Below are 72,089 nucleotides of genomic sequence, written 5' to 3'. Positions count from 1 at the left end.
AGGGTGTAGTCCTTTATCCCTGGTCCGAGGTAGAGGTATGGTGGCTACAAGCATCTTTCAGATGCCAAACCTTCCGCATGAGAAGAAAATTAAGGTTAGATTTTCGTACTCAATGATTTGAATTTTGTTTCCAGCCATAACCCAAGAAATTAGTGATTGTTTAAGGTCGAAGTAAACAACCACTTTCGTAAACCTTATCTTGTTACTAGTGTCCTTGCGAAAGTCTAGTTTAACAACTTTACCGACCAACCTGCCAATACTAGTAAGAATTGATTTTTTTAAACATATATACGGACAAATCTAGGAATCCAATCCATATCATAACGGTAGTAGGGTAAGCTTATGTAGCGGAAAACTCCATTGTCCAAGGTTAGACGGTCAAGTACTGGCTATATATGATCCAACGTTCATCGGTTAAAACTTTCTCGTAATCAGCATCATTCTGGAATCTCACAAGGAAATATATGTTTTCTATGTCTATCAGAGTGAAAGGTTGATTTGGTCTCCATAGCACAAAGGTTCTGTTTGTAAGAGTATTAAGGTCGATATTTCAACCCAAGAGTTTAAGAACCATAGTTTTAGACATACTGGATTCCATCAGTTTGTAAATGCAATCCGAGTATTGTATGGAAGACATACCATTACGGGTTTTGGTTATGACATCCTCGTCCGTTAAGTTGATGTCCTCATCGTCATCCTACTGAGAAACACAGGTGATGGTATCACCCCAGGATATTCATACATGATTGATGCATGAGATGGTAGAATTTCTTCTTATGGACCGTCAATTACCATTTTCGATGTTCGATTGTCCCTTGCATCTGGATCGAGAGGTTTGAGCCTCGTCTTCTTGGTTTCTTTAGTGGTTTTCTGAGGATCTTTTAAGTCAAACATAAGAGAGAGATTGTTGGGAATATAGAAGCTCGATCGATCAACCGAAAAAGAGCCAAGAGAGGGTGAGTTGTCTTTTTGAAATTTTATGTAAATAAGGAGAAAGGATAGAAAAGATTTTCACAATGATTTATAGTGGTTCAACTACCTCAATGAAGTCTACATCCACTACCTTAGCTCCTCACTAAGTATTTCTAACAAATTCACTAATTTATTCTTTCTTTTTCTAGGATCAAGAGTAACCTTTACAATTTCTCTATCTTTTTAACGGCTAAGATAGAACCAAAACACCTTTTACAAAGGATAAAAAGATTGCAAACAAGAAACCTCTCAAAGGAAGATGTTTACACAATTAAGCTTACTAAAACACTCTATTTACGAGAGAAAGGGAAAAATAAGATTGGAAAAGCTTTTCTCTTGATGTTGATTGCTTATATAGGTGTTGTAAGCTTGTTCAAGTTTCCTCAACTTGTTTCTATATGTTGGAATGTGTTTGTGGATGTTTCTAGCCGTTGGGAATGTTTTGGAGCCATTGGGGATTAATTTTCTTCAAAATAAAACTGTCCAGACGCAGGAGAATAGATACTCAAGCTGGGAGTATCAGTACTGCTCTAATAAAAACTAGTTATTATATGATCGTTTGACTGGGAGTATCGATACTGGGGTTTGAAGTATCAATACTGGTATCGATACTTGCATAGTATCATTACCAAAATAGTAATTTGGAATCTGAACACATTTAAAACCAAAGGGCAATGTCGGTACTACCATGGGAGTATTTATACTTGCACATCCATTGGGTATCGATACTACAAGAATAGTATCGGTATTGCTCATGTGGTATCGATACTATAAGCACGGTATCGATACTTCTTACTTAGAAAACTGTTTTGTGTTCAAATTCAAGTTTTATAGACGTTCAATTATTTTTGAAAACTTTAAATAAATTCAATTTAGTCCAAAAACATTTTATGCTTAAATTTGTTATATCAAAATAGGTTAAACAGATATTATATTTTATTCTAACCAACACTAAAATCACTAAAATGTTCACATTCACGTGCATTAGGAGTCTTTCGTGGGGTAACATTCATTTACACTAAATTTTCCATTTTTTTTGAATTAATCTGAGATAACTATAAGTTAGTATTTGTTTAAAGATAACTCTTAACTTATGACATTGAATGCTTATGCACCTGGCATTTGTATTGCTCAAACTCGAGACCTCAAAGAATATCAGCAATTTATTTACCATCAAAAATGTCTAGTTCGTGTAATTTTCCAATTTCTTTAATTATAAAATGGTTGTAATTATCTTTTGATGACACCTATTCAATGACTCAACACGTTATGAAATTTAGTTAATTTAGGACTTTGGTCCTTGGATTAATATATTAGCCCAAACTGTATTTATAATTCAAATTACTAAATTTACACTTGAAGCATTTTGCTCCTTAATCACAAAATTTTAAATTTTAGACTTTAACAATTCAAAGTTATTCTGAATCTAATCTTAATGATTTAAAAACTAATTCAAATATTGAAAAGTAAATCTCGATCATTGAAAATCGGTAAATTTACTAAACCTATTTTACGGATGTTGCAAAAATACATTTAAATTGTAAAATCAAATACTTATATAAATATATAAAAACCACTCTAATCTCTTAACTCAATATTTGAAACATAATTCAAGTCAAATATATATATATATATATATATATATGAAACATAATTATGAGATACTTGTTATAAAATAATTATTTAAAAAAAATCAAATTTCATCGAAAATCAATTAAATGTTTAAATCCTCCAAAAAATCATTCAATATTGATTAAAATGAAGTTCCATTAAAAAATCATATTTGATCTAGGGTTGTAAAATCAGGTAATCGTTCAGGTTTCAGTCGGATCCTGTTAGGTCAGGTAAAATTGGATACAAGTCATGTCAGGTCATTTTGATGGTTGGACTCGGATCAGGTCGAGTTCAGATCAAATCAGTTCGGGTCATTTTTCAGTTGATTTGACATCAAATTCAGTTTGGGTTCATGTCGGTTTAATTTTAGTTCTGATCGATGTTAGTTTAGTTCAAAACGGTTCAGATCCAGAACAGTTAAACACCAGGTTAATTCATGTTCGGATAGACTTCAGTCAGATCTCGTTAAAATCAGGTCACATCATTGGAAGATAAAATTCAGGCCGTATATTTATCGGATACAGATTGACTTCAGGTCGAGTCATTTTTTATTTTTGGATTAATTATTTTTCACCTTTCGTGAACATTGAATTGCAATTTATAATTGAATATGATTTACAGTAAATTACTAAAAATATGAACAAATATGAAATTACAAGTAAAAATTTAAATAAATTCAACAACACGCATTGATGAGGACAAAATCAAAATAATTTTAAAATGTGAGGTTGAAATTAATATAAAAAAATACTAAATTATACAAATTTAAAAAGTTATGGGTCAATTACAAAAATATAAATAAGTAATAAGTATGGGCCAATTCCATATGCATATATAATTTTAAGGACTAAATTAAATAAATATGAAACTATAAATAAAAATTTAAATAAATTAAACAACACAAAGGGATCAAATCAAAATAATTGTAAAATGTGAAGAAAATATGTAAAATGGATTAAATTTGTTAACATTGTTTTATAATATTTTGATATAACAAATTAAGGTAAAATGTTTTTGGACTAAATTGAATTTGTTCAAAGTTTTCAAAAGTTTTTCAAAAATAATTCAAATTCCATAAAACTAGAATTTGAGCAAAAACAGTTTTCACGTACAAAGTATAGATATTGTTCTTACAATATCGATACTATATAAAAAGTATCAATATTGTTCATGCGGTACTGATACCAAATGTAAGAGAAGTATCGATACTCTCAAGGTAGTATCGATACTACCAGCTTGCTCAAATTCCAGAATGCAAAATAGGTATTGATACCATGGTCATAGTATCGATACCGTCAGGCCCAACAACTAGTAACGGCTAGTTTTATTTAAATATATTAAAGGAAGTATCGGTACTCATTAATGGAGTACCGATAGCAGTCTATTTTTGCAGAGAAAACATCCCCAAACGGCTAGAAATCATCCCCAAATGCTAGAAATCATCCCCAACGGCTAGAAACGGCCACAACTTTATTCCAACATATAAATACAAGATCAAGACACTTGAAGAAGGGTTAGAACACCTATCCAAGCAATCAAACACAAGAGAAGAGTTGTTCATTCCTATTTTACTTTCTCTTGTAAATAGTTTTGTTTTTGTGAGCTTTAATTTGTAAACACCTTCCTTTTTAGAGGTTTCTTTATTTACATATTTTTCCTTTTATAAAGGGTTTTTGGTTCTATCTTAGCCAATTGAAAAGATAGGGAGTTGTAAAGGTTATCTCTTTGTCCTTGAAATCGAAAGAACAAATTAGTAAATTTGTTGGAAAATAGCTTAGGTAGTGGATGTAGACTTGGTTGATAAGTCAAACCACTATAAATCATTGTGCAAATTTCCTTATATTTTTCCTCCTTACTCCCTAAACTCTCAAAAAGCCAATTCACCCATTCTTAACATTTTTCGGTTGATCTTTGAGCTTCTTAAATCCTAACAAAATTTCATTCATTTTTAAAGTTGAGAAAATTTGAAACAATTATAATATATTAATATATATATAAAAACTATATAATAATATAATATATAATTCATATATAATTTATATATAAACTATACATAGTAATATATAAGTATAAACTATACATAGTAATATATAAGTATAAACTATATGGTTTATATATAGTTTATATTAATAAACTATATAATTTATACATAGTATATATGATTTATAATTTTACATAATATATATATAAACTATATAGTTTATATAAATAGCATATATAGTTTATATATAGTATATAATAATAATAAATATAAACTATATATACTATATATATATATAAACTATATAGTTTATATATATATAATATATAATTTATATATAAACTATATAGTTTATATTTATATATATACTATATATAATTATAGATTATATATACAATGTATAAATTATATAGTTTATTAATATAAACATATATAAACTATATAGTTTATACTTATATATTACTATGTATAAACTATATAGTTTATATATATATAGTATATATGGTTTAGGGTTAATTTATATAATTATATATAGTTTATATATAAACTATATAGTTTATACATAGTAGTATATAAACTATATATAAACCATATATACTATATATAAACTAAATAAATTATATAGTTTACATATGAACTATACATATAAACTAATAAACTATATAAATTATATATAAACTATATATGAACTATATATAAATTGTATATTTTATATTTATATACTATAATATAAATTATATAGAGTATGTATAAATTATATAGTTTATTAATATAAACTATATATAAACCATATATACTATATGTAAACTATATATATAAACTATATATACTATAGTTTACATATGAACTATATATATATATATATATATATATATATATATATATATATATATATATATATATATATATATATATATACTTTATATATAAACTATATACTATAGTTTATATTTATATATAGATATATATTTATATAATATATAATATATTTTATATTTATATAATATATATACATATATAATATAAGCATACATTATACTTATAAGTATATAATATGTGTATATAAGTATACATTATAAGTATATACATATATATATATAAGTGTACATATTTTAAATGTATTATATGTAAACTTATATATACTTTTATATATATATATATAAGTATAAAGTATATATGCGTAGGAATAAATTAAATAAATACAAAATTTCAAATCGAAATAAAAAGCAATTAAAATAAGATAAAAGATTAAATTGAAATAATTTAAACTTAATAGATAAGACTATCATCTTCATAGAAATGCGGACCTAGAAAAATAAATACCATTTTTTTACTGATTTTCAATTTTAATTTTCTCATTTTCTGAATTCTCTCTCTCTAAATTATTTCTCTCGAAAAGTCTTCTCCCCTCTCTAGAAAAACATATTTTTTCAATATTTCAAAAAAAATAGATCAAACCCTTAAAATTCATTTGTGTTCTTCATCCGTTCTTCCAAAAAAAGCATGTTCGATCCAAAAAACAAAAACTTTCATTTTTTTTATCAAAACACAAATTCCTTCATTAGTTCTTCATTATTATTTTCGATCCAAAACAACATCAGAAATCGTTCCTTTCTTATTTTTTTTATATCTAACCCAGAAAATAAGCATTGTCATATGAAAAAAAATCTCTGGAATCATCCACCTTTCGACTCATCTTTGAAAAAAACATCAAAAATTGTTCCTTACTTATTTTTTATATCTAACCCATAAAATAAACATTGTTCATCCGGGGGGAAAAATCTATGGAATCCTCCACCTTCTCGATTCCTCATCTTCCTGACTCTTCATCTTCTATAGTTTTATTCTTTATAAAACCCAGAAAAAACAACTGTTCGTCCCAAAAAATTTCTGACTCTTTACCTATTGTTCGTGACTACTCATCTTCTTGACTCCTCATCCTCTATTCTTGGCTACTTTCATTTTTTTCAATTGAATCCTTTTATTTTTTAGGGTTCGATGGATTCTCATTTGTATGAGATAAATTTCCCAGGTAAAAAGATATTTTTTTTTATTTTCTATTTTTAGGGTTCTAACAAATAAATAACTATCTTTTTTCACATGCAGGAGACCTATAAAGAAATCAAAATGATCAACCAGCAAAAGGAGGTAAAAACCCACAAATTTTTTTATTTGGTATTTTTTATGTTTTTATAAGTGTTAAAATTTTATTTTTTTTATATTCTTTGTTTTTTATATTTTGTTTTGCATTTGATTTTATTATTTATTTTCTGTGTTTATTATTTGTTTTATTTTTTGTTTTTGTTTTTTTTTATTTATTATTTATTTTGTATTATTCATTTGTAATTCTGAGTTGTTATGTTAAAAATGTAATTTTAGGCTATTATGGGATATGATTCAAGGTGTTTGTGTTGCGAGTCAATTTGATTTAACTTGATTGGCCTATTGATTCAATAGATTTAATTGGATAGTTCAATCTTATTAAAAAATTAGAAAACATAAATTAATAAAATAAATAAAAATGCTATAAATTAATAAAATTTGGCAGATCTAATATTAGTGATTTAATATATGATTCTAAGAGAAGTTTAAGCCTTTGAACCAGACACTTCCAAAACTTATCAATTGGCCTAAAACAATAACATTACACAAAAGCTATCCATGAACTAGGAATTCAACTAAAATTAATAAAATTTCAAATAGAACACAAAGTCATGCAGGAACATAAACTTAAAAGAAAATAAAACGGGAAAAATAAACAATATGGTCATCAGTTTATTGTATATGTTGAAATTATGTACATACTTTAAAAAAAATATTAATATGTTACTTAAATTTTCTTAGATACTTGTGTAATCTTGCTTCTTGTTTTCTATTTATATATATATATATATATATTATGTTCTAACAAATGATTATTTTTTTATTTCTTTTATTATATAAATTTTATTTGTTTTTATTTTTTATTTTTTATTTTTTGAGGGTTGTAACTAGTAAATGATTGTTTTTTCTCATTCATGGGACCTACAAAAAGATCAAAATGATCAGAAATCCCAAAGAGATAAAAAAAAACACTGTTTATTATTTGTTTTTTATTTGCTAATTGTTTTCTGTTTTTATATGTTTTTTATTTTCTATTTTTTAATTTTATATTTTTTTATTTTCTTTTTTCTTTTTGTTTTCTATTTTTTATTTGTTTTCTATATACATTATATGTTCTATTTTCTGTTTTTTATATTTTTTGTTTTCTATTTTTGTTTTCTATTTGTTTTTTATTTGTTTTTTGTTTTTTATAAGTTCAATCTTATTTTCTATTTTTTGTTTTTTTTTATTATTTGTTTTCTATTGTTATTTGTTTTTTATTAGTTGATTCTTATGTTAATGTGAAGGACTTTGAATTAGTTAATTCTTATATTGTTTTCTACTTTTATTTGTTTTCTTTTTTTTAGTTTCTATTTTTTGTTTTTATTTTATTTATTTTTTATTATTTAGTTTATGTTATTTATTTGTTTTATGTTATTTATTTATTTTTGGTTTTTGTTTATATTTATTGTTCTAACAAATCATTATTTGTTTTTTATTTGAAGAGGATTTCAATGATCAACAATATGTAGCAGTTGATGACATTATTTCCTCTAAGAGGAAGGCTTCATCATAATTTGAGAGAAGAATTTCTCATGTTTGAGACCATTATATGTTTATCAAGTCTCTCAAAGGTGGTCTTTATGCCCAATATAAGTATTGCAAAATCAAAAGGTATAAAGATGATTCTTATATTGGTACATCTAACCCTAAAAGACATACTGATAAATGCCAAGCTTATAAGGATTTCCTGGATGAAAATCTTAATATGGTAAGTTCTTTTGATCAAAATAGATATTGTGAATTGTTTGTTGAGGCTATTTTGTGTCATGGTTATGCTTTGTGTATGGTTGAGCATGATAAACGTAGGGCTTTGCATCATTACCTTAATGTTAATGTGAAGGATATTTCGAGGTATACTATTACTAAGTTTTGCATGTTACATCATGAAAAGCAAAAGAAGTACATACTTGATTCAATGCATTCTGTTTCAAGTCGATTATGTTTTACATGTGATGGACGGTTTGCTTGCACTTCACATTCTTATTTTTCTCTCACTACACACTATGTTGATAACAATTGGACACTTCAGTCTAAAATACTAAATTTTCATCGTTTTCCTCCACCATATGATGCTAAGACAATTTTAAGTTTGTAAAAAAATGATATACAAGTGGGGTCTTGAAAGAAAAACTTTTACCATAACTCTTGACAATGCTTCTATAAATGATAAAATGATTAAAAGACTTAGAGATGGTTCGCATGTTATTTCTCCTCTTCCATGCAATGGTAAATATTTTTTATGTAAGGTGTGTTGCCCACATTTTGAACTTGATAGTTCAAAAAGGTTTGAAGGTAATTGATTCTTCTGTTATTAAGTTACGAGAAATTGTTTAGTTTATTGATTCTTCTGATTCTCGACTTTGTTCCTTTGAATTAGTTGTTAAAGATTGTGAATCTTCTTTTCGTGGTAAATTATTACTAGATGTTCCTACTCGATAGAATTCTACTTACTTAATGATTCATAGGGCACATTATGCTAAATTAGCCACTAATTTATTTGTGAAAAGGGAACATGACTTGGATGATATTACTGAATATGAGTAGGAAACTGTTCAAACAATTTGTGATTTTCTTGAGCCATTTTATGAAATTAATAACATGTTATCTGGATCTAAGTACCCCACCTCTAACTTGTATTTGGTTGATGTTGTTGCAATTGAAAAGTTGTTGTGTGATGCTCACAATGATCCTTGTCAAGGCATTTCTGCAATGGTAGGACCCAAGCCTGAATTATATGAAAAATATTGGTTTGGTCACTCATTGATTATGTCTATTGCTATTTTGCTTGATATTCAATATAAATTACAACTCTTGAATGAGTTGTACAGCGTTCTTTATGTAGAGGACGAGGTTCAACTAAGGGTAAATGTCACATAAAATGAGTTTGTTAATTTATATATATATATTATTCAAAATCTGCACTTTCTAGTTCTTGTTCTTCTGTCTAAAGTAACACATCTCTAGAGACAAGTGGGTCAAGTTCTTCCAGTCGACCTCAAACGTTTAAAAAATCTGATCTATCTTAGGTCAGTTTTTTATAATCTTAATTATTTTAATTTGATTATTTTATTTTAACAATTTTAACAATTTTATTTTATTTGTCTTTCCAAAATTTTGAGGCTAATTTAGTTGCTTCAAGGACTAGAAAATCAAATGTTGATTCCTACATTAATTTGTCGCTTGTTCCCAGTAATTAAGATGTTGAGTTAGACATTTTGGGGTACTGGAAATCACAAATGCTTCTTATCTGGTACTCTATCGCATGGCGAGAAATATATTGGCCATTCCAATTACTTCAGTTACTTCTGAATCTTCCTTTAGCATGGGGGTTGTATTTTGAACAAGTTGAGAGCCAAACTTTTACCTAAAAATATTGAGATTTTGGTAACAACTCGAAATTGGTTGTATGGTTTTGAACCAGAAGAAAGGGATGAAGAGTATCTTACTGTAGATATTGATTCTTCCCTTTAAAGGAAAATATTTGATTTGCTTTGTTTTTCTTATGTTTATTTCATTTAAATTGTTTATTAAATGAGATTTTTGCTTTTGTAGGGCGCTACTGCTTTTACATTTACAACAAGCACATTTGAATGAATTTGTGAATAATTGTAACACCCATATAAGTATATATGTTTCCGTATATGTATACAAGTGTCACATTACTTTAAAAACGGTTTACTAATTTTGTAAAGTCTTTAAAATTTTGTTGCAACTTAATTTCCACATAAATAAACATAATAAATAAGCATTCATTAAAACACATAGCAAAATGTTATGTTAAATTTAATTACATGCCAACAAGTTTACAAAAGGATTACTACCATCCTATTGTTACTGGTGAGTCAACCTTGGTGAATGATATATGTTGCTACGGCTTCACTCCTTGATTAATTCTGCTACTACCTACGCGTGGAAATACACATGTTAAGTATATCTTAGTGGGTCATAATATAATAAATAACCTTTGTATATCCTTACATATTATATTCCCCATTTGTCATAATCATTTGTCATGATTCCTTTTTTTCATTTGTAACCTCCATTTTTGTTTATAATACACAATTATGCCCTTTAAACTATAACATCTTTTCTGTTGATAATGCACCCATATGCATTTCAACTATAGTATACTTTTCTGTTGATAATGTACCCATATACATTTCAACCATAGTATATTTTTCTATTGATAATATACTCATATACATTTCAACTCTAGCAAGCTCTTCTGTTGATAATGCACCCATATGCATTTCAACTCTAGCATACTTTTCTGTTGATAATGCACCCATATACATTTCAACTCTAACATACTTTTCTGTTGATAATGTACCCATATAAATTTCAACTAAAGTATGTTTTTCTGTTGATAATGTACCCATATACATTTCAACTAGGGCATCCTTTCATGCCAATAATGCACTCATATGCATTAGTATTTTCATTTCTTTTAGAGCAATTCATACTCTAACTCATACACAATATCATTTCCATATATTCAATTAAACATAGTAATTATAGTAAAACATACATTAACAATTAAACAATTCATATTAAATAATTGTTAATCATTTTCATCTAGATTTCATACCATAAAATGTACTCACCTGGCTTTCCTCGCTAAGTGTCCAAAAGTAAAGATAATTACTTCGGAACTTTACCCTTTCCTTTCGCCTTACTTGCCTCGGGAGCTTGATTTCGATCTAACCCACATTCATTAAATAAATGCATAATATCAATTGTTAGTGTTTTTCCTAATAATTATAACTTAACATTAATCAAAATATTTATTATTAACTTTCTACAATAATATCAACCCCAACTTAAACATTTTGGCCCTTCAGTATCGATACCCCTACTATGGTATCAATACTACCCTATTATGGTATCGATACCCCAATATAGTATCGATACCAAAATTAGCTTCGATGTAGCCTGGTATCGATACCAAAATTAGATTTGATGTTTCCTGGTATCGACACCCTTACCATGGTATCGATACTACGTCGCTTGGTACCGATACTGATTGAATCTGTATCGATACTTCTCATATAATTTAGCTCATTTTTTTCCTATACCCTGCCCAGATTTTCTAGTTTTCAACCCAAAATTTACCCAACTTTGGCCAATTTTCATCTCATTTACCCCTAACAATACTATATAACAATTCTCTACTTAACCTTACTAATTTTCCTTCATTTAAACACTTAAAACATCTAATATTCCTCTAGATCAGTTGATTCTAAGAATCACACCATAATTTCTAACTTGTTATTTCACTTAACCAATGCTTCTAATCTTTCATTTACCTTATCGATAGGTCAATTTTACCAACAAAAATTAATAAACCTTCATATATTAACATATCATTATAAAACTCATTTTCTTTAATCTCTAATATCTCATTCATAACTTAGTTTTAATCTCCTCTAAACCTTCCTTAAGCTTCCATCGTATACAAGGATTTTATAACCAACAAAAATTGAAGAAATAAATCATTAACTTGAGAACTTACCTTTGAACTATGGAGGAGCTTGGTTACAGGAAAGAGTAAGAAAGAAGACTTTTGTAACCTAACCCCCCCTTTTTCCCCTTTCTTTAATACCTATCTAAAGACATTTTTAATTTTTTTCATTTAAAAGACCAAGATGCCCTCTTAATACTCCATTATCACAATTTAGTCTAAATTATTAATCATAATCCTTCTTATCTTTTATTATTTAAAAGAATATATCCCCATATTTTTGAATTATTTTAATATAGTCCTTAAATCAATATTTTGGGCATTACAATTCTCCCCTTAATAAAATTTGTCCTCGAATTTTAAAGAAATACCTGAAGCAAATAGATGTGGAAACTTCTTTTTCATATCATTTTCTCTTTCCTATGTAGTCTCTTCCCCCATATGATTCCGCCAAAGCACTTTGACCAACGGAATCCTTTTACTACACAACTCCTTGGTTTCCTTAGCCAAAATCTATACCGATTCTTCCTCATAAGTCAAATCTGGTCAGATTTCTATCTCTTCCAGAGTGATAACATGTGAGGGATCTGATCTGTACATCCTAAGCATCTATACATGGAAAACATTGTGAATTTTGTCCATATCCGGAGGCAAAGGTAATTGATAAGTCACGAGTCCAATCATTTTCAATATCTTATACGGTCCAATAAATCTTGGACTCAGCTTTCCTTTTCGCCCATATCATAATACCTTCTTCCAATGCGATACTTTCAAAAATACTTTGTCTCCCACATGTAATTCTATTTCTTTTCTTTTCAAATCCGCATATGACTTCTGGAGATCTGAGGCTATATTAAGATTACTCTGTAAAATTTTCACTTTATCCTCCATATCTTTCATCAAATTCGGCCCAACTAGATCTCGATCTTTCAGTTCAAACCAATTTAATGGTGTTCAACATTTTCTCCCATACAGAGATTCATACGGAGCCATCTTAATATTGGATTGATAACTATTATTATACTCAAATTCTACTAAAGGCAAATACCTTTCCCACGATCCCATAAATTCAATCACACATGCCCTAAGCATATCCTCCAGTATCTGAATAACTCGCTCCGAATGCCCATCTGTCTGAGGATGAAAAGTTGTAATAAAATTCAATTGAGTACCCAATGCCTCATACAAGGACTTCCAAAATCTTGAAGTAGACTTGGGTTCTCGATCGGACAATATCGATATCAGTACTATGTGCAGTCTGACTATCTTTTTTATATATAACTCAGCAAACTTATTCATCGAGTAGTCTACTCGCACCAAAATAAAATGAATTGTCTTGGTCAGTCTGTCCACTATAACCCATATCGAATCCTTTTTACCTGGTGACAACGGTAATCCTGAAACAAAATCCATTGTTACCAGTTCCCACTTCCACCCAGGAATAGATATGGGATGCAGTAATCCAGATGGCACCTAATGTTTAGCTTTCACTTGTTGACATGATAAATATTTAGCCACAAATTATGTTACTACTCTTTTCATTCCAGGCCACCAATAATAACTCTTCAAGTCTTGATACATCTTATTCCCACCTGGATGTATAGTCAAAGGGCTATAATGGACTTCGTAAAGAATATCTCTCCTCGAATCATCATTATTGGGAATATAAAGCCTTCCCCAATAATATAGGCATCCATCATCTCTTTTTTCAAAATCTTTGTTCTCTTTTTTTCAATCAACGCCAATTTCATCAAACACTTTTTATCTCTCCCTTATAGCTCTTTTACTCGATCCAATAGCATCAGTTTTAAATTTAATTCGGTAATCACAACTCCATCTCCATCCACAGACATACGTGCGTCTAAAGCCCTTAAAGCTACAAAAAAATTTTGACTGAGTGCATCTGCTACCACATTAGCTTTTCCCGGATGATAGTCGATAATCAAATCATAATCTTTCAAGAGCTCTATCCATCTTTTTTGCCTTAAATTCAACTCTTTTTAAATCAACAAATATTTTAAACTTTTATGATCTGTATAAACACGACAATACTCACAGTACAAATAATGGCGTCAGATTTTTAAAGAAAAAACCATTGCAGCAAATTATAAGTCATGTATCGGGTAATTTCACTCATGATTCTCCAATTGTCTTGAGGTATAAACCACAACCTTCCCTTCTTGTATCAGCACACAACCCAACCCATTATGGGTACATTACTATACATGACATATTCTTTACCCGACTCAGGTTGCACAAGCACTAGAGCCTCGGCTACAATTCTCTTTAACATTTCAAAACTTTCTTGGCACTTTTCTGTCCACATAAATGGCACATCATTTCGCAAAAGCTTAGTTAGCAGTAGAGATAACATAGAAAAATTCTTCACAAATCGCCTATAATAACCAGCCAGCCCCAAGAAACTCTGAACTTCCGCAATACTCCTTGGAGATTGCCAATCTAGTATGGCTTGAATCTTCTTGGGGTCCGCTCTAATGCCTTCTGCCGACACTATATGACCAAGAAAGGAAATCTTAGACAACCAAAATTCGCATTTGGACAATTTAGTATATAACTTCTTGTCATGAAGTATCTGAAGGACCACTCGAAGATAAGTATCATGATCCTCCTTTGACTTGGAATATAAAAATATATCATCTATAAACACTACTACGAACTGATCCAAGTATGGTTGGAAAACTTGATTCATCAAGTCCATGAATTTCGCTGGTGCATTAGTCAATCCAAATGGCATCACTACAAATTCATAATGCCCATACAGGGTACGAAAGTTGTCTTTGAAATATCATCTTCATTGATCTTCAACTGATGGTACCCCGACCTTAAGTCTATCTTAGAAAACACTGATGCTCCTTTCAATTGGTCAAACAAATCATCAATCCTAGAAAGAGGACATTTGTTCTTTATGGTGACCTTATTCAACTGACGGTAATCGATACATAATCGCATAGTCCCGTCTTTCTTTTTCACAAATAAAACATGTGCTCCCCAAGGAGAAACACTAGGTCTTACAAACCCCTTATCGAGTAATTCTTGTAGTTGGGCTTTCAATTCTCGCAGTTCAGTCAGAGTCATTCTATATGGAGCCATGGACACTGGTTCAGTACCCGGATAAATCCTAATCCTGAATTCTACCACCCGATCTGGAGGCAGTCCCGGTAATTCCTTAGGAAATACATCCGAAAATTCTCTAACTGTGGGAATATCATTTACTTTCGCTTCCAGAACTCGAGTGTATATCACATTGGCAAAAAAAGCTATACATCCTTTCGACATCATCTTCTTCGCGGTCATAGTCGATAACACATTCGAGGGTGATTTCGATCTTTCACCGATTACTACAATTTCTAAACCTTCGACATTTTTTAAAAACAACCGTTTCTTACGACAATCAACCCATCCATAATGTGAAGATAACCAATTCATGCCTATAATAATTTCAAATTCATTAAAGGACAATTCCCTTAAATTGGCCAAAAACAAAATCCCCTGGATCTTTATATGGCATTTGGTACATACTCTAGATACTCTCATACTGTGACCCATAGGATTTATCACTATCATCTCACTCACTATTGGTTCTAAAGAAATTCCTCTAGCTCTAACCAACTTTGTACTAATGTATGAATGTGTAGAACCAAGGTCAACTAAAACAAACACAGGTTCATCGTAAAGATGAAAAATACCTATTATGATCTCAGGGTCATCTCGATCCTCAGTGGTCTTAAGGTTGTAAATTCTAGCAACTCCTTAAGTCTCTTGTCTCGCCATTGATTCTGTCTGTCCCCTAGACCTGCCCCTTTCTCTAATTTTATTTGAGGTTGACACTGATCTTTCAGACTGTGTCGAATTATCACCAGATTTCTTAGGGCAATTCTGAGCAAAGTGACCCATATCACCATATAGAAAGCAAGCTTCACTGACAAATCTACAAACTCCTCGGTACAATTTTCCATAAGTTTGACATGGATTTCTTTCGCTAAAAGCTCTACCCAAGTTAGCAGAAAAAGACTACGATTATCTACTCTTCTATGCTGCTGCTGCAAAGCTATCTCTCTCAGAATCTGGAACTCGAGCCTTTTCCTCTTTTAGCATAATGGAGAGTGGAAGGCATTCCCACTCTTTTCCCCGCTTGAACACTCTACTTTGCTGCTAATGTTTCCTACTGAGCTCTTTCAATAGCTTTGGCTCTGTTTATAACTTCTTACAAACTCGGCAAGTTTAAGGTCATCATAATCTCTTTCAGCTTTGGCCTCAAACCCTCTATGAACCAATCACGTCTGGCCTTATCATTTGGCACAATTTCAGTGGCAAAACGGCTCAACTTGTTGTATTCAGCCTCAAATTCATTGACGGCTCCGTAACCTTGCTTTAAATTAAGGAACTTCATCAACATTGCTCATTTGAACTGCTCGCCCACATACTTTTTTTGAATTCTTCCTGGAAAAATTGTCATGTGACTTGCTCCGATGATGCATACATCGTAGTATTGGACCACCATACTCGAGTTGATCCTCTCAGCAAAGATACAACTCCTCCCAATTTCTCCTGATCTGAACATTGCAGGCTTTCAAGCATTATCATCACATCATTTAACCATATATCAGCCTTCATCAGACCCTCACCCTCATCTCCTCTGAACTCTGGAGCTCCTAAACTCTTCAACTCTTTTAGAATCAAAATTCGAGGTACTGGAGGAGTAGGGGAGGTTGAAACCGATTTAATATAGCATCAAGGGCTTGCATGAAAGTTCCAAAATCAGGTATCGGAATCCCTTGAGGTGCAAGTGCACTTGCATTTTCAGAAGAAAGATGTTGTACACTATTATACTCATAATTTTCACTCCTTGTTCCCTCTTATATTTCTTATTCTCCCACTCTTCGCGAGTTTGATGATTCTGACATCTACTAAAACATACATAATAATAACAATACCATTAATAAAGAGTGTTATCAATCACCTTCTAAAACCATCTCAGTAACATTTATAACTTTATTGGCATGTAATCCTTTTTCTCTTTTAAAATAGAACTAGTTTGGCCGAGAATCGGCTAAATCTGTAGCTCTGATACCAATAAATGTAACACTCATATACGTATATATGTTTTCGTATATGTATACAAGTGTCACATTACTTTAAAAACGATTTACTAATTTTGTAAAGTCTTTAAAATTTTGTTGCAACTTAATTTTCACATAAATAAACATAATAAATAAGTAGTCATTAAAACACATTACAAAATATTATGTTAAATTTAATTACATGCCAATAAGTTTACAAAAGGATTGCTACCGTCCTATTGTTACTGGTGAGTCAACCTTGGTGAATGATATCTGCTACTACGGCTTCACTCCTTACTTGATTAATTCTGATGTTATCTACGAGTGGAAATACACATGTTAAGTATATCTTAGTGAGTCATAATATAATAAATAACCTTTGTATATCCATACATACTATATTCCCCGTTTGTCATAATCATTTGTCATGATTCCTTTCTTTTCATTTGTAACCTCCATTTCTATTTATAATACACAATTATGCCCTTTAAACTATAACCTCTTTTCTGTTGATAATGCACCCATATGCATTTCAACTATAATATACTTTTTCGTTGATAATGTACCCATATACATTTCAACCATAGTATATTTTTCTATTGATAATTTACCCATATACATTTCAACCATAGTATATTTTTCTATTGATAATTTACCCATATACATTTCAACTCTAGCATGCTCTTCTGTTGATAATGCACCCATATGAATTTCAACTCTAGCATACTTTTATGTTGATAAAGTACTCATATACATTTCAACTAAAGTATACTTTTCTATTGATAATGTACCCATATACATTTCAACTATGGCATCCTTTCATGCCAATAATGCACCCATATGCATTAGTATTTTCATTTCTTTTAGAGCAATTCATACTCTAACTCATACACAATATCATTTCCATATATTCAATAAAACATAGTAATTACAGTAAAATGTACATTAACAATTAAACAATTCATATTAGATAATTTCTAATCATTTTCATCTATATTGCATACCATAAAATGTACTCACCTGGTTTTCCTCGCTAAGTGACCAAAAGTAAGGATGATTACTCCAGAACTTTACCCTTGCCTTTCGCCTTACTCGCCTTGGGAGCTTGATTTCGATCTAACCCACATTCATTAAATACATGCATAATATCAATTGTTAGTGTTTTTCGTAACAATTATAACTTAACATTAATCAAAATATTTATTATTAACTTTCTACAACAATATCATCCCCAACTTAAAATTTTTGGCCCTTCAGTATCGATACCCCTACTATGGTATCGATACTACCCTATTATGGTATCGATACCCCCTTCCAGTATCGATACCAAAATTAGCTTCGATGTAGCCTGGTATCAATACCCTCACCATGGTATCGATACTACTATAGTATGGTACCTATACCCCCCTTCGGTATCGATATCAAAATTAGATTCGACGTTTCTTGGTATTGAAACCCTTACTATGGTCGATACTACATCGCTTGGTACCGATACTGATTCAATCAGTATCAATATTTCTCATATAATTTAGCTCAATTTTTGCCTATAGTATCAGTACTATTCTATCAGTACCAATACCACTGCCTAGATTTTCTAGTTTTCAACCCCAAATTTACCAAACTTTGGCCAATTTTCATCTCATTTACCCTAACAATACTATATAACACTTCTCTACTTAACCTTACTAACTTTCCTTCATTTAAACACTTAAAACATCTATTATTCCTCAAGAGCAGTTGATTCTAAGAATTTCACCATAATTTCTAACTTGTTATTTCACTCAACCAATGCTTCTAATCTTTCATTTACCTTATTGATTGCTCAATTTTACATCAAACATTAATAAACCTTCATATATTAACATATCATTATAAAAAACATTTTCTTTAATCTCTAATATCTCATTCATAACTTAGTTTTAATCTCCTCTAAACATTCCTTAAGCTTCCATCATATACAAGGATTCGATAACCAACAAAAATTGAAGGAATAAATCATTAACTTGAGAACTTACCTTTAAACTATAGAGGAGCTTGGTTACGGGAAAGAGGAAGAAAAGAGAGAAAGAAGACTTTTGTAACCTAACCCCTTTTCCCCTTTCTTTAATACCTATCTAAAGACATTTTAAATTATTTTTTCATTTAAAAGACCAAAATGCCCTCTTAATACTCCATTATCACAATTTAGTCTAAATTATTAATCCTAATCCTTCTTATCTTTTATTATTTAAAAGAACCAATCCCCATATTTTTGAATTATTTCAATATAGTCCTTAAATCGGTATTTGGGTCATTACAATAATTTTTCTTGATTATTCCCTTTTATGGTAATTTCTTTATTGTGTTTATTTCATAATTTTCATGAATATTTGAAACGATTTATTGTAGGGTGCTATTGCTTTTACATTTACTGTTTTTTATTACTTTTCATGAATTTCATCAAGCATGCTATTGTTTTTACATTTGCTAATTTTTTTTATTAATTTTCATAAATTTCAGCAAGCATATAAATGAATTATTTACCATTGTTTTAACTTCTCTAGGTTTTATAAAGTCGGAAATGTTTGGCATTGTTGGCCATCGTATTCCCCTGACTTTAACATTGATTGGATTGGTATGAATGTTGATTGGACTTGGTCTGAATGCTGATTGGAATTCGTCTGAATGTTGATTGGAATTCGTCTGAATGCTGATTAAAAATCATTTGAATCCTGATTAGTTTTGTTCTAAATGATGAATTGTTGCATGTTGATTGAATGTTGCCTTGTAAATTGTTGTTATTGGTCCAATAGAACTGAACTGTTGTAAATTATTATCTAATTAGTTAACCATGGTTAAATTATGTTGGTGTTATTTTGGCTTTTAAAGCTAAAAAGATGCCCATAATTTAATCATGTTGGTAGCATTTAGATATTTTGAGATAAACAAAAGCTCGATGCAGAAATTTCTGGTAGCAAAGTCAAGTTTTCAGCCTTATAAAACTTTTGCTATAAGAGTTGCGAGCTTAAATTTCAACGTAAATTTATTTACTTCATTTAATTGTAATTGTGGTGTATTGAGTTGTAATAAATTTAATTTGTAAATTTATACATTTTTTAGTTTCAATATTTATAAAGTTATTAAATTTTTAATCTCATATTCTAATATTTTCAATAACTGGAATCATGTTTAATATATAAATTAAAAATTTAAGATAAATTATATTTAAGTTATTAATTATTACATAAAAATGATTCATTAATCAATTAATAAAATTAATTTAATAGTCATAATTAATTTTTATAATATTATAATCATAATAAATATATAAAGTCAATTTAGTAATTTAAAATAACTTTAATAATATAATGATGATAATTAGTAATTTATTTTACATTTATTATTAATACCAACTCATTAATTTAATAATATTTTTGAATATATTTATAGGCTACAATTTATAAGCATAAAAAGTAAATACATTAATTCAATTATCATAGTTAATCATGCATTATAAATTGCGAAGAAGTATCACTTCACATTGTAATATTAGAACATTATAATTTTCTAACTTTATCTATTATAACTTACAAGTCTGGTAAATATTAGTTCAGTTTAATAATAGGTCGGATCATTTACAGGTTGAATAGTTACAGATCATGTTTATAATAGGTCAGGTGATAACAGTTTATTTCCCGGGTTATTCTCGAGTTCGGGTTCATATCAGGTCGGATGTAGGTCGGTTTCGGTTATCACATTATCAGGTCGAATTCGAGTTCAGGTCGGGTGCAGGTCGTAAATTTCTGGGTCCAACTCGGGTTCAGGTCAACACCAGTTTTGACTCGAATCGGTTTCGGACCATCACCATCTCGGGTCACAAATAGTTTTGACTGAAGTCAGTTTCAGTCAATATTACAAGTCGTGTCAGTTTTTTACATTTCTAATTCGATCGATCGGGTTTGAACATTGAAATTTAAGGTGTTACATTTGTGATTATCGAGGACATCAATTGATTTGAGAAACATTACTCGATGAGAAATTTCAAGTTCGATACATACAAGATTAAGTCATCAACCAAGAAATTATTGAGAAAATATTATTTTTTGTAATTTTTATATTTTATAATTGTTAAATATTTTTATTCTTATTCTTTTATATTTTATATTATTTTTATAATTTTTATAATTTGTATTAAATTAAGTCCTTAATATCAAACAAAATAATTAACTAAGTCCTTAATATCAAACAAAATAATCAGTTATGTCCTGTAGGTAATACAAGTCACCATCGTAGTGATTATCATTTACATCGATAAAAAATTATGGTAAATTATACATTTAGTACTTAAATTATTATTTTTGATCCGTTTTAGTACCTAAACTTTCAATCTTTTTAAAATTATACCTGATGTTTAGTTTTTGTTTCATATTAGTACCCTCACTGTTAAAAACTTAACGCGTTTAGTACCTAAACTATCAATTTTGGTCTATTTTAGTATCTAAACTTTTAATTTTTTCAAAATTTTACGTTAAATTTTGAACAATTGTACTAAAATGAAACAAAAACTAAAACTTTCGGTATGATTTTAAAAAATAAAAGTTTAAATACTAAAATGTATCAAATAGTTTAGATATTAAACGCATAATTTACCCTAGAAATATACAGTAAACGCGATCAATATTATTAAGGGTCTTGTAACTTTTTTCAACTAATAAGGGTTTAACTAATTATAGTATGTGATAAGGATTGGATTAATTTTTTTTATTTAGAGCTAAAAAGCAACAACAACAACAACAACAAAATCCTATTCCCATATGTAATGGGGTAAGGGGGAGATAGTGTAGTAGGTTGCCCCCAACGCTAGGTTGAGAGCAGCTTCCGTGGAAGACCTCCGGCAGTCAATGAAATTAAAAATAAAGATAAAGATAATAAAGATAAAGATAAAGATAAAATACAATGCATGTATAAATAAATAAGCGCATAGTTGAACAATCTTCATATGTAGTCTTTATATGCGCGTCTGTAATGGGAAGTAATCCCTGCGTAATAATCCCTGCATATAGACAGAAATGTAAGTCCCGGCTAAATTTAAAAAGATGAAGAGTTAAGTTTTGAAAAAAATAAAAGTTTAGGTACTAAAATTGACCAAAAATAATAGTTTAGGTGCTAAACGCGTTAAGTTTTTAACGATGAAATACTAAAATGAAACAAAAACTAAACGATAAGTATGATTTTAAAAAAGTTAAAACTTTAGGTATTAAAACGGATCAATACTAATCATTTAAGTACTAAACACTTAGCTTACCCACAAAATATATATCATACAATCCATTTAATAATATATATTTAATTAATCTTTTATTTCTAATAAAATACTATAATCTTATATTTTTTTCTGGAAATAGTATACTTAGAAGTGGCCCAAAAATATAGCACAATGCTAGGCCTGGGTTGGATTTGAAAAATATAGTTAGAAATGGCCCAAAGGTAGCATTAGGGTGCTTAATCAGTTGGATAGTTCGTGAAGTTTAAACTCGACTCGGTTTAACTCGATTCGATATTTTAACGAGTTGAGTCGAACAAAGTATAACTCGATTGGATAAGTTCGTGAACAGTTCATTAGTTTTTATATAATATTTTAATAGTTATCTTGAAAAATTATTTTGGTAAAAAATTATTAATTTACTAATAAATAATATAAATTGATAATTCATTGATTTTCTAATAAATAATAAAAATAATAAATTATTAATTAATATTTTATTACACCAAATAATCAAACACATTTATTATTTTAATGTATAGATGTATTGTTATTTTAGAGTTTAGACTTTGATATTATTTCATACACTCTTTTGATAATTTTTAGATAAATTTATTAATTTATGTTTATATTAAGTTATATATAGTATTAATAGATTTTACTTATAGTAAAAAAATAATGTTCAAGTTTTGATGAGTTTAAGGAATAACGAGACGATCAATAAATATTGAGCTTAACGAGCAACAAATTTAACGAATAACGAGTTTTTTTATAAGCACGAATCAAATAAAATTTTAACAAGCTTTAATGAATTAAGTTGAACAATAAAACTTTTTATCAAACATAAATCGAACACTGCCTAACAACATCCTCGATAAGCTACCGTAGGTAGCATTAGCAAGACATTCAACTCCTCAGGACTAAGGACTAAAACCAATTTATTAATTTAACCCAATCGACGCCCAATTCCAATTTGTTGCTAATGGAAGCGACAGCTAACACCGACAGCGGCGACGACAACCTCAACCCTTTATTTTCGCAACAACACAACGAGCTCATGGCCGCCCATTCACTCGAGTCCGATCTCGACTTCTCTTTCCATCTCCAACTACAAGAAGCTCTCTCCGCTTCCCTTTCTATCCACACTTCCCAACCGCAGCCTCCGCCGCCGCTTCTGCCTCCACAGCCCCCTATTGAAACCGACTCCGTTTTCTCCTTAACGTCCCAAGAGCTATCCAAACTCCAACAGGAATCGCTCGATCACAAGTGCTTCCTCCTCGAAACCCAGAAACTCAAAGAAGACCTCAACCGTCGAATCCACGACGAGAAATTCGCGAGTTGGATTGCGAAAATCCCGGAAGAAGTCTGGGCGGATTGGGGCGATTGCTTTGAACGTCCTTTCGGTGAAGGGTGTTCTAAGGACCTGTGCTTGGATGGAACCGACAGCGAAATGGACTTCGTCGATGATGTTTCCGACGACGATGTGTGTGAGTTTCGTATTTACTTTAAGGGGTTGATTAGTGAAGAAAAGGTTAAAGATAAATCGTCGAATTACGCGGGTATCGGCGTTGCGATTTGTGATTTTAGGGATAATTTGATTTTGGAAATTACGAAGCCTTTAGTTGGTGTTGGGTTGAGCAAACAAGCGGCCGAGCTTAAGGCGTTGATCGAAGGGCTTAACGCTGCTTTGTCTTTGGAGCTTGGCAGGGTTGAATTCTGCTGTGATTATTACCCCATTTATCAATTCGTAAGTTCCTTTTCACCCTTTTCCCTATTTTGTTTCAATATATATGAGTTTATCCATTTATATATGTTCCTGTCGCTTGTTAATCTTGGTAAATTGTGAGGTCGCATTCATTTGATAACATGGATTTTGAATGCTGTGTGGATTAGTGTAGTTATGGTGTGCGGTGGCCTAACCTATTGGGTCAGTTCACCCTAAAAAGTTATACAATTGATGATAACTTCAGTTTTAACAGAGAATATTAGGGTTTTAATCTTCAATGTTACCTGTCTACTCTAAAAAGTTGCACGAGCTGTAATAATTCCAGATACAACTGAGAACGTCTTGATGGTAACTATTTGAGTTGCAACTGGAATAGTTATGCAATTTACATGAAATGTAACCCAAATTACTCTAAAAAGTTATGCTATTGGTAAGTTTTCCAGTTACAACCAATTTCTTCCTTTTTTTAGCCCTTATTTTAACGTGTTGTATTTTAAACTCATCCGGTAGATTATGTGGTAAAAGCATTTACTTTCAACCTTTTTAAATTTTTTTTTGATAGAAGTTGGAGGTCTCATTAAAAACTCCCTTCGTATTCGTCCACATACTTCGTATTCGTCCACGTACCAAGAAGTATGTTAACGAACATTGGAAGGAAGAAAAGAGTATCTCATATTTTATTGAATGAAACACCCATTACATATGAAAACACGAAATACTCTCAAACAGGGATAAACACTATTAAAAAAACATAATCACCTAAAGCTCTCGCCTTCTCGACCACAAAAATCAAGAGGCAATCACCCTATACCTAAGATAAACCTTCATCGATAATCTAAGTAGAAGAGTGTCTCGACGAGAGTTAAGGGAGTTGTTCTTAACTCAGGGTTCGGTAGTCAAAGTGTTCATTCCTAAAGAAACAAGGAATCCGAAATACAAATTCTCCACTTTCGCCTTTGTTCATTTTGGTAACGAGGAAAGTCTAAAACAGGCTATTAACAAGCTGAATGGTTCATTGATGGATGGTCGGAGAATTACAGTTGGTGTTGCACGATTCAAGGATGCTCGTATGAGGTCAGCAGGGCAAAATAGTTCACTGGAGATGACTTTAAAGCAGGTTTCAATTGATACTTCAAGGTCAAAAGAGAAAGTTGATATTAATAGGAGTTTTAGGGATGAAAGATCTTACAAGGATGCCTTATTGTCTAATAGATTGAAGAGTATTGTATCGGACCAAAGGGAAATGGCATATGAAGGTTTCAACATAAGGAAAGGCATAAAAAATATGTGGGAAATGCATATTCCTTCAGAGAGCTCCAGTTGGGTGAAGAGGTCATTAACGGGGATTGTTAAACATTCTTTTGAGTTAGAATTAGTCTAAAAGTCTCTAGTTAATGAAGGTCTTGAAGTTCAGATTGCCAGATGAGGTTACGTTTGGAATTCATGTGTTGTAACCTTTAAGTCGGATGAGGAAATGTTGGATGAATGGTCGACAAAAAAAGATGAATTACTTTTCTGGTTCGATAGGTTGGCACCTTTATTGAATGATGATGGCATTCCAATGGCTTTTTGCCTCATAGAACTATCTGGGGTTCCACTATTATGCTGGCAAAACACCTTCTTGGAACGTTTAGCAGGGAGGTGGGGAATGGTGGAAGATATCCATGAAGATACAAAAAACAGAGAAGACCTCTCAACGGCGAAGATTTTGATCAGGGTGGCGAGCCCATATGATGTCCCTGAGGTGTTAACACTTGGAGCTTATGGAAGATCTTATACAGTGAAGATTAAGCGGGGTTCGGCGCTTGAGTATAATTCAGATTTTTCTAGCAAAGCGCCGGTGGGAGGTTCCGATGAAATTCAAATTGGTGAGAAGTTTGCTGGAGAGGAAGCTGACAGGAGTGAGTCAGAAAGTATGGAAAGTGCTGAACATTCAAAAGAACACAGCAGACAAAAGGTAGACTTATGGTTTGACAAAGGAGCTTTCATGGGTTTGGTTGGAGTAGGTGGGGAAAATCATATCCCAATGCTTAACAGAGATGGGAAAAGCATTAATTGTGAGGTGTCAGACTGCCAGGACCTTGGAAGAAACAATTTAGGTGATTATGCCGGTTTGGGATGCAGAGTTTTTAATTTTTCGGCTGATGGCTCTGAAGCCCAGTCAGTTGAAGGTGGACAGCCTGGTTCTACAGATTTTAAAATAATTTCAGCTGGGCCAGTTATTAAATTGGATAGTTTTGGGAGAATGAACCAGAACCAATTTATTGTTCAATCTGTCAACATGGAGGAAGCAAATAATGGAGGTATACCTCATTCCAGTTTGATGACGCGCAGTGGGGAAGGAGTGTTAACAGCAGCAACTAAGATGATTGACTCTAATGAACATGCTGGAAAAATGATTTCTAGGGGAAGATCGCTTCATCGATCTAATTCATCTTTAACTACTAGGAGTGAGCCGTTGGAAAGGAGAAGAACGATTAGCTATAAAAGGGTGTATTCGAGATCAAGGGAGAGAAGACATTGGCCATTAACTACAGAAGAGGAAGCCTTAGACAAGCTAAAGGGTAAGGACTTGGTGCTAAATTCAGTTCTGCCAGTCAGTCCAGTAGAAGATTTTAATATGGATGGTTGTGTGGAGTCTACTGAGGAGAGGCATGTTGCTAATAGCAGTTTGGGTAATACGTGTGAACGGTGGTTTTCAGGAGGTGATGATTCTGATTTCAATTCCACTGCATTGATTCGAAGAGCCAAAAGGTTGTTGATAAGGGAGGCATTGGATCAGGCAAGCATTTCAACAGTTTCTTCTCCAGCTTTTTCAGTTCTATTGGAGGAAGCCTTAGCTACTTGGGAAGTCAGTAAGCTTCTGGGGGTGTCTTTCAAGGAAGGGAAGTCATCTTTTTGGAAAAAAATATTAAGTTGGAGGAAGATTTGAAGCTGGTTTGAGCTTCGATTTTCTTGGCAGGTCTGGTTTTTTTATTTTTGTGATGATTAACCAAATAGCAATTATTTCATGGAACGTTCGGGGATTGGGAAGAAAGGAAAAACAAAGATCTGTTCAAAATTTATTTCTAAAGAAACGCCCTATTTTTCTTTTGCTTCAAGAAACGAAAATGGAGAAGATTCAGAGGCAATTTTTGAGGAGGAGTGGCTTGAATACCCTTCAAGGGTTTTCAAAATCTCCAGCAGTGGGTTCTTCTGGAGGTTTATTGAGTTGTTGGGATGAGGGCATGTTTGAAGTGGAAAATCATGTTATAAACAGAAGGTTCATTGTTACGTTTGGGAAATTTCGAACTTCACAACTTAGGTGTGGTTTTATCAATGTTTATGGTCCTTCTGTTGAAGAAGAAAAAGCTTGTTTTTTGAAGTTAGCTGGTTTTATTTGTGGTCAGAGTATTCCTCCTTGTGTGGGAGGTGATTTTAATGTATATCTTTCAGAAGAGGAGAAGATTGGAAGAGCCCAAAACAAAAATTCAATTAGAATTTTCAGTCATTTTATCCAACAGACAGGTTTAATTGATTTACCTCTGCATGGGTGTAGGTTCACATGGTGTAGCAATCAGGATATACCCACCTTTGTTAGACTGGACAGGTTCCTTGTTGATGTCCGTTTCTTGGAAGCCTTTCTTGAGACTATACAGTATTTGTTACCTAAGGCTATATCAGATCACAATGCCATTTTTCTTGAGAATGGTGGAGTTAGTTGGGGTAAAAGACCATTCAGGTTATTTAGTTATTTGATGGATGAAGAAGGTTTTCAGAATTTAGTTGGCTCTGCTGTACAAAACTGCAAGAGTAAACACAACAGAGCTGGAATTTTTTCTATCCTGAAATCTACCAAATTGGCGATCAAGGAATGGGCAGGGAATAGAGATCAATACCCAGCTGTAGAAATTGAAGAATTAGAAAGGAATATCCACTTAGCAGAGGAAAATTTCCAGCAAATGCAAGAGTATAATGGCTGTGAAAAAGCTGCAGAATTGAGGACTATGAGAACAGAATTATGGAAGCTTTATAAAATTGAAGAACAGATTTGGTTTCAAAAATCGAGATCAAAATGGGTGCAAGCAGGGGTTCGTAATACAAGATTTTTCCATGAATGTGCTTCAGTCAGGAGAAAGAGGAATTTTTTGAGTGTTCTAAATATCAGTGGTGAGGTTATTCAAGATCTAGCTATCATCAAAGATACTGTTAAGGACCATTTTTTTGGAATCTATAATTCTAAGTCTACCTTGGAAGTTGAAGATTTGAAGCTGAATTTTTCCAGAATTTCTGGGGAGCAAAGTGTGTTTTTGGAAAGAGAATTTACAGAGGAAGAAATTTGGGAAACTCTTCAATCGTGTGATAGTAACAAAGCTCCCGGACCAGATGGATTAAATCTGGGATTTTTCAAGAGATTTTGGTTTATTCTAAAGGTAGATATTCTGAAATTTTTTCATAATTTCTATATGGGGAAAGATTGGGAACATGGAGTCAATCATACTTTCATTACTCTTATTCCCAAGGTGTCTAATGTTGGTGGATTAGATGATTTTAGACCCATAAGCCTTGTAGGAGGGTTGTACAAGATCCTTTCTAAATGTCTTTCAAGGAGATTAAGGAATTGTATTACTGGTTTGATCAGCCCAACGCAGTTTGCATTTATTCCAGGTCGTCAAATACTGGATTGCTCTCTTATAGCTAATGAGGGAGTTGACTTTTGGAGGAAGAAAGGGCTTAAAGGATGTGTGTTTAAAGTGGACTTCAGAAAGGCCTATGATACTGTGGATTGGTCCATTCTTTTTACGGTTGTGGAGAAAATGGGATTTGGCTTCAAATGGAGGAGTTGGATCAGACAATGTGTAACAATAGCCTCAATTTCAGTTTTGATTAATGGGGTCCCTTCTCAGGAATTCCCTATGGCAAGGGGTCTCCGTCAGGGTTGTTCTCTATCTCTTATGCTTTTCAACTTGGTTGGAGAACTTCTAAACTTACTGCTTTCAAAAGCAGTATCTGAGGGACTGTTTTCTGGACTGCAATTTGGAAGAAATGAGACGGCTTTTAATTTATCTCATCTGCAATTTGCAGATGACTTAATTATTTTCTGTGGAGCTTCGAAGAATCAGATTTTAAATGTTAAGAGGGTCCTAAGAGTGTTTGAACTGATTTCTGGCCTTCAATTGAATTTGAAGAAAAGCAGATTATTTGGTGTTAATACGGCTGCGGAGGAGGTTGAGGAGTGGGCCTCGTCTATTGGTTGTGTAGTTGGGAATTTTCCCTCTGAATATCTAGGTTTGCCTCTTGGTGCATCTAGGAATTCTTCCTCTCTATGGGATCCAGTGGTTTTACAATTTAACAAGAAGCTTGCAGGTTGGAAATCGAACACTCTTTCATTGGCAGGGAGGTTAGTCTTGATTAAATCGGTTCTCTGTTCACTTCCAACCTACTATTTATCTCTGTTTAAAATTCCTTCCTCGGTTAATTCCAAACTCAATTCCATAATGTCTAAATTCCTATGGAGAGGTGGAACGGATAAAAACAAGATTCATTGGGTCAGCTGGTCCAATGCGTGCAAATCTAAGGAGGAGGGAGGTTTGGGAGTGTTGAATATTATTAATATGAACAGAGCTCTACTGGGGAAATGGTCTTGGAGGTTTGCTAATGAAAGGAATGTTGTTTGGAGGAGGTTGATATGTTTAAAATACAATCTGGATCCCTACTAATTACTGTTCAATAGCAAGATACCAGCTCAATCTTCTTGGATTTGGAGTTCAGTGGTTAATTCTCATTTTAAAGAAGACTCATTTGGCTCAAAATTTCAAAGTATGTGCAGAATTCAAGTTGGTTGTGGTCAGTATATACGTTTTTGGCAGGACAAATGGGCAATGGACTGCCCTCTTAAGGTCTCTTTCCCAAGGCTGTTTGCTATCTCTTCAAATCAGAGTGGTAAATTGATTGATTTCGGCGAGTTTAGTTCTTTAGGCTGGATTTGGAATATTCGATTGAGGAGGAATTTGGCTGATTGGGAATTTGAACAGTAGACTAATCTGATGACAATCATTTCTAATTTTTGCTTGTCTAAAGATGCCAGCGATGCTCTGATCGGGAAAGGGAAAGGGGATGGTGTTTATTTTGTTAATTCATGTGTGAAGATTTGTTCCTCGGTTTCTCAGGCGAACACTTTTTGGAAGAAAATTTTGTGGAAAGGATTGGTGCCACCAAGTATTGAGACTTTTATGTGGCAGGAGGTCCTTCAAAAACTACCAGTGAGGACTGAACTGGCTAAAAGAGGGGTTTCGGATATTGTAGATCTTTCATGTCCTTTATGTAATTTGGTGGATGAATCCTCTTCTCATTTATTTCTCTCTTGTTTTGTTGTGTGGTCTTTGTGGAATAAATTTTTGCAGTATTGGAGTATCAGTTCGGTCTTTCATGGAAATGCGCAAAACTTTCTTCTAGCTTGGGAAGATCTAAATTCCGGTTCTACTATTTGGAACTTTATTCCGGCTGTTGTTATGTGGACTGTTTGGAAAGTTAGAAATTACATCGTCTTCGAAAGAGGGAAGTTGGATCAAACTAATTTATTTTTCTTAGCTGGAGTAAGGCTTGCATCTTGGTTCATAGCTAAGTTTGCAGATTCGGTCATTTCTTTGGATTCCCTTATCAGTGACTCTTCCCTTGGGGATTCATGTTTCCCTCCAAACAAATCAATTGTCTCTACCATCCCATGGTCCCTCCCTCCTAAGGGCTTTGTCAAATTGAATGTGGATGCATCTACTAGTTCTGACTGGAAGAGCAGTGGAATTGCAGGTATTCTAAGAGATGAAGAAGGCCTACTTTTAGGTTCTTTTAAGACGGCTTCTGGTTCGGGTCCACCTATTCTGATGGAGTTAAAGGCTGTTAAGGAGGGTTTAAATTTCTTTCACTCAGTGAGAGGAGGTATTAAGGGTCGGTTGATTATAGAATCAGATTGTAAAATGGTAGTGGATTGGACTAAGGATGGATCTTGTCCTGTTTTCTATGCCTCCATTGTTAGGAGGTAGCTGTTAAACTCAAAGAAGTCGAGGGAGTTATTAGATGGGTGGCTAGGACAGCCAATATTGAGGCTGATGGGTTGGCTAAGTCTGGTATTGGTTAATTTTACTTTGTTGTTGGGATATTTTATTTTGGGTTTTTAGGTTGTTTGTAAGGGTTTTATCTTATTATTGTAAATCTTATGTATCTTTATTAATAAAGTTTAAGGCACTCTTTTCCTCCTTCCCCTGATTTAGGAATTCAATATGAGTTCCTTAAATCATGAAGGGGTTTTTTAATGAGGCCGCAATTCCTATAAAAAAAATCACCAAAAAAGTCAGCTCGATAAGTTATCTTCAATGAAACAAAACCAGATTCCCTTCCCTTCAATCAAGTATCCTTGCCACTTAATTCTGGAGAATCATCGACTTCCTCAGGGATTCAAGAGATTGGTTTGAAAGAAGGCTCAACTTCATGCACCATGATTTTACAAAAATTAGAACCGACCCTCAAACTCAACAACTCATCAATTCTCACTCTATTCTCTGTGAGGATATGAAGTTTTGCACGATCAAAAGATGAAGGAAACTGAGAGCTTTCATCAATTGATATTAACTTGCCCCACCTAGCCGCAATGTTCTTGAAAGTACCCCAATTTCACGCATGAAATGGAATCCCTTCGCAAACTACCCATACTCGACGGCACTCTACAACTAGACTCTCCGACCAAGCTTCAACTCTAGAAAACCACTCGGCAAGAGTCTCTGATTGTTTATTCCTCACCCTATTCAACATATTAGAGTCCTCGAATATCATGAGAATTACATTCCCAGCAGCTCTCATTAACGAGAAACCATTGAGTCCTTTATCTTGCATTTGGCTAGCAAGATTGCCGATCTTGGTATAGTCCTTACACCACCCCATTAGGCAGTTATCCAAAACTTGAAGTTTAGTTTCGTCAACAACACCATCTGCTGAATAGAGATTATTTCTTGTAACATCTTCCCTCTCAGGCTTTTGATGAACAACTGACGAAGACTTTCTCCAAAAAGAATGTTTTGGGTTGAATTTAGCAAAAGAGACTCCAATTTTTCTACCATCAATGCGAGCTCCATTCATCATTGAGATCGTTTTCCTGGCTTCTCCAATTGTTGCAAAGCGAATAAATCCGAAACGAATCCCCTTCAAATTTATTTTGGTTGGAATGAAAGCATCCATAACCTGACCGAATGGATAAAATAAAGATCCAAATCTCTTCCAATGGATCTTCTCTGGTAAGTTCTCAATGTATAACGTAAAGCAGCTAGATCCATATCATTAATGATTTTTGGATAGTCTTTCTTCCACCAGTAATTAAAACCGTGGCGATTGGGTGATTGGTTAACCGCCTCAGAACTCTGCGCAGATGTCTCATCCACGTTCCTTGTTTTAACCAAGGAATCATCCCTATTCTTTTTTGTCACCAACAGCATCCTCTCATACTCTTCCTCCGCCACAGTCATACTATGCTTCTCCTTCTCCTTCTCCTTCTCCACTTTCTTCAACGTCGGCGCATGTTGCTCCTCTGTCTGTTTATGTAGCTCCGCTTCCATCACCTTCGGCACCAAAATCTCCACACGATTCGCCTTCTTAACTGGATTTTTCAAAGTTTTTTTGATCTCGTTTTCCCCAGATTTGGATTGACGGTCAGACTTAGCCCTGTGAGCTGCGGCTTTAGCCCGTTTCTCAGCTTCTTCCTCGCGATTCTTGGCCACTTTTTTTGTAACCAGAAGCTGTTGATGTGCAAGACTTTTGGATGGATTTTTCTCTAGCTCATAAACATCGTAACTGGAAGAAAAAACTTCTTCGGGGACAGCAGTTGAAACTACTGTCTCCCTCCCAGCTGCAAGCCTTTGAACCTTATGGGAGTCTTCAAGAGTTGCTTGAAAATCTACTGCAAGCTTGTAATCGGCATATTTCTTTAAGGGTTATGCATCTTGATCAACTTCTCTTGATTCCCTTAGTTTAGCTGAAGATTCTTTGACCAGCTGCTCAATATCAAGCCTTGTCTTATGCAATTTGTCGCGTAATTCAACGGTATCTTTAAGAGTATCGAGGTAATTAACAAGGCTATCAAAAGCCAAAATAGCAGTTCTTAAATTGAAAATCCCCGCCTCCACAGACTGCAAAACCGAAGCCTGTTCTGCATCTTGCCTTGGTTTTTGCCGGGAGGAAATGTAATGGTGTGGAGTAGCAACACCCGCCTGGGAACTCATTCTTTAGCTTTTCTTTAACTCAGGAGGAGGAGGAAGATGGGTTAGGTTGAAAAAAAGCAAAGGAAGAAAGGGTGATGGAAAGAGCAAAAACAGCAGCTAAAGATCGGCGGCGAACGTGGCTGACTCGGTTGCTTTGTGGAGAGACGATAGCCGCATGGAGAGGAAGATAGTAAAGATTATGGTTTTACTGCTGTGATGATTCGCGCCGTCGTCGGAAAAGAAGAAGCGTCGCCGACAAGCTGTTAGTCGAATGGCCTCAACCAGGATCCACTGAGTTTTAGTCTCTCCCTGATGAAACGATGCCTAGATCCCTGATGTTGAGTCTGTTGGTGAGGCGGTGTTGAGCACGGACGGCGGAAAGCGGCGTGGGCCGGCAATCTTCCAGGAAAAAACGGCATCCAAAACGGAGGTCGGAGTGTGGCGGCGGACGGCTGGCGACGGCGGCAGACAACGAGTGGATGACGGAGTAGAGAATAATTTTCAAAAACACCTGGGCTTGTGAAATTTGAAATTTGAAATCTCCTGGGTTAGAGAGATGCATGCATCATGTACTTAGTTATGATTCAAGATTATTATAAATAACCTCTTTAAATTTATAATAATCTTAAATCATAACTAAGTAAATGATGCATGCATTTCATTCTCACAGCTTACTCAGCATATGAAATCCTTATACATTTTCTCAATTTCATGTTTCCAAAGATAACACAAGAAAATTTTAAAAATTGATTGCCCAAAGTATGTATTACATAGTTTTTTGAAAGATGATATTTGTAGTTTTAGGTGTTTATAGGGAATAAAGAGGTTAGAGTTAGTATAGCATTTTAATCCTTGATTCATTTTATTTGGAGTAGACATGCTATTGGAAATGCTGGAATCGACCCAAGTCTTGTGGAAATGTTATCTTTTATTGTCGATGAGTACTGTACGCCATGTGTTTATTTATTAGCTATATCATTTCAGGGACACTGAGAGTTTGGTGAGATTATCTTGTTTGGAAAATAAGTACTAGGATTTTAAAGAGGTTAGAGTTAGTATAGCATTTTAGTCCTTGATTCATTTTATTTGAAGTAGACATGCTAGTGGAAATGCTGTAACCGACTCGAGTCTTGTGGAAATGTTATCTTTTATTGTTGACGAGTACCATACGTCATATGTGTTTATTTATTAGCTATATCATTTCAGGGTCACTGGGAGTTTGGTGAGGTTATCTTGTTTGGAAAATAAGTACTAGGATTTTAAATTGTAGAAAATGTGGCAAATTATAGAGCAGGTATGGTGTTCTGAAGGTAAGCAATTAAATGGAGATTATTGGGGTTCCATGGAAAGCTTGACTCAGTTGTAAAGTGCCAAAACATTGGTGAAACTCTCTTTAGCCATGTATATAACTGGTAATACACATGCCAAGTTACTATCTTGCTTATATTGGACTATAAGTTTTGGTACATCTTGTTGACCAGTTGTTTTCATTGAAATCAGGTTGTGATGTGCCTAAGCTTGGGCCATTTAAGTTTTTTGGTTAATAAAATATTAGCTTTGATTAAGTAATGCCGGATATACATGTCACAAGATTGGAAGAATATGATCGATCGTACTTGGGTTTAATTGTATTTGTGCATTGTAACTCAATAAAACCAACTTGTAAAACCTCTTTATCCTAAAATAAAGAGCCAAGAAAAATGTTTTTCCTTGATGTATTTGTTTGGCAATGCAGGTTACTCGGAGATGGCTGCCGAAGCAGAGGAAGATTTCAATGTTAGTTAATCAAGTAATACTTCTTCAAAGAAAATTTACTTGTTGCAGCCCTACACTTGTGGCGCGAAATGATATTAAATATGCATTTAAACTTGCAAGGGAAGCAATAGTATCTCAGGTCTCTATTCCTTTAGAGCAAAATGAAAGCAAGACGGTGAAAGAGACTTGCGTTATCTGCTTAGAAGATGTTGATTCTGGGAGCATGTTTGCAGTCGATGGTTGCATGCATCGATACTGCTTTTCTTGTATGAAACAGCATGTGGAGGTGAAGTTGTTACATGGAATGGTACCCAAATGTCCTCATGAGGGCTGTAAGTCTGAGCTTATTGTTGACAGCTGCAGAAAATTCATGACCCCTAAAATGATTGAGACATTGAAACAACGAATGAAGGAGGCTTCAATTCCTGTCACAGAGAAAGTTTATTGCCCATATCCTAGGTGCTCAACCTTAATGTCGAGAAGCGAGGTTTCAGAATATGCTAAGGATGCACTTGTCGGAATTGAAATATCCAGCGCCAGAAAATGCCTTAAATGTCATGGCCTTTTCTGTATCAACTGCAAGGTTCCTTGGCACAGTAGCATGACATGTGAAGATTACAAAAGAAAGAATCCTCTTCCCGGAGCAGAAGATCTTAAGCTGAAGTCACTTGCGAGTATGAACTTGTGGCGCCAGTGTGTGAAGTGCAACCACATGATAGAACTTTCTGAGGGTTGCTACCACATGACTTGCAGGTATTTCATTTTGGTTATGGCTTTTTAGGTTCTTTTCTGTTATTTCTTTTGAAGTATTTGTCCCTACAAGGGATATCATCACGAGTCTCTTATGATTTTTCAACATTCAGCACCAGTGCCTTGAATACTTGTGTCTTGACTATGTCAGGACTATTCCCCCCCCCCCCAAAAAAAACAACAAAAACACACACACACATCCTGAAGGTTTCGGGTTTCCCATAGAATTGTCTTCGTGTTGGCAGCATGCATTCGTCGTATCCATAGCATTTCTGTGCTTATGGTTGCTTTGTTTTTGTAGATGTGGTAATGAGTTTTGCTATAATTGTGGTGCTGAGTGGAAGAACAAAAAGGCAACTTGTTCTTGTCCACTTTGGCGGGAGGATTTAATTTGGCAAGGAAACAGAGATTCTGATGAAGAGGAAGAAGACTCTGATGAAGAGGACTTCGACTATGACTGTGAGTGGCTGTTCATCAGATGACTCTACTTCTGTTTTTCACCATACTCCTCATCTCTCGGGCCAATCCCAAACATGGTGAATTATCTCACAGTTTATGTTTTGTACAGTTTTTTTTTTTTTTTTGGCATATGCATGTTTTTTATCCAGGATTTTGTTCCATTTGGAAGAATGTTTTACAGCTTGCATGTTTGGAAATGAATCCGACTTCCAGCCAATGGAATTCACAGTAAAAAAGAAAATCTCACTTGGTAAATTTGTTGGGTGATGATATGGTCCCCTCAGGTTGACTGTAAAGTGTAAAATGATTCCTCTAGTACATGAGCTAAGCTTGAAGATAAGTGAACAAGCACATGCTGTGGACAACTAAATAAATAAATCAGATGGAAGTCGGACAACGAATTTCTAATTTTTTTCTTAATCTAATTTATTTGCTTCTTATTGGTTTAAATTTTGGATCTGAGTAGATTATCTAATAAAATTCTGCAAAAAATAATGTAATTTTATAGAATAAGTTTTATTTTTATTTTGATTATCAGTTTTTCTTTAATAAAGTTATATATCTGATGTTAAATTTTTTTTATTTTTGATAATCATGTATTTTTTCCTCAAATATGCAATATGTGCTAGGGGTTAGAAATGTTTAACCGTTCTATTAAATTAATAAATCGGATATTTGTTACATAATTGATTAAAAATAATAATGTTTAAACTGAATTATAACTAAATTAGTTTAGATTTATTTTATAAAAATAAATTAACTATAACATAAATTATAATTTATGTTCGATTGTTTAAATTGGAAATTTTAATTATTTTATTTAAAATAAATGAAAATTATAAATTAAGAGAGAAAAATATAATGTAAACTATATCAGTAGCCATTTAATTATTGTTTTTTTTTCATTTTAACTGCTGATCTTTCATTTTTAATAATCAAACTATTTAATTTTTTAAGTGTTGCAATCAAGTCATCAATCGTTAGTGTTTAATAGAGGACCTGACGTGATTGTTAAAAATTAATATAAATATAAGTGGTTTATCCCTTTTGGTTTGAGTAAAGAATCGCATTTGGTGAGAGAATGATCATTGGACGATATTTAAAGGAAAAAGAGAGTAAATTATCACAATGATGAACAAGACAATAAAGAAGTAAAAAGGATGGACGGAATTAGGGGTGTAAACGAGCTGAGTCGAGTTTGAGTATTGCTGAGTTCGACTCGACTCGAAAACTCGCGAGCTTAAAATTTTCAAGTTCGACTCGAACTCGAAATCCTAAACTGAAGCTCGTGAGCAGCTCGAAAAGGCTCGAAATGAAAAAAAAAATTCTAAAACTTAACTCGATTGAAGCCTCAAACTCGAACATGAACCTTAAATATAAGATATCTTACTGTATTTTTTTATTAAAAAATTAATACATAAATATTAATATTATTAATAATTTATTTCTAAAAAAATAAAATTTTAATATATTAAATTTTCGAGCTGCTCACGAGCTTTTCGAGTCGAATATCGAGTAGCTCGTTTCGGCTCGTTAAGAACTCGAGTCGAGCTCGAGTCGAGTCGAGTCCATTCGATCTGAGTATTTATCGAGCCTTGATCAAGTCAATCTCGAGTAACTCGCGATCTGTCTCATCTCATTTACAGCCCTAGACGGAATTACAATCCTTTTCTCAAATATGTTAAAGAGTATTTAGTGTATATTTCAATTGTAAAATCATTATAGTTATTTGTATGTAGATAATTTAAATAAATTTTATAATTAAATTTTAATTTTTTCTCTAAATCACGTAAATCTATTAAAAATATTATCTGTGAATCTCGTCAGTGCATTTTAATCAATTAGAAACCTATGTTCAAGAGACATAAGCTAGTCAAAAAATTTAATCAATTAACGACCGAATTAATAGAAATGCGTGACTCAAGCCGAGCACACCCTCAACTAGTACCTGGCCGAGGATACGGGCCTTTGACGGGTCCATGAAAAAGGAAAAATGGGTCACGTGATAAAGCACATGCCATGTAGCTTCAGTTGTTTTGCCTTGTCTTGAACTAGGAAGTGAGAAAATTCCCAAATCTGATCATCTCCTTTCCGATTCCATTCGAAGAAGGTCGACGGCGAAATCAAGTTCACCAGTCATGAAAAAAGACTGTCGTTTCTCTGTTCTCCTCCTCCTATTCTTGATTTCAATATCCATTCAGACAGAAGCGGAAGTTATTGCCCTAACTCCCGACACCTTCTCCGACAAGGTAATCCAATACAATCTTATTCTCTCCCTTTATTCACCTCTAATCTCACAAATTTAATAATAATTATAAAGTTTTAGGGTTTTGAATTTCTTTTACTTGAATCGTTCTTTATGTGCCCCAAAATTTAACAATGACGTGAGGATTTCCGTTTCTTTTTTTAAATTTATTCCGCTAGAGAACTTGCTAAACATATTCTCTTTCTTAGTTAAGTTTTTTGTTAGAAGAATATTAACTTTGACATCAATTTTGAACTGCAAAACACAAAATCCACACGGAACGTGAATTTGGATTCTTTTTTCTGCGCATATCTTGTATTTTTGCGTATCTTTTTTTTTTCAGATAAAGGAGAAAGACACGGCTTGGTTTGTGAAGTTCTGTGTTCCTTGGTGTAAACACTGGTAATCATTTTCTGCCTGCTTTATCAAACTTGTTGGATTGAACTAGACCTCATCTGCCGTTGTGATTCGCTTACTGGTGATTATAATGTTTTTATTATTTTTATTTGTTCTTTTTCAGTAAGAACTTGGGGACATTGTGGGATGAGTTAGGAAAGGCAATGGAAGGAGAAGATGAAATAGAGATTGGAGAAGTTGATTGCAGTGTAAGCAAACCTGTATGCACTAAAGTAGATATCCATTCCTATCCCACGTTTAAGCTATTTTATGATGGCGAAGAAGTTCCTAAGTATCAAGGTAACATTGAAATTTCACTTGTTTCTGTTTTTAGTTGTTTTGTGCGAATCCGGAATTCCAATTCAAGCACAATATGCTCTCTGTTTTTATTTCTCGTGCCAACTTCTTTGTTTCTCTGGAAATTAAAGACGGAAAGGAAAAGCATATGTTTACTCATCTTATGCATGGCTTAAAGTCCATTCCGACCTGTTCTTAAATTAGCATCCATTGTATTAGGGACTGAATCAGGTTGCTTAATGTTTAGGTTGTTTGTATTTCTTTGAATATCTGATAATTATTAATGGTTATGATGTGAAATATCTGAACGTTTGTATTTATCAATAAACTCATTTCAAATGGGAATGGTCAAATCTCATTACTCAGTGTACACACTACACGGCTTTTCCTATCCATATGCACTATTTGTGAGTTTCTTTAATTTGAAAAAATTGACAATTTGAAATTTCAGAAAATTTACATTTTGCACTTCATTTTATATTCCTCAGCTTATATCAAGCAAGCATGTCTGTTTTATAGCCAAAATGCCATTGTAGAGCTCTACCCAGCAATTGGGAAAATTACTGAGCTTTTTGGGCCATCCTGCCTCTCAACATGACTAATCTTTGTTAAGGATATTTAATGTGGTATTGGGTTTTGTTATGATTTGCATAGGAATCAAAGAAGCCCGATTTTAGTTTACTAAACCGCTAGAATTTTCTTTTCCAATTTGAGCCATTTGATTGGACTTCAATTGAATATGAGTTTAAACCAGCAAGCAGAATAAATCTGTACCCTTTTTTTTATTGATCTTATTTTGTTGTATGCCACATCTTAGGTGTTTCGCCTTTCACCATAAATATATTTGGGTTTAACTTCAATGTGTGGTAATAAGCTTCAGTTAATAAAGATTTCAAAAGTCCAAGTTTCAGAACTATTTTTGGTGTTGAATTATTTTCCCTGCTGCATGTTATGCAAATGAGCAGGGAAAAGGGATGTTGAATCGCTAAAAGCATTTGCGTTGGAAGAAGCTGAGAAGGCAGCAGAAAAGGCACTGCTAGGCACTGATAAAGAGTTGTAATCATTCAAAAGGTAAGCACAGAAATCTCTTCATTTTGCTTATATGTTCCATGAAATAATTGGCCTGGAATATCTTATTAAGATTGACGAGGAAAGAAAGAGGAGAGATAAAAAAACAAGAATTGAAAATATATAAAGATGCTTCGATGAAACCAAAATCTTATGTAAAAAAGTGCAGCTAATAGTTTTGACAATATGCATGACCATCTAAGCTGCACACCACATAGAATCTGTTATTCATGCTTTCCTATTTTAGTTGCACAAGTACAGACGTGTAGAAAACAGAGTAAGTCTGTTATTTTATTCATATCTTCATTCAGTAGAACATATTACATATTTATATACAAATTATGCCTCTAAACTAGGAAATTCTAAGTTAGGAAAGATACTAATCCTAGGAGATGTAATCCCTTGAAATAAGGGATTGAAAAACAGAGAATAATTACAGAATCTCTTAAGGGATTGACAGCTCATTTCTATAATTTCTACAACCTTACATTACATAACCTACAACATGAAATCTCTTGCATTGGATGAAATTGCGAGTATATATAACATATATATGTATGTATACACACAACATGCTGTTTCTCAATTTCATTCCCACCCTGTTTTGTAATACCTTCTGTAATTCAGCATGTTCTCTGATTATTATTTGATTCATAATCATCGGTGAAGGTATGAAACTTCCAGCAGAATACAGGGTACTTGTGATTGTTCACGAGGGGGTGCTTAAATTTCGAAGACACCCCAACTTACACAAGTTCTTTGCCTCTCGGGATATTGTTACAATTATGATGCTTCTTATTTTTCTTTTAAATGCTTAAACTTGTCATGTAGGCATGTCAATCAATGGCCTTATTAGTGATGGTAACTGGTGAGTGCTTTATACACCGTTTGGCTGTTTTTGAATTAGTGATGCATGGTCTGAATATGAGAATTCCAAATCTTTTGATCTTAGTAGAACAAACCATTTTTTCCCTGGAAGGAAAAGAACAGCATTTAAAATTTTCATAATTTGATTTTGCGTTAATTTATAAGTACCTAAACTTTAATGTATGAAATGAGAAAATGATCATTGTTCATTATATTTTTAAGATGGCAAATTATAGATTTTTTTGTTATCTCAATTCATGAAATGTGTCTGGCAAGAAGTTAATTTTATGAAAATGCTTTCATTGAGAGGATTTATTTATAAAAATTATTTAATGCATGATTAATGTGATGATGTATATGCTGATTTAGTTTGATTGGTATTATTTTTAATAAATTATATACGGGGACGTGAGTTTGAGTATACTTCATTAGGATATATTAATTGACTAATTTAGATTGGGTAATATAGAGGTGGGTTTACCATCTCAATCCAGTCTGTTACATTTGCAAATGTTAAAATTCAAATAAACCTTTAATTTTATTTGATCTAATGTCTCATTTTACTAAATCAACTGTAACTGGATAGTATAACTTTAGTTTACTTTAATAGATGTATTTGTAAAAAGAAACATATATAGTTTTGTGTCGAGTAAAATAAAACAAGTATTTTTAACAAGAAATAATTACTAGGAAACATATAATATTATTAGTGAGTGGTGGCTAAAATTCTTTATTGGTATCTCAAAGATCATGGTTTAAATCCTGTTGGTGTAATCTTCTAACAAAGAAAAGAAAAGACATTTAGAATTTTATTTTGCCCAAATTAATGTTTTTAAACTCATTTTTATTGAAAATAAAACAGAAAATAAAGAAAATTGTAACACGATACAAAAAGCGTAATTAAAATATAATGAAGTGTGATAAAAGAATATGAATACAACATGCAATCGCAATTTTCCCAACTTACATTGTGGATACTTCTTATATTTTCCAAAAAGTTAACTAAATTTAAAAATTAAGTATCAAACATTAATTTTTTTAAAAAGCAAAAATCAAGCATTCTCTTAATATTTCTATAATGCTGAATATATATATATATATATATTGCGTGTGCGTGTAATATAACATTTCAGTGATATAATTAAGATTAAAACCAAAATTTAATGCTATAATTGGAGAACTTTAAGTGACAAATTATGTTACATGTGTTATTTGTATTAAAGTATCATGAAATCAAAGTGTAGATATCATAAGCTGTATTTATAATTTGATACGGGATATTAGAGCAGGTTATGTTGTATCATTGAGAATTTATAATTTATTTTTTTCCTTCATGCAATTGATGTATCAATTTGCGAATTTCAGTAGATAATGTGTGTTTTTTTTATTTATTTTATGCGACAAATTTCAATCGCTAATTGAGAAGTAAATACGGTGAATCCAGATTATGGGATCCAGGCGTGAAAGTATTAAGAAACAATGTGCTTCCTTGGACTGTTATGCATATTTGAGATATTAAAGTGTACAATGTTTTTTTAATGATCTATGTGAATTTTGTAATTCACTACATTAGTGATTGATTTGTACGGTACGACGATCTTTTTCTTTTTTAATGCCATTGAATTTGATACTATGAACGTATTTATATGTCATTGTTTTTATAAAAAATTTACATGTTCTGGTGGATTTGTCGATTCGTTTAAATGATTTTTATCTTTAGAATCCAAACCTTCTAATCTTGCGTATTCGGCTTGTATTGTCGTGATTCACATTAGTTGAAAACTGTTTTTTTTTTTGTAAAGATTCTTTTGATAATGTTATGGATTCTTTGCTTTGCATGATTATACTTAGTTGCCTCCAATAATATTGTGATGATATCTAATCTATTACATCTCTTTTTTTTCATCATTGTTTATTTGGGGATTTAAAATCATTTACTGTCGACACTAGATAAATCGACAATTGGATGTCGAAAGAGGAGAAGTATACTCTCAAAATTAAGTCATAAATTAAATTGCATGTTTAAGGAATTCTTCAGAAACAATCAAAGACTTGAGTTTTTTTTTATTTTTGATAGCACCATTTAGGTAACCTTATATTGGGTTATTTTGGATATTGTAGTGCAATCAGAAATTTCAGTTTTTAACCTTTGATTGTTATAGAAATATTAAATTTGAATACTAATTCTTAGACGATTTAATTAAAGTAATAAGTCGTTAAAGTAACCCTAGTAATGAAAAATATTTTATTTTAAAATATGAAGGGTTATGTGCATGTAACTTAGGATATATTAGTATTGATCGGCCCAAAGGAAGATTAATAGTTGACATAATCGCATGTACAACTTTGGTAATAAGCATGTGATAATTATTCTGTTTGATTTGTGAGTAATAAATCGACCTAAAGGAAGATTTTTGCTTGACATGTTCTTATTATCAATGTTTAATTATCGTATCAGATATTACTTAAGGTGAATATTTTGTCTAAAGATGAAATATTAATGGAGTATTTGATATCTCGAGATAAAGTTTAAGTGTATTCAAATTTATTATTATTTTGGTTATCTTTTAATTTAATTAAAAGATAAAATTAAGAGAAATTGATTGGTTGACAATATTTATATGGTTTTATTTATTATTAATGCAATATATGTATATATTCAATTCGGCTTTTCAGTTTTGATAGTTGATTATTAGAATATATATATTTTGAAACAAATTAATTCATATTTTGGCTAAGTCTGATATTTTAGTAGATTTGTTGAAACAAAATGTTGTCAAAGTTGCATTTTTTTGTATAGATTGATTTATTTAAAATATCAAGATGATTATATGTTTCTTGTGATTCATGAGTTTATTAATTGACCCAAAGTAAAGTTTATATTTGGCCGAATTTCAAGCGACACCTGTGGTATTAACATGTGACAATTATAAAGTATTTTTATGTGAGCATTACATTAGTTCAAAGATTAATCTTTTGTTCGACATAGCTTATTGTTAGTGTTTGATTACAACAACAAGAGTATTGTTTACTATTAATATTACAGTCCAAAGACTTGATATTAGTGTAGTGTTTGGTATCTTGTGATAGGAATTAACCATAATTTTGAATTTTTTGTTTACTTAAGATGCGAGCATCAATTTTATTTATGTTTTTGTTATGTATTCAATTAATTATTTATTTATTTCTACCATAATTTAAGCTATTATACATTTTTTGATTATGCTTAAGAAAACAAATCTCAAGGAATGAGAAAATACAATTACATAAGTTTTTGGTTGTTTGAACATACACTTTACACTGAGGAAAGAACAATTTTCACCTTTCATGGGGGATAACGTCCTTAATTGGATTTTGAGAGGTGAAATTTGTTCAAATTGCATAAGTTTAATGGTCATGAAATACAATATTTTTAGAAGCCTTCAGGGGCACGTAATCTGAAAAGATTACTGAGCCTATGGTTTCCTCGACGAAATTGAGAAATATTTTCCCAAAAACAATAAGGCTTAAATGACATATTTGATGTCAATAAAGTATAAAGGTTAAGGAAATCTGAGAGAGTACATTATGGATATGTTTCATATTGCTTCAAGACTTAAGAAACTTAAGATCAAGTTTTACTGAAGAATTACTTGTTCTTGTGATTTCAGCATAGCTTCCTATAAAGTTTAATCAACTCAAAGTGAGAAATGAGCTCATTTTTCATTATGTGAAAGAGGAAGAAAGGTTGAAGCATAATATGTTTGAAAGTACTCACTTGAAAAGTGCATATAAAGATAAAGGGAAAAAAATAAAACTAGAATGTAGTTGATAAGGGTTCAACTCAAAAGAGATAACAATATGTTACAAAGGGTTCTCTTTTGAGATAAGTTAGGACAAATAAGAAGGAATTGAATTCTAAAAACATTAAGCAACTACTTTGGTTATTCTACGTGATTTAAGGATTATAAGTTTTATGATCTCATAATTAGGAATATTTTTATAGTGGGATCTATAACATTTTTTTAGGATGCTGAGTTAGGAGGGAGAAATAAGGTTTAAGGAATTAATTTTGAGGATAAATTGGATTATAACTCAATTCATATTATCACTTTTGATGATATCCATGTGTTCATACATGTCGTTAATCAAGAAGTGAATCTAGATTAACCCCAACAAGGTTATTTTGAACAACTCTCTATTTAAGATGAGAAATTATTCTGGAAGAACAAACTCAAAAACATCAAAGAACAAGTTTCATTAAGAAGATCCACGAGATGAGAGAAATGTTATTTATATTACCATGTTGTATTTCTCCAAGAAATACGGATGATAGTGAAATGATAGAGGCTGATCTAATCAACTTTCGTCATGTCATAAAAGTTTTGATGGTTGAAAATGGATATTTAAAATCAAGATGGATGCAAATGGTGATTTTGACAAGTATAAGACATGTCTTGCATCTAAAGGATATACTTATAAAGAAGGCATTGATTTTGTAGAGACATTCTCTTTGGTTTCATTGAAAGACTCTTTTAGGATAATCACGATACTTGTTGCTCATATTTAATCTTGAGTTACATAAGTTGGATTTCAAAATGATAACATTGATGAGACGTTTTAAGGTGCAATAAGAAAATTGTGTCTGGTGATACAAAATTAAAGATATGCAAATTAGGAAAATCCATTTATGAGTTTAAGTATGACTCTCGTTAATTGTATAACAAATTTCACCAAGTGATTATCTCATTTGGTTTTAAGATGAATTTGGTTGACAATTGTATATACTATAAGTTCAGTGGGAATAAACCAAATGATACCCCTTATTGCTAAAGAAAACAAGTTTAGTCTTGATGAGTGCTCTAAGAATGATTTTGAAACTAAGAGAATATTAAAAGTTCCTTATGCTTCAAAAATAAATGAGGAGTTTAATGTATTCTCAGGTTTATACGCATTCGGACATAGCGTGTGACTTTAGGATATTAAGCAAGCATTTAAGCAATTTGGGTATGAATCGTTGGATAACAGTTAAATTGATTTATATAATACATAACAAAAATGTTACATGCTCATATATCGGAGGTCTAGTAAGTAAAAGATCATCATGTTTATGAATTCCATTTTATTGAAATATGGATGCAAAATTTTGTCACATAAACTACTAATTATGGATTGATAAGAAATACCACTTAGGTTATTTTGTGACTACTAAGTTGCAGTCCTTTATTTCATATATATAACAGAAACACCTTGAAGTCTAAGCATATAGACATTATGTTTCTGGTTGTTAAAGAAAATTCAGAGTGATTATGTGTTTATAGAGCATATTGGTACAAACTCATAATTGTGCGCTTACTAAAGAACTGTCACCCAAGGTCTTTCATGAGCACACTACTCATGTGGGTGTAATATCATTTAAGGATATTCGGTTTTAGTGGGAGTTTGTAATATTAATGCTCGATTGTTATAAACATAATTTCAGTTACTTTAGTTTAAGGATATTTATGTTAAAGTTATTTTATGTTAAAAAAAAGTTTATTTTGGTTTATCCATTCTGGTTTTGATAAAATTTGATCTCACTAATGTTTAAAGATGACCAATTGAAAATAAACATGTTCACATTGTATGTAATTTTCATGCTACACTCTATGATTGATCTATGTCATTTGATTGTGTTTGTATATGTGACCATTGATGGGTCTAGTCATGATTGATATGGAAAAGGTCACTTTGATCATATATGGATATAGTTGACAGACGAGATTGTTATAGAATACTTATTATATGGTAGCAAGTTTTGAGCTCTTAAGGTTGTACATTTGTTAAGAAACATATGTTGCCCTAGTGGGGGATTGTTGGATTAAAATCCATATTTGTGGGCATATATGTATAATGTACAATGTTATCATAAAGTATGACACAAAATTAAGTTACCAATTATGTTACATGTGTTATTTGTATTAAAGTGTCTTGGAATCAAAGTGTAGATGCCATAAGTTGTATTTATAATTTGATGAGGGGGTAGAATTATAAATACTTAAAAGGGTTGACCTAATATTCAATCTATATAAAGAGGTAGTTCTCACCAAGAAATAAGTTAAATTAAATTGTATTACTCTTATCCTAGTCAAAGAGTTTTTGCAAGAGCAAACCTATCTTCTTGGAAGATCACAACTAAAGAAAGACTTAAAGATTTCAACTTATCAATTAATTCATGTACGCTTCTGCAAATCTAGTATTTTATTCTTGATGATTTGGCATGATTAGATATTGGTTAAACTTTTATATTTATGGTTTGGTTCTAATAGTATAAACAATACACTACCTAAAATTTAGTTATACTTGATATAATTTACTCTTATATTAATAATAGGTTAAATATGAAGATGTTTGTAAAATTTAGATAGTGTAATGAAAATAATTTTTATATTTTTTCATACAAATATTTTATTGTAATATTAAAAAATTTAAATTATTAAAAAATATATCATAAATATGATTTAATAAAAAATTAATTTGGAATAATCTAATATGTATTTAACTAAACATTTTACTCATATATTTCTATTACGTAATTTTATAATCTCTCTTGGTTCAATCAGTTCTCTATCAGTTTTTTAGCCCATTATGACATTCAGGTTTTTTATTTATCCCATTAGGGAACCTGGGTTTTTATTTTAAGATCTACGATATTTTTTATAGTGTTCATGAAACTTGTCACGTTAAGGTGACGAGTTTCAATAAACAAAATTTTTTATTCAAACTTGTTACCTCGAAATAACGAGTTTCAATAAAATATAAATTTTTAATAAAAATTATCACATCAAGATAAAAAAATTTGAATAAAAAAATATTTTTTTTATTAAAATTCGTCAACATTACGATTTTCATGCAAAGTAGAAAATGTTATAGATCTTAAAATAAAAGTATTTGTGCGCTATTTTGTAATTTTTTTTCGGCCTGCCCTGTTGGACCAAAAAAACTGTTCTCTACCAGTCTCTGGCCCAAAGCCATCCAACTCCCTTAATTCTTATTCCATGAGCTCCCTCCTCCCGACATTGCGAGTGTTTAGGAAGAATGGAGATGTCGAAGAACCTACTGGTACTATACGCAACTCAAACGGGGAACGCATTGGGTGTGACAGAGCGTATTGCTCGAGAAGCCGAGCCATGAGCCTGCAGCGTCTTGATTCGTTCAACCGATGAATATGATGCTGTAAACTACTCTACTCATTCTTTTTCCGATTAAAAAGTGCATGCTCAACTAGTTACTATCTACTGTTTTGCAGAGCTCGTTACCTGCAGAGGACACTGTAATTTTCGTTGTTTCTACCACAGGCCAAGGGTATCCTTCAGATTCTTTGAAGGCAAGGTTAACCTTAATTAGTTTTCTTCGAAAACGATATTTTTTTTGTTATTGAGTATGTCACAAAGTTATTATCTTTTAATTCCATGATCTGTACATGTTGCAGGTATTTTGGAGGTTTCTTCTGCGAAGAAATCTTGGCAGCCATTGGTTGGAAGGGGTTCATTATGCTGTGTTGGGATTAGGTGATTCTGGATACCAGAAATATAACGTAATGGTTTTCCACTGTTCATTTGATTGCATTTTTGATATGTTGGATTCTTTTTATTCTTCATGATATGGTAGATTGGATCAGCATTGTTAACATTCCTCTGCTTTGAGAAGGCAGAAGTGAATGACTTTGTAAACTTGTCAATGACATTGCAAATAGTATCAAATGCCTATTTTCAATAGCATGTTACTGTTGTTTGTATTTCTTCTTGAAGGCTACTAATTTCATCGAATATGTATGATATGTGTTCTCAAGTGTCCATTGCAAATGACAATGACATTGAATATCTTTTGAATCCCTGGTATTTGATTTGTTCAGTTGTTTGCTGAAGTGGACGCTTATGGTGTTGGAACTTATCAAAATTTATGCCATAAGCTATGAATTAGAGAAAACTTAATTTGGCATTTGGTGTCTGCAGTTTGTTGCAAAGAAGCTCGATAAAAGACTTCCAGACCTTGGGGCTACAGCTGTTATTGCGAGAGGTTTGGGAGATAATCAGCATCCTTCAGGGTATGGTTACCAAGTACTTTTAAGAATAATATCATTTAACTTGTTGAGATGGAAGTTCCTTGATCTGCAGAATTGTTCTTAGCATTCTTAATTTTCTCAGTGCTCTGTTTCCTCTAAATAGTTCACTGTTGAGCCATCAAAACCAGTTAGAACTTAGAACCCCATGCCGAAAAAGGCAAGTGTATAAGGTTATTTGGAAATAAAATGTTGGGGGCGTGCCTAAGAAAATTTAGATTTTTAGAGGTGTTAATGGTTTATACATGATAATAGATTTTGAGAGAGATTTAAATGTTCTTTAGTTAATGGCTATGTTTTTTGAAAGCTTCAGTTTTAGTGCCAAAAGTTGATAGAGATATGTCTTAAAAACTTTGAAAACCGTCTACCGTCCTGTAGAGCTAATTAGATAGCTTAGGGTAGCTTTGTGAAACCTTGTGGCTATGAATATGTATGGCACACAGACATTTAATTGGTTAAGAAATATATCTTTGCAACGGATGCATTCCAAGATCACCCAAGTTGATGTGACAGGTCTTTGTCGTTCCTGGTAGAAGTGCTAAGTAGACTTTTGAATCATTTACATTGAGTTGCAAGAAATATAGATTCCTAACTTTGCCCTTAAAATTTACACGATATTATATACTTAATCAGAACTTTTCATGTGCTTTGTTTAAAAGGTGAGCTGAAATGAAACTTGACTAGTATAATTCTTTTTTCTTCAAATTAATCGAAAAGTTAATTGATTTTGCAGGTATGAAGCTGCTTTGGATCCTTGAATGTCATAATTGTGGAGTGAGTTAAATGAGATCAAACCCGATTTCTTTCCTGAAGGTCCAAATTTCTTGGTTCCAGTTGAGGAATTAATTGGCCAACCAAAATTTCAAGTCACTTATCATAACATAGACAACATGGATTCCCAATTATCAACTGCAACAGGTAACTTGGATAAAAAGTGCAAGGGTGGTGAGCTAGGTGATGCTGAAAATATGAACAGACAAAACCAAATTGTAGTTCAAGTAGTTTCTATTGATTCTAGATGATTAGTTTCTTTTGAAGTTTTGGCTTCTATGATTCAATTTCAACCAATGTCCTCTCTGATGTGCAAACCTTGTACACCGGATTGATTTTTAGATATAGTCACTTCATCTATTATCTTTTCTGCCTTTTCCTTTTCCTCTGAAAACATACTGTCTTATGTTTCTCTCAGATTTTAAATACCTTCAGATGCAAATTGGGAGGGCTCGCTCAATGTCCTCTGGAAAAGTTCCTCATGAAAAGAGCAAGCCTGATGCCTTTCTTAAAATGGTATTTGACTTTTTTAGTATCTTTTCTATGTTGTGATAGAAATCTATGTTATTTGATTCAATGCTCTTCATTTTAAATTCCATTTTCTGGCCCACCTTGTTCAATCCACTATCTAGAACCTTTGATATGATACTAAAAGATGGTTGTCCTAGTCTGAAAGCAAACATGAACTAGGACCATGCAATGCCAACTATATGCTTTATCCTAGTTGAACAACAATCTTTTTTTCTTGCATATTGTGTTCTCCTGTAATTTTCGCTATTATGTAGCAGGCTTTTGCTGTTCGAATGTCTAAAATTTCTATAAAAGCAAATAAATGTGCTGCTGAAGTAAGAGAATATATCCATATGCATGCGAAAGAAAATTGAAATGCAAGTAAATGGGACAGTTTTTCTCTGGAGTGGAATTAGCTGCAAAATTAAAGTTACCTCTCCCTTTTTCTCATCAACAGTAATGGCTAGAAACTTTGGGTAGATTGCAATCTAGTTCTATCTCTTATTGCAAATTTGTAGTGCTATTCTGTGATTTTGGTGGCATACGCTTGGTCCAGTTTCTCTTTTAATACTTACTACTGTGTGGAAGTTTTATTTATTGATTCTTGCCAGTTTTTATAATAAAGATAATTTAAGTTATTGGTTTTAATTAGAACTCTATTCTCTGGCCCATAGTTGCATTTGGTAGTTTCAAAATACTAGTAGACAGAAAGAAAATACATTTATTAAAATGATTATATGCGTCTATCTATATAAACCTGTTATTACATGGAGTCATATTTATCTACCTTTAATGATTTTTAGGATATGTTTCGAATACTTCACATGGTTGGCCTTTCGACTGTGAATGAATATTAATTTATGGGATAGTTTGCTCTCTGTCTTTTGTATCCCCGATGTTTTAATATTCCTTTGCAGGTGAATAACTGTCCATTGACCCGAGAAAGCCACGAAAAAGATGTGCGTCACTTAGAGTTTGAATATGTTTCTCAGGTAAGTTGTTTCTATTGCTGCCATGAATTCCCTGTACAGCTTCACCTATCAAATCATGAGCCTTATTAATTGCTTAATTTTTTCTTATATATCATAGGTAATTCAGTATGAAGTTGGTGATGTCCTAGAGGTTCTCCCTTCCCAGAGTCCTGCAGCCTTTGATTCTTTCTTACAGCGCTGTAACTTGGATCCTGAATCATTCATAACAGTAAGTTCTCTTGCATATTGGCAAATTGTAGTAATCCTTCTTTCTGATGGCGCTGTTGATTCATGTGTTGATATTTTAGATTTGCATCAACTGCATGTTCAAAGGATTTTACGGAACACATTTAGGGACTTATCTTGGAAGTAGAGAATTGTAGTTTATTTAAGAAAACTTACAGCTAAAAGTATGTTCGGAGCTTGGACTAGAGTTTAAAGGAAATGAAGGGAAACGAAAATAGGGGCTTTTTTGACGGTAAGAATGTTTCATTCTGCATGACTAAGCTAAATGAAAGAAAGAGATTATGAAAATCCTTTGTTCGTTAAGGAGTGGAAAGGAAACGAAAGAGTATGTTGTGTTATATTGCTCCAGTTATACCCTTTCTCAGTTAAATTATAAATTATCACATGAATAATTTTAAAATGAGAAAATCGCCTCAGTGACCAAAAATGCCTTATAATATATGATTTTAACCAACTTTTTTTGGATTTGCCAAAATGACCAACAAAATCGCAACGCGAAATAAAAATCGCAACGCGATCCCTAGAATCGCAAATCAGTTTCCAAAAATCGCAACGCGATTCTTGAAAATCGCAATGCGATAGTACAAATTCGCATTGCGATTTTCCAAAATCGCAACGCGAATATGAAAATCGCAACGCGAACACATAAATCGCAACGCGTATCCGTAAATCGCAACGTGTATCCGTAAATCGCAACGCGTATGGGTAAATCGCAATGCGTATCCGTATATCGCAACGCGTATCCGTAAATCGCAACGATAATACATAAAATCGCAACGCGTATCCGTAAATCGCAACGCGATATTTAAAGCGCCATTATAATCGCTACGCGTATTTTATTTTCAAATTACAAAAACGAATACTAAGACAAAATCCCGTAATCGCAACTCATAACCTAAAACCTAAAATCACAACTCAGTCCCATCTCCATCTCTCACTCTCTACGGCGAAGAAATCCGTCCCCATCTCCGAAGATTTCCGTCCCCATCTCCGGCGAAATCCCTCACAACCATTCACGGTCAGAAATCCCTCACAATATTCAGAAATGGAAAATCAACCTCCGAGGGTTAGTTTTTTTAATTATTTTTATTTTGAAATGTTTGCATTATTGTAGGTTTTTCATATTGAAACTGATGATAAGTTTACTGGTCATTTCAATAATAGATTAACCATTTCACTTAGATTTCATTTCGCGTTACGATTCTGTCGTTGCGATTTTCATTTCGCGTTGCTATTCTCTCGTTGCGATTTTCAAGTTAATATTTGTCTTTGTCTTTGTCTTTGTTCTGTCTTTTGGTTGAAGTAATGCAATCCATTCAAGTTTCAATTTGCAGAAGAGTCGCAACGAGATAAATGAAAATCGCAACGACTGAATGACTGTCGCAACGAGAGAAATGAAAATCGCAACGAGAGAATCGCAACGCGAAATGAAAATCGCAACGCGAAACCAAAATCGCATTGCGATTTTCATTTCGCGTTGAGATTCTCTCGTTGCGATTTTCATTTCGCGTTGCGATTCTCTCGTTGCGATTGTCATTTCGCGTTGCGATTCTCTCGTTGCGATTTTCATTTCAACCAAAAGATAAAACAATGTTGCAAATTTTAGTTTCAAGAATAAACTACTACTTTTTATGTTTATTGTTTTTGGTATATCTTCACAGTGTAGTTTTTTGTATATCTAACTTGGTATGTTTATTGTTTTTGTAGAAATTTTTTTCGGCTCAATTGACCTTGAGAAATAAAGTCAGCCTGACCACTACAATTGCTTCGAAGCTTTCACCTGCTCAAAGACAATTGTTTGAGGAAACCTGCTTCGGGCCATGGCTGAGAGTACAGCATCCGGGTGGAGATGCTAATTTGACCCATTTATGGCTTCAGACCATGACATCAAATCTACCCGACAGTATACAACGTGGTGAGGAAGAGATATGGTTTCATTTTCCACCAGCGTATACTTGTTTTGGGCGGAAGGAGTTCTGCTTAATCACTGGTCTACGATTCGGACACGATGATGTAGGCCGGTACACTCGTCATATCGCCCGCCCATCATGGTTATCCCGGGTTTTTCCGGATGAGTCAATGGAGAAGCCGAACCTACATGTCGACGACCTGAAGAAATTGTTTAATAAGAAAGCTGGTTTCACTCGGATGGATGACGTCGATGTTGTCCGAGTATGCCTTCTACTACTTGTGTATGCCGGCTTTTTAGGCAGAGAGGCCAGACAACCTATTCATCGGGAGCTAATAATATTGGTAGAGGACCTGAATGCATGGAATCTGTTTCCGTGGGATTCGTATATATGGAAAGCTACCTGGACTAAGTTGTCGTCTGCCTTTGATGACCGCAAAAGTTTGCGGGGCGATAGGTCCAAATACACTTTGTCAGGCTTTGTTTGGGCCTTTAAGGTAAGAATTTCTATATAATGTTTCTAAAATTATAATTAATTATTTATCAATTACTAATTTTGTTATTATATTGTTTGTAGATTTGGATATTCGAGGCTTTCCCCAGCATGCGTACATATGCAATAAAAACATCAAATGATATTCCCAGGGCTATTTCCTAGAAGAGGAAAACTCTGTTGGATTGGGAAGACTTAATACCATATGCGACAATAAATAATGTAAGTTAACACAAATACTTTCATATAATATATAAACAAGTTATTAATAGTAGACGTTTAACTTTGTTTGAGTTTTTATATTTTAGGAGGCCAACATTCCATTACAAAGACTGACACCCACGGAGGAAGAGCTTGCCACTGATTGGTGGCAAGCTAGTCAGAGTTTTTTTGATGGCACGGATGATGAGCAGCATCCACTTCTTCCAATTCGAGAGCCATCACCTCACCTATAGCCATCACCCGATCGACCCGACTATACACCTCTAGAACGAGAGCCATCACCTATCCCGTTACATCATCGAGCCTCTTCTCCACCATCACCTCATGATAGGCGACCGGCAAAGATGCTACGACTCCTATCTCCCTGTTCTCCACCTCCACGGGATGAGTCAAGGGAGTTACGTGATGAGGTCAATGCCTTGCGTGAGGAGATCGGTACTCTACGCGATAACGATGGTGCATGGCGTGTGTAGGTGTCAACTTTACGTGGTGAGGTTGCCGCTCTACGTGAGATGATAGTATCGTTGCAGAATGAGGTTCATACTCTACGCAACGAGGTAAGTTTAAGATTTTCCATATTTAACTTAATGATAAATTTACTCGTAATTTCACTTAGATTAGCAATTTCACTTAGATTGCTTAGTAAATTTATTCGGTTGCTGCCAATTCTGCTAAACTGTGTATTCTTTAACACTGTGAAATAGTATTTGTCTTTGTTTTATCTTTTGGTTGAAAGTAAATTTGTTCGGTTGCTGTCAATTCTGCTAAACTGTGTATTCTTTAACACTGTGAAATAGTATTTGTCTTTGTTTTGTCTTTTGGTTGAAAGTAAATTTGTTCGGTTGCTGCCAATTCTGCTAAACTGTGTATTCTTTAACACTGTGAAATAGTATTTGTCTTTGTTTTGTCTTTTGGTTGAAAGTAAATTTGTTCGGTTGCTGCCAATTCTGCTAAACTGTGTATTCTTTAACACTGTGAAATAGTATTTGTCTTTGTTTTGTCTTTTGGTTGAAAGTAAATTTGTTCGGTTGCTGCCAATTCTGCTAAACTGTGTATTCTTTAACACTGTGAAATAGTATTTGTATTTGTTTTGTCTTTTGGTTGAAGTAATGCAATCCATTCAAGTTTCAATTTGCAGAAGAAGAAATAGTTTACTTTCGCAACACGAAACTTAAAATCGCAACGCGAAATGAAAATCGCAACGACAGAATCGCAACGCGAAACCAAAATCGCAACGACAAGATCGCAACGCGAAACCAAAATCGCATTGCGATTTTCATTTCGCGTTGCGATTCTTTCGTTGCGATTTTCATTTCGCATTGCGATTCTGTCGTTGCGATTTTCATTTCGCGTTGCGATTTTGGTTTCGTGTTGCGAAAGTAAACTATTTCTTCTTCTGCAAATTGAAACTTGAATGGATTGCATTACTTCAACCAATAGACAAAACAAAGACAAATACTAACTTCAGGGTATTAGTTTGAAACATATTTTTCTTTGTTATCTGATGCATTTGTGAACTATGATAGAATAATGACTTGGGTGAATACAATGCAAGTTTGAAACATATTTGTCTTTGTTTTCACTGTTTAAATATCATGTCTGTTTATTTACTGATTTTTGTATTTAATTATTTAGCGGCCCGATAGAGTGGATGTTTTACGTCGGGTTATGCTTGCACGACGGAGTTCACGCATCAGACAGCCTGCACGTGCTATTAAGTCTCCGTACACCCCAATAGTGCGAAGACACCGCAAGAAGAAGCCCGACTCGCCTGTCATTCCTCAAGAGTCCACTCCTATCGTTGAAGAGGCCCCCCCTATCATTCCTCGAGAGTCCCCTCCCACCGATCAAGAGGTCACTGTCATCATTGAAGAGGTCCCTCCCACCATTCAAGAGCCCGATACACATGGCGTCATATGTAGGCTTCTTGAGAAACCCTCTGACGTGCCGGACATGATGGATTCAAGTTGGCTCTCGTATGAGTTACCGGCCAGTACCATACCGGTATCTGAAGAGGAGAGGGAACAACTACCGGACACAATTCTGGATAACACCCTTTGGGCTAAGACCGCTGTTGATTTTTATCTACATGAGCGGAGCCAGGGGTGTTTCACTGACATATGCAAGCTCACCGATGATATCTATTTGTTGCTTGATCGGTCTTGGTGGGGCATATTATTAGGGGTCGAAGACAATGGCTATTTCGATGGGGGGTAAGTCTTATATTTTTCTTATATTTCAATTTGATTAATTTTTTTTTAAATTTATGTAAGTCACTAATATATGTTTTTTTTTGTAAAACAGCATATCGATGCGTGGGTGACACGTCTTCTAATAATAAGAAAACTTAAGAAAAATAAAAATATACGATATACAATTATGCCGACGTCTTTTCACGCCGTTCACTTGAAGAATGCACGAGATGAATCATTTGATTTGGGCAATGGACAAGCTAAACTTTATCCTGCATGGTGAGAGGTCGATAAGGTTAGTATTTATTTTAGATTGAGTTTAAAGGTTTTATGAAATAAGTGCGCAAATGAATGAATTATTACTTATGATTGCAGGTGTTTATCCCTGTTTTGGAACGTAAACATTGGATTCTCGTCGAGCTTCAGCTCCCATCCCTTAAGACAATAGTGTATGACAGCATGATAAATTACATATCATTGGCTGATTTAAGAGATGTTATTAAGGGATGGAGCTCTCATTTGGCTAAATTCTTGGATGCGATCAATTATTGGACTCGTTCTGGAAACAAGAAGCCAAAGAAGCTCAATATTACAGTTATTAGAGACGAGACCGCGCCACAACAAACGAGCGGAGCCAGAGGAGATTGTGGTCCTCTCGTATGCTTGGCGTTGGAGCGTTTGACGACGGGAAGCATCAAGTATCTACCTCCCACCGATAGAGATAGAGCTGCAGTAGGCTTGTGGTTTCGGCATTATATGGCTAAATCGATATATACGAGACGCTGCCTACCTGCATCCGCGTTATAAAAATGTCCATAAACAATTGGTAAGTTTATATACTTTTGGTTTGAAAATGTTTGGTTAAATACCTAGAATTCAATAATTTGCTGTTTGTAGGTTTTAGATGTGTAGAAAGTGTTGTTTGAGCAAATGTTTGGTTTCTGCAGGTTAATCTCAGAAGTGAACTGCGTGAAAATGATGTATGGCTGCAAAAGTTGATTCAATAGTTTAATTGATTGTTTTTTGATTGTTTAATTGATTTGTAAAAGTTGATTCAATAGTAGATGATCGGAAATAAGAATTATTGCTTATTTTTTGATTGTTTAATTGATTTGTAAAAGATGATTTGTATAAGTTGATTTGTGTAATTGATGCGAACATAATTCTTATTTGTGCTTGTTTAATTGATTGAAATGTAATGGTTGATTTTGTTGATTTCAATCTGCATTATGTTGAAGGCAAAAATGACTATCGCAATGCGAAATGAAAATCGCAATACGAAATGAAAATCGCAATGCGGAAATGAAAATCGCAATGCGAAATGAAAATCGCAATGCGGAAATGAAAATCGCAACGAGAGAATCGCAATGCGTTTATAATTTCGCATTGCGATTCTCTCGTTGCGATTTTCATTTCGCATTGCGATTTTCATTTCGCGTTGCGATTCTCTCGTTGTGATTTTCATTTCGCATTGCGATTTTCATTTCGCATTGCGATTCTCTCGTTGCGATTTTCATTTCCGCATTGCGATTTTCATGTTGGGATTTTCATTTCGCATTGCGATTCTCTCGTTGCGATTGTAATTTCCGTGTTGCGATAGTCAAATGCATGCCTAATAGTGATAACAACTGAATAACAAGAGTTGGTTAAGTCAAAATGGTTGGCCTGAGTCATTAATTCAACTGAAAATGTTAAAAGTTCACACATAAAATCCACATAATACAACGTTTGCATTTAAAAATCACCTAAGTTAACAGTCCCAAAAGGTGAAGCCAATTGTGATTGGGATTTTAAAGATGATTGCCTTTTGCTTGACACCATATGAGCTTTGGATTTTGATGAGGATCCATATTTTGATAGAGGAAAAGATGATTTTGATGGCACTGGTGATCCACATGTCAACCTTGTATGACCACTTTCCTTGCACCGACTACATGTCGATCTCTTCTTCTCTTCACCCTTAGACGGTATACGATCGTGACTTTTTGGTCGGCCAGGTAGCCTTCTGTCCATGGCTGGTGGCAAAACTGTTTGTAAGTCATCTGGTATGTCCCATTCAGAAGGATGTGGAATAGGGTAGACAATCTCGGCATAAGTCTGTCGATAAACTTCTGTAGTGTAGCAATCCATAGCGTATGCGCTTGAATCATCTTGGTTTAAATGAAGAGCAACTTTTATAACATGGCCACACGGATAACCAGATGTTTGCCATTTCATACAACTACACGTCTTTGCATTTAGATCGACTAGCCCATTTAAGTTATTATCCAGTACTTGAAACAAAGTGTTTGAACATGGTTCAACTCTCCATGACGTTGACTTCACAACACGTTTCGTTATCTTTTTTTCAGTCCATGGTGTAACACGATGTTCCAATGTTCCTGTAAATTTAAATAAACAATACTTAGTAAAATATATAAATATGATAAGTTACGAATTCAAAGAAATAATACCTGCATGGTTTCTTTTCTTGTAGTACCACTGTTGAATAGAGGCTCGAAAAAACTCCATTAACATAGTAATGGGTAATTTCCGGGAATGACGACTTAGAGCGTTGATTGATTCTGCACTATTAGACGTCATGAAATCATATCTTGCTCCAAGTTGATGTACTCTTGACCATCTTTCAAACCCGACATCTTCTAGTGTTTGAGCACACTGAGGCAAAACACGTCTTAAACAATTTATATGCTTATTGAAATCCACTTCCCGATAAGCTTTTACAGCCTTCCAGTATGTCCATTTGTGCTTTTTTATACCAGCATACCTTGATTTTAGATTTCTATACAAATGAACACCACAAAGTCCATGAAAAGCATCTGGGAAACACCTTCTAACAGCGTTGTCAATTGAGTTTGCCCTATCGGATATGATTGTCAGATTGCTAATAGGACCTATGCAATCCCTAAGATGCCCCATAAACCATGTCCATGAATCAGAGGTTTCAGATTTGCCAACCCCGTAAGCTATTGGCAATATCCCATTGTTAGCATCCATGGCTACTGCTAATAAGTTTACTCCAAGGTATCGACCTTTCAAATGTGCTCCGTCAACTATAATAACTGGGCGCATGCAAGTAATAAACGAACGAATCTACAAAATAATATACACAAGAAATATAATCATTTAAATGTGAAATGCATGTAACTAACAAAAATGAGTCAACAAAATTATATTGATTTACTAACCGTAGCACCAATGGCGATAAACAGCAACTCAAAGCGTCCATCTCTATCTGTTTTGATATGAGTTACCGACCCAGGATTTTTCAGCTTTAAATTGTGACAATAAGCCGGCAGTTGGGCAAACGATGCTTCTGGCGACCCCCTCAACAATTCCAAGGCATAACATTTGGCTCTCCAAGCTTGAGAATATGATATACTAATCTTGAACCGAGCATTCATGTCAGTCATAATTTCATGTCCCCGATATACCCTGCCATTCAAAAACATTAACTCAGCCAGAAAACCACCCAACACCTTTTTGTTTGCCTGTCTATGGTGAGGAAAAACTTGGGTTCTTGAACATGTATGTTTATCAATAAAAGTCCTAACTTGAAACATTTCGCAATCTTTTATTCTCTTTGCAATCATACGCCACGTACAGTTTTTGTCAATCATACACCTTGTTTCGAAACGATCTTTGCTTGATTTGTTAACTTTTAGTTGATAGCCATCTTCCACACATTTCGTATACAAAGCTATCTTCAAGTCTTCCTTTGTATCAAAACAATCATCTTTCTTGATACGAATAACTTTTGTGTAACAATCAACTGCTTTCTTTACCAACTCTTCTTCCGGTATCTGAAGTAATTCTGGCATATTCCAGTTATACGCCCGTGGCATTTTCTTTTCTTCGGGGACTTTTTCTTCTTCTTTTTCTTCTTCAGGATTATATGAATTACAGAATGGATGTTCAACATGTTCATTCACAGTCGTAACTTCCTCCTCATTATCATCAACAATACATTCTTCGACAACGGCTGTTTCATCATCAAAATTCGGGTATTGACCAATATCAAAATCATTACACGCAGGGTCTGTTTCTTCTTCTGAAACATCATCAAAATCCGTGTATTGACCAATATCAAAGTCCGGATATTGACCAAGACCAAATTTCGAATACTGACTAGTACTCACAATTTTTTCTGTTGGCTCATCATCGTCTAACTGGTCAATACGAAAACCGGAATTTGGTGCTGAAAGTTGATTGGGATTTGGATTAGAGAAAGGTTGTGGGTTTTGAGAAAAACTTAGTTGATTACTACCCGCTACTGACCCAACAATACTACTTCTAGGTTCAACAACATACAATGTAACATCATCTTGTGAAACACTAATGTAAGCAATGAATCGTTCAACATCTTCATTGTCGGTTAACAAATAAACTTTACCATTTCTCTGATAAGATAGCCTAAATCCACTTAGGGGCTCTAAATTCAATTTATTTGAAACACGTAGCATTAGAGTTTCATAAGTTAACTTTTGTAAAGACAATTTTAGTTGAAGATTCATGGGTAAAGACATATATTGTAAAACACCATGAACATTATCCCATGACCCTCCAAAACACAAATCTATCCAAACATGATCAACATTAGATGATTTCATGGTTGTAAATTAATTTACTAAACAGACGAGCTGCGAAACTAAAACCTGTTGCCGGATTGGGAAGGATGTCGTTGGATATAGGAACGGATGTCGCCGGAGAGAGTGATAGATGGAGATGGAATGAGTTGCGATTTAGGGATTTAGTTTATGATTTCAGTGTTATATACCCAAAATTTCAGTGTTGTGATTTACAGATTCTCGTTGCGATTTACGAATTATCGTTGCGATTTACAGATTCTCGTTGCGATTTACGGATTATCGTTGCGATTTACGGATACGCGTTGCGATATACGGATACACATTGCGATTTACCCATACGCGTTGCGATTTACGGATACACGTTGCGATTTACGGATACGCGTTGCGATTTATGTGTTCGCGTTGCGATTTTCATATTCGCGTTGCGATTTTGGAAAATCGCAATGCGAATTTGTACTATCGCATTGCGATTTTCAAGAATCGCGTTGCGATTTTGGAAACTGATTTGCGATTCTGGGGATCGCGTTGCGATTTTTATTTCGCGTTGCGATTTTGTTGGTCATTTTGGCAAATCCAAAAAAAGTTGGTTAAAATCGTATATTATAACTTTTTTTTTGTCACTGAAGCGATTTTCTCTTTTAAAATTAATATTTGAAATAAATATGGAAGTTGAAGAATTAAAAGAAGTTTCAATTAAATAGTTATTTACTGCATGCATTGGTTTGACAGTATTTCACATCCATAGGATAGAATTCTCCATTGTATGATAATTAATAGAGAAAATAACCTCAGTGACCAAAAATCCCATATAATATACGATTTTAACCAACTTTTTTCGGATTTGCCAAAATGACCAACAAAATCGCAATGCGATCGCTAATTCGCAACACGATCTCCATTATCGCAAATCAGTTTCCAGATTCGCAACGTGATTATGACTATCGCAATGCGATTTTCCAATTTCGCGTTGCGATTTTCCCAATTCGCAATGCGAATAAGTAAATCGCAATGCGAATTATGAAAATCGCAATGCGATACTGACTATCGCAATGCGATTTTCCTAATTCGCATTGCGATTTACGTATTCGCGTTGCGATTTTCAAAATTCGCAATGCGAATACGTAAATCGCAACGCAATTAAGTAAATCGCAATGCGAATTAGGAAAATCGCAATACGAATACGTAAATCGCAATGCGAATCTTACTATCGCAATGCGATTTACATAGCGCCATTCGTATTAACGCGTATTTTTTTTTTCAAATTCCAAACACGAATTTTTTCTTAATATATCGGAAACTGAACCGTCCACAGTAATCGCAACTGATAACCTCAAACCTAAAATCACAACACTCAGTCCCATCTCCATCTCTCACTCTCTACGGCGAATTCCGTCCCCATCTCCGAAGATTTCCGTCCCCATCGCCGGCGAAATCCCTCACAACCATTCACGGTCAGAAATCCCTCACAATCATTCAGAAATAGAAAATCAACTTCCGAGGGTTAGTTTTTTTAATTATTTTTATTTTGAAATTTTTGCATTATTTTAGGTTTTTCATATTGAAATTGATGATAAGTTTACTGGTAATTTCAATAATAGATTAACCATTTCACTTAGATTTCTTATTAAATTCATTCGATTGCTGCCAATACTGCTAAACTGTTTAGCCTGTGAAGTTAGTATTTGTCTTTGTTTTGTCTTTTGGTTGAAGTAATGCAGAAGAAGAATAGTTTCGAGAATGAAAATCGCAACGCGGAAATAACTATCGCAACGAGAGAATCGCAACGCGAAATGAAAATCTCAACGAGATAATCGCAACGCGAAACCAAAATCGCATTGCGATTTTCATTTCGCGTTGCGATTCTCTCGTTGCGATTTTCATTTCGCGTTGTGATTCTCTCGTTGCGATTCTCTCGTTGCGATAGTCATTTCCGCATTGTGATTTTCATTATCTCGTTGCGATTTTCATTTCAACCAAAAGACAAAACAGTATTGCAAATTTTAGTTTCAAGAATAAACTACTATTTATGTTTTTTGTATATCTTCACAGTGTAGCTTTTGGTATATCTAATTTGGTATGTTTATTGTTTTTGTAGAAATTTTTTTCGGCTTCATTGACATTAAGGAATAAAGTTAGCCTAACCACTACAATTGCTTCGAAGCTTTCACCTGCACAAAGAAAATTGTTTGAGGAAACCTGTTTCGGGCCATGGCTGAGAGTACAGCATCCGGGTGGAGATGCTAATTTGACCCATTTGTGGCTTCAGACCATGACTAGCGATCTACCCGATAGTATACAACGTGGTGAGGAAGAGATATGGTTTCATTTTCCACCGGCGTATACTTGTTTTGGGCGGAAGGAGTTCTGCTTAATCATTGGTTTACGATTCGGACACGATGATGTAGACCGGTCCACTCGTCATATCACCCGCCCATCATGGTTATCCAGAGTTTTTCCTGATGATTCAATAGAGAAGCCGAACTTACATTTCGACGACATGAAGAAATTGTTTAATAAGAAAGATGGTTTTACTCGGATGAATGACGTCGATGTTGTCCGAGTATGCCTTCTACTACTTTTGTATGCCGGTTTTTAGGCAGAGAGACTAGACAACCTATTCCTCAGGAGCTAATATTATTAGTAGAGGACTTAAATGCATGGAATCTGTTTCCGTGGGGTTCGTATATATGGAAAGCTACCTGGATTAAGTTGTCGCCTGCCTTTGATGACCGCAAAAGTTTGCGGGGCGATGGGTCGAAATACACTTTGTTAGGCTTTGTTTGAGCCTTCAAGGTAAGAATTTCTATATAATGTTTTCAAAATTATAATTAATTATTTAACAATTACTAATGTTTGTTATTATATTGTTTGTAGATTTAGATATTCGAGGCTTTCCCCAGCATGCGGACATATACATTAAAATTCTCAAATGATATTCCTAGGGCTATTTCCTAGAAGATGAAACGTCTGTTGGATTGAGAAGACTTAATACCATATGTGACAATAAATAATGTAAGTTAACACAAATACTATCATATATAAACAAGTTATTAATAGTAGACGTTTAACTTTTTTGAGTTTTTATATTTTTAGGAGGCCAACATTCCATTAATGAGACTGACACCTACGGAGGCTGAGCTTGCCACTGATTGGTGGCAAGCTAGTCAGCGTTTTCTTGATGGCACGAATGATGAGCAGCCTCCACTTCCTCCACTTCGTCCACTTCAAGAGCCATCACCTCACCCAGAATAGCATATCAATGCGTGGGTGTCACGTCTTCTAATAATTAGGAAACTTAAGGAAAATAAAAGAAATATACGATATACAATTATGCCGACGTCTTTTAACGCAGTTTACTTGAAGAATCAACGAGATGAATCATTTGTGTTGGGCAATGGACAAGCTAAACTTTATCCTGCATGGTGGGAGGTCGATAAGGTTAGTGTTTATTTTAGATTGAGTTTAAATGTATTCATAAATAAGTGCGCAAATGAATAAATTATTAATTATGATTGCAGGTGTTTATCTCTGTTTTGGAACGTAAACATTGGCTTCTTGTCGAGCTTCAGTGGCAAGCTCAGCTTCCGTGGGTGTCAGCCTCTGTAATGAAGTGTTGGCCTCCTAACAATATAAAAGCCCAAACAAAGTTAAACGTGTACTAGTAATAACTTGTTTATAAACATATGGTAGTATTTATGTTAACTTACATTATTTATTGTCGTATACCGTAGTAAATCTTCCCATTGCAAGGTCCGTTTCCTCTTCTAGGAAATAGTCCTGGGAATATCATTTTAAGTTTTTATTGCATATGTTTTCATGGCGGAAAAGACCTCAAATATCCAAATCTACAAACAATATAATAACAAACATTAGTAATTGTTAAATAATTACTTATAATTTTGAAAACATTATATAAAAATTCTTACCTTAAAGGCCCAAATAAAACCTGTCAAAGTGTATTTGGAACTATCGCCATGCAAACTTTTTCGATCATCCAAGGTAGACGATAACTTATTCCATGTAACTTTCCATAAATACGAGCCCCACGGAAACAGGTTCCACGCATTTAGGTCTTCTACCAATTTGATTAGATCATTCGGAATAGGTTGTCTGGCCTCTCTGCCTAAAAAGCCGGCATGCAAAAGTATTAGAAGGTATACTCCAACAACATCGACGTCATCCATCCGAGTAAAACCATCTTTCTTATTCAATAATATCGTCAGGTCTTCCACATGTAGATTCGGCCTCTCTAGCTCAGGAAAAACCCGGGATAACCATGATGGGCGGGTAATGTGTCTTGTGTACCGACCTACATCATCGTGTCCGAAGCGTAGACCGGTGATTAAGCAAAACTCCTCCCGCCCAAAACACGTATACGCCGGTGGAAAATCAAACCATATCTCTTCATCACGATGTTGTATAGTATCTGGTAGATCCCTAGTCATGGTTTGAAGAAAGAGGTGTGTCAACATCGCATCTCCACCGGGATGTTGTACTTTCAGCCATGGCCCGAAGCAAGTATCCTCAAACATTTTTCTTTGTGCAGGTGAAAGTTTCGACGCAATTGTTTTGGCCAGGCTAACTTTATTTCTTAAGGTCAATTGAGCCGAATAAAAGTTCTACAAAAACAATAAACATACTAAGTTAGATATACCAAAAACTACACTGTGAAGATATACCAAAAACAATAATAAACATAAAGAGTAGTAGTTTATTCTTCAAACTTAAATTTGCAACACTGTGAATTTCTTATTTGTCTTTGTTTTTTTGTTGAAGTAATGCAATTCATTCAAGTTTCAATTTGCAAAAGAAGAATAGTTTCTGAAAATGAAAATCGCAACACGAAAATGACAATCGCAACGCGAATTTGACTATCGTAACGAGAGAATAAAATCGTGTTGCGATTTTGTCGTTGCGATTTTTCATTTCGCGTTGCGATTCTCGGTTGATTTAATAAGCAATCTAAGTGAAATGGTTAATCTATTATTGAAATTACCAGTAAACTTATCATCAATTTCAATATGAAAAACCTAATAATAATGCAAAAATTACAAAAAAAAAAATAATTAAAAAAACTAACCCTCAGGTGGTTGATTTGGTTGATTTTCCATTTCTGATTGTGAGGGTGACTCTGAGAGATGGAGATAGACGGATTTCGCCGGAGATGGAGACGGATTTCGTCGGAGATGGGTGAGAGAGTGAGAGATGGAGATGGGACTGAGTTGTGATTTTAGGTTTTAGGTTATGAGTTGCGATTACGGGATATACTGTGGACGGTTCAGTGTTCCAATATATTAATATTCGTGTTTGGAATTTGAAAATAAAATACGCTTTGAGATACTAATGGCGCTTTGAAAATCGCATTGCGATTATGTATTATCTCGTTGCGAAAGTCAGTATTGCGTTGCGAAATTAAATATCGCGTTGCGAAAGTCAGTATTGAGTTGCGATTTTGTATTATCGTGTTGCGATAGTCAGTATTTTGTTGCGATTTTCCAAATTCGCATTGCGATTTTTCAAATTCGCATTGCGATTTTTAAAATTCGCATTGCGATTTACTTATTCGCATTGCGAATTGGGAAAATCGCAATGCGAAATTGGAAAATCGCATTGCGATAGTCATAATCGCGTTGCGAATCTGGAAACTGATTTGCGATAATGGAGATCGCGTTGCGAATTAGCGATCGCATTGTGATTTTGTTGGTCATTTTGGCAAATCCGAAAAAAGTTGATTAAAATCGTATATTATATGGAATTTTTGGTCACTGAAATTATTTTCTCTAATTAATATTTCCTGTTTTGGTTGCCTTAACTTCTTTGGAATTGTACCTATCACATGCATGAGAAACCTTGAAACATGAACTTTCTATATACTGACCTTCTTGTGCTGAAAATTATGGTTGATTTCAGGCCATCCTAGAATGATAGTTATATTTCATGGTTTGGTTGCCTAGTCATTTTTAGTTTTGTACCTATCACAAGCATATAATTAAGAAACCTTGAAACATGAACTTGCATATATTACTAACCTTATGCTGAAAAATATAGTTGATCTCAGATTCATCCTAGAGAAATGGAAAATCACCAACTTGATTACAGGTTAACTGTTCTGGATGTACCCATTAAATTAAGAACTTTTGTGGAACTGACGATGGATGTTGCATCTGCTTCCCCAAGGCGCTATTTCTTCGAGGCAAGATCCTGTTTGTTTTAACTTTAAGGTGTATATTATGGTATTTGACTTGCAGTTTCACTATCAGAAGTTCATCTCTGAAAATAACTTAAAAATGAGAAGTGTTACAGTTGCCTATGCATTTTTATCAAATAATTGTCATATAAGTAGTTGCTTTTCAATTTGGGTATTAAGTTTGAGATGATGGATCCATTTCAAATATGTTTATGTTTTAAGCAGAATTTCTGCGACACATGTGCCAACCTCCATTTTGTCAAAAATGGATCGTACCGACACTTCCCTACTGGTGCTTATAGCTTCTGTGTCCATGCCTTGTGCTAGTGATTCCCATGACACAGTAGTATCTTTGGCACAATCATGTTGTACATGTATCAAAGTTTTTTGGTGGATTGGAATTCACTTGACAGTATGGTTCAATTTGAAGTAACCATTTATGAAGTTCATCATAGATGTATTGCCATTAATATAATATTAGGGTTTACATTGATAAAGGTCTTAAAATGATTTTTGAGGAAAAAAGGAGTAAAGAAACAAAAGTTTTACTCAGGTTTCCATGTGTGGTTTCGGTCTGCATCAATGTTTGCAGGTTATGAGCTTCTTTGCAACTGCTGAACATGAGAAAGAAAGACTTCAGTATTTTGCTTCACCTGAAGGAAGAGATGATCTTTATCAGTACAACCAGAAGGAAAGACGAACAGTTCTGGAGGTAAAGTGAAGTAGATTTAGTACATAACTGATATTTGTGTATTTTATTGCTCGTTCTGTATTCTGATTTTTTCAAATTTTATTATTTTTCTCTTTTTCTTCGGTTGTAGAACAAATTTTAGAACTATTCGTACGGAAATGAAGTATTTTTTTGACATCATTCTGTTCGGAAAAAAATCCTCAGATATTTTAGTTGTAGATTGTTATGCCAAACTTAATATCCAATTCTTCCTAGAAATGTTGTATTCTTGGATCTTATGCATGGCTCAATCTTTCTCTCTTTTTTTTTTATCATGTTTAATTCATTGACTGATTGAATGACTAGGATAAGTTAAGATAAGCAAGTGGATATTATTAGGTCATACTATCCTTATGTTTAGCTTGTCTGAGATTTATTAGTGATGGGATAATTTTTATTCCATGTCGTTTTTGGTGTTCAGAACATCGAAAGTAGGATAGCATTACAAATTGCCCTCTGTATAAGTTCTTTACTAAATATTACATGATTTTAAAGAAGATTCCAACTTCCACTGAAAACAAAATTGATGTCAATATTTGTGATAAAAGGTATTGGAGGATTTCCCTTCTGTGAAAATGCCATTCGAGTGGTTGGTGCAATTGGTTCCACCACTGAAAAACAGGGCTTTCTCCATTTCCTCTACCCCTTTGGCTCACCCAAATCAAGTGCATTTGACTGTGGATGTCGTCTCATGGACAACACCTTTCAAGCGGAAAAGGAGGGGCCTTTGCTCGACATGGCTAGCCAGTCTTGATCCCGAACAAAGTACGATTGTGCTATTACATTGCTCCGAATTCTTTGCTTTCCTTGTTCCAACTGTATGCATATCATGTGTTAGTCTTACTAACATGGTATTTTGCTTAATCAGGGATTCACATTCCAGTATGGTTTCATAAAGGTTTGCTGCCTATCCCACCAACTTCACTTCCCCTCATTCTCGTTGGACCCGGAACCGGCTGTGCACCTTTTCACGGATTTGTGAAGGAAAGAGCTGTACAGAGTCAATCTAGTACAATTGCTCCCACTCTTTTCTTCTTTGGTTGCCGAAACAAGGATAATGACTTTCTATATTGAGATTTGTGGTTGTCTCATTCACAAAACGAAGGGGTGCTTTCAGAAGCCAAGGGCGGTGCGTTTTACGCTGCCTTCTCGAGGGACCAACCTCAGAAGGTTTACGTGCAACACAAAATGCGGGAACAGAGCGAAAGGATTTGGAATTTGCTGTGTGAGGGAGCAGCCATATATGTTGCAGGATCTTCGAGAAAGATGCCAGCAGATGTCATGGTAGCATTTGAGGAGATTATATCAAAGGAAAGTGGGGCTCTGAGGGAATCGGCGGCGAGATGGCTTAGGTCTTTAGAAAAGGCCAGTAAATATCATGTTGAAGCTTGGTCTTGAGGACCCCCAACCCTGCTTAACTTTATTATGCTTGCGAACGGAGAGATCAAAATTGATTGTGCTGAGGCAATATGGAACCATATAAAAGCAGCAATTTGATTTGCATCTTATTGTGCCTGTTATGTATTGACGTTTCCATACGCAAAATTTGTTGATACAGAATATCAGTACTATTGGTGAGGTTGCCTAATAAACCCAGTTTGAAATTCTGAATATTTGCCATTTAAAATGTGTTTTTTTAATAGTATGATATGATTATAAAGTAGTGTATCTGTTTAGAATATTTCTTAATTATTGAAATGATATGGTATACACATTCCAAAGACACGTCTGTTAGAACTTGAGACATTTAGAAAAAATAATATTATTTTACTACTTAAATCGTTTAATGGATTTTAAAAAATGAATTTAAGGTTATTTGAATTTGATTTGTTTAATAATGAGTTCCTTGAACCACTGCATATTGTGACAGCCCGAGCGAGTAAATGTGGCTTGGTTAGTTGGTTTTGCTTCCTCTAGGTGTCAATTTTCCCTAATCATTTGAACAGTAAGGCGATGAACATTTTATCCGTATGATAATTTGATATATAAATTAATTAATCTTTATGTATAATAAAATCTTCCTAAATTAATAATGTCATGACAACATAATTTTATTAATTTAAAGAGATATTAATTAATAGATAAATTAATAATTTATTAATTTAAAGATTTTTTTTTAATTCAACTAACTTACATTATTCTTTATGAATAAAACATATACATTATATTGATTAATTGAATGATGACTCATAACTTTGGGTACCGCAACAAAATGTACGTCGATCACCTATTGGATTACCAGGGTGAAAATGATGCATGCTCAGAGGGTCAAAGTTTAGAAGAAATTGTAAATAGTGTTATTGAAAATCATATTGAGGATGAAATTGAAGATGATAACACTAGAACTTTTGGATGTAGTAAGAAAAATTAGAAATGAAATACAATTAGATTTAAAGTTTAAGAAGCAAACAACAATAGAGTCATATTTTACTAAATTGTTCTAGACTTCTAGGTATATTTGTAATTTTATAGAATTATTAATTTATGTAGTAAGATTGAAGGGATCATAAATTTATATAAGAGTCTATCAAAAAAATTATTATCTTATTAATTTATCAAAATTATTAGTTTAGACCTTCGGCTCAAGTTAGGACCCAAAAAATTATTATTTTAGAGATGTTATTAATTTAAATAAGTTCTGCAGTTTGTCTAAACATTTATTAGATTACTTTGAATTAATAGGGTGATTTTTAGGAGATTATAGGATAGGTTTAAATGTTTGAATAAGGATAAGAACGAAGGTTCTTTTTGTTCATTTTTGGAGGATAGTATATAATTCAAATTTAGATTTATATAATAATATTTGGATAATTTGTAGATAAAAATAAATTCAAAATTACAGTTTCACATAGTTAAAAAATTATGATATTTATTCATTTTCATTCATTCATATGTATTATTTGAAAATTTATAAAAATGATATGAAATTAAATAGAAAGCTTAATATCTAAAATGTATCCTATACTAAAGTAACTTTGCACCTTTCAATATTATTTGGTCTATTTAACCTCTTAATTTTAATTTATTATTACTTTAGTCATTTGACAATTTTCAATAGAAAAAGTTGTCACGTGGCCGATACCACGTTTGTAATAAATATTTTCTACACGTGATAATGTCGCGGTTGAGCTCAAAATTGAGCTTCGACGTGAATAAATGGGTTAGAGTCGTCACTGATCATTTAAAAAAAATATTTAGACTGATCGAACACCATCTTATCTGATATGCGTTTTACTAGAAATGCGTCGAGTTCGGGAGTCTGTTACAGTCAATGAAGGATTAACACCCTTGTACTGCCCTTTCGGTACCAATTAATTTATCAGTTGTCATGATCGCGAAAATTAACATTTAAATTGAAATTTAAAAATTCAATTCAAAATAATTACCTTTTATCGATTGAAATTGCCCCTAAAAAAGGTCAAAAATGTTAGATTGGAAAATAAATATTAAATAAATCGAAGAAAGGAAAAAATAAATAAATAAATTGAGAAAATAAAAATAAAAAATGTTAAGAATAAAAATAAAAATAAAGAGGAAGAAAAATGTTTAGTCTTTAAAAAATAAAAGAGTAAAAAAACAAAAAATATATATAAAAACAATATTAAAAGAAATAAGAAAAAATATTAAAATAAAAAATAAATAAAATAAATAAATAAAAATGTAAAGGATCAAAATAGCAAAAACAAAAGGTTAAAAGACAAAAATATCAAAAACAGAAATTTAAGGGTCTAAATTGATATTAACAAAAACTAAAATGACTAAACAGTAATTACAAAATAATTTTTGACTAAAATATAAACATAACATAATTTAAGGCTTAAACTAAAAACAATTGAATTTCTATTAAATAACTAAAAAATCGTTACAAAAAGGTAAGACCCTTCGCGCATAAATATCCCCTCCCAT

At 33.3% G+C, this 72,089-nt stretch overlaps 2 protein-coding genes and 1 pseudogene across 3 annotated transcripts; all 3 read left to right on the top strand.

Annotated features, from left to right (window-relative positions):
- The first annotated feature begins 23,446 nt into the window (after nt 1-23,446).
- LOC120184408 lies at nt 23,447-36,576 on the top strand. Its single transcript, XM_039188886.1, has 3 exons — nt 23,447-24,243; nt 35,182-35,954; nt 36,253-36,576. Exons 1-3 carry the CDS (start codon nt 23,479-23,481, stop codon nt 36,431-36,433), a joined length of 1,719 nt encoding a protein of 572 aa, XP_039044817.1. The 5' UTR covers nt 23,447-23,478; the 3' UTR covers nt 36,434-36,576.
- A 1,890-nt stretch (nt 36,577-38,466) lies between these two features.
- LOC120184413 (protein disulfide-isomerase 5-1-like) lies at nt 38,467-41,617 on the top strand. Of its 2 annotated transcripts, XR_005522012.1 has the most exons (6): nt 38,469-38,659; nt 38,999-39,057; nt 39,176-39,351; nt 40,314-40,419; nt 41,086-41,310; nt 41,591-41,617. XR_005522012.1 is itself a non-coding variant. In XM_039188891.1 (5 exons), the coding sequence occupies exons 1-4, from the start codon at nt 38,549-38,551 to the stop codon at nt 40,406-40,408; spliced, it is 441 nt and encodes a 146-aa protein (XP_039044822.1). In that variant the 5' UTR covers nt 38,467-38,548; the 3' UTR covers nt 40,409-40,419; nt 41,086-41,418. The 2 variants fall into 2 exon arrangements, 1 of the variants encoding a protein (XP_039044822.1); XM_039188891.1 differs by lacking the exon at nt 41,591-41,617 and having other exon boundaries at nt 38,467-38,659; nt 41,086-41,418.
- Nucleotides 41,618-48,339: 6,722 nt separating this feature from the next.
- Nucleotides 48,340-69,607, top strand: LOC120184414 (annotated as a pseudogene).
- The last annotated feature ends 2,482 nt before the right edge of the window (nt 69,608-72,089 follow it).

This window comes from Hibiscus syriacus, unplaced genomic scaffold (assembly GCF_006381635.1).
Source record: "Hibiscus syriacus cultivar Baekdansim isolate YM2019G1 unplaced genomic scaffold, ASM638163v2 tig00112888_pilon, whole genome shotgun sequence".
Classification (NCBI taxonomy): Eukaryota; Viridiplantae; Streptophyta; class Magnoliopsida; order Malvales; family Malvaceae; genus Hibiscus; species Hibiscus syriacus.
Note: the sequence above shows the minus strand (reverse complement) of the source record. Positions and strands in the feature narration are given on the sequence as shown.

Excerpts from the sequence above, each read along its gene's own strand:
- LOC120184408 (XM_039188886.1), top strand. The coding sequence starts at position 23,479 with ATGGAAGCGACAGCTAACACCGACAGCGGCGACGACAACCTCAACCCT. Across the intron at positions 24,244-35,181 it reads ATTACCCCATTTATCAATTC|GTTACTCGGAGATGGCTGCC; the intron begins GTAAGTTCCTTT and ends TTGGCAATGCAG. Across the intron at positions 35,955-36,252 it reads TGCTACCACATGACTTGCAG|ATGTGGTAATGAGTTTTGCT; the intron begins GTATTTCATTTT and ends TTGTTTTTGTAG.
- LOC120184413 (XM_039188891.1), top strand. The coding sequence starts at position 38,549 with ATGAAAAAAGACTGTCGTTTCTCTGTTCTCCTCCTCCTATTCTTGATT. Across the intron at positions 39,058-39,175 it reads GTTCCTTGGTGTAAACACTG|TAAGAACTTGGGGACATTGT; the intron begins GTAATCATTTTC and ends GTTCTTTTTCAG. Across the intron at positions 39,352-40,313 it reads AGAAGTTCCTAAGTATCAAG|GGAAAAGGGATGTTGAATCG; the intron begins GTAACATTGAAA and ends GCAAATGAGCAG.